This window comes from Panthera leo, chromosome F2 (genome assembly GCF_018350215.1).
Source record: "Panthera leo isolate Ple1 chromosome F2, P.leo_Ple1_pat1.1, whole genome shotgun sequence".
NCBI classification, from domain to species: Eukaryota; Metazoa; Chordata; class Mammalia; order Carnivora; family Felidae; genus Panthera; species Panthera leo.
The window spans coordinates 80361955-80424393 of NC_056695.1; the positions used below are offsets into that span (position 1 = coordinate 80361955).

The window sequence follows — 62439 nt, forward strand, 5'->3', positions numbered from 1 at the left end:
TTTTTAAGAGAGAGAGAGAGAGAGAGAGAGAGAGAGAGAGAACGAGTGGGGGAGGGGCAGAGAGGGAGACACAGAATCCGAAGCAGCCTCAGGCTCGGAGCTGTCAGCACAGAGCCCGACGCAGGGCTCGAACCCGTGAACCCCAGAGCCGAAGTCGGACACTTAACCGACTTAAGCCACCCTGGCGCCCCTGGACTTTGTTAAACGGTGCCGCTGTGTGTGTTTTCCGGTGACTTTACTCTTTACTCGATACGAGGCCTGCGAATCACTGCTGAATGGCACCCCGCTGCACAGATGCACCCTAACCGATGGACAGGGGGACTTGCTCTTTTATTCATCAAATTCTCCCTGTGCACCTGTTACTTTGTGCCAGGCATAGGGCTCGGCACTGGGAACCGGGTGCACAGAGCGCAGAGGGCCTGCCTGGGGTCGCCCGGGCTGCTGGCGCCGGGCTGGGTCCAGCTTGGAGCAGATTCCACTTGAACCACATGTGTTCGGCCGCGCTGTGCCCCGGGACTGTCAGGCGCGACGGTGGCCGGCACAGTAGGCACTCCACACACATTTGTTGAGCAGAACGAAATGCCGTTATCTAGACGAAGAAAGTACTGTCACTTCCATTTTGCAACCGACAAAATAGAGCATTGACCCCGTGGTTGCAAAGCCTGGACGTACCCGAGAGTCGTCTAGGATCCCTTCAGGCCCACAGTGGCCCGGGCCCAGCTGGACACCTGGTCCTCTACCTCGAGGGGTGGGGCCTGGCGGGGGAGGGGGGGCGCTTGTTGGATCTGCGGCCGGTGGGAAGGGCCACCTCTGCATCCCTCAGACTCCTGGGGAGATACCGGAGAGATTGCACAGAGATCGCACGCTCTGCGAGCGACACGGGCCGTTAGCATTTACCAACACCTGGTTTCCTCTTATTTATTAATATTCTAAAGAGAAAACAGCCTTTGGCAATGGGGTTCTAGCTGGTTAGGGCAGGAGCAGGCTGTCCGGGCAAGGGGGCCCTCTTGAGGCGTGGCCTCCGTGATGTCCAGCAGCACCTGTGCCCTTCGTGGTGACACCATCGCTCTGGATGATGGCTCGGGCTTCGCCGGCTGCAGATCTCTTGGAACCGCACTCTGGCCCTCTTAGAGTCCTCCCATCCGCCCCCCCCCCCCCACCATAGCGGAGGGAGGCAAAAGGCCCAGACTGAACCATTGCCAACCACTCACGCTCACGCACACACACACACGCATGAAGGCACACATGTGCACACGCACACAGCCCACAGGATGCCCCATTTAGATGTCCACAGGCCTGTCAAGGTCACCTGTCCCTCCAAGGCTCCTCTGCCCCACCTGCTTGGGTCCTGAGATCTTCCCATGAGCGAGGGCCTGCTCTGTGCTGGGCTCTGTGCCCGCTCCGGTGATAGAGTGGTGGGCATGTCAGCCACAGTCCCTGCCGTGGGAGCCGACGGACCAACACACCTCTAGAGGACGGTGGTGTCCATGCTAGGAGGTGGTACAGGTGCCCGTCATCTGTGGGGCCACGGAGGAGAAGCCTGGACCCACGCTTGCCCCCAGCTCCCTCCCTGTCCTGGCAATCCTGCCTCCTGAGTGTTTCTCACTCTGTGCTCCCCCCCCCCACTCTACCCACGGCCCATTCAGACCCCTCGCTCCCCTGCCTGATGAACGCAGAACTCATATCCGGTTTCGTCCCTCTGCTCTGCAGCCCGAGTCAGTCTTCTCAAATACCTAACTAGACTCATTTCTTTCCTGGGCAAAGTCTCCAGCCATTTGCCACCATCCCCAGGACAGATGGGGCCTCCTGATCGTGGCGCCTGAGCCTTCCCAATCTGGCCCCTGCCCCCAATTCCAGAGGTCTTCATCCTTCCCCCAGGTGTGTGTGGAGCCCCCCGCTACGCTCTGGGCCCTGTTCCGGGGCCAGGCCAGAGCGGTGGGCAGCACAGACATCTGTCAGCAGCTCCACGGCTGCAGGACCCGAGGACTTGTCCGTCGGGCTCTGCACCCACCGTGCTGTCCCCTGTGTCCAGCCTGCGTGCCCTCCGGGCCTCTTCTCCCTGGAAAATGCCTCTGTATCCTCTCCGGTGGGTTGCAGGGGTTCCTCCTGTGGCCTGAGCCTCCCGCTGGAACACGTCTCTGATGGCACAGGACCTCTGCTTTCTTCTCTCCTCTGAGCACACATTCGCTGCTCCGGGAGCTCCTGGGGTAGGGCAGGTCAGGTCTTGTATTTCATTCTCTGTGTTCCCAGCGGGCCCAGACGTATAGTAGGTGCTCAATAAACATCCCAACAGAAATGAGGAAACTGAGGCTCAGGAGGTAAAGTGACTTCCTCGCTAGTGACTTCAGACAGCTTGAATCTGGAAACATTCATGTCTGATTTCTTTTTTTCTTTTAATTTTTTTTAATGTTCATTTATTTTTGAGAGAGAGAGAAAGAGTGTGTGAGCAGGGGAGGGGCAGAGAGACGGAGACACAGAATCGGAAGCCGGCTTCAGGCTCTGAGCTGTCAGCACAGAGCCCAACATGGGTCTTGAACCCACGATCCAAGAGATCGTGACCTGAGCCGAACTTGGACGCTTAACCGACTGAGCCCCCCAGGCGCCTCTTGTGTCTGATTTCTATGCAGTGAACATTTTCTCGTGACATGTTGGTCCCTTTATTTCCTGGAGAAAACTGTTTATTCCGACTCATGTTTTCTTTATTTATAGACATGTAAACTTCACCAAGAAAAGTCAAAGCTTGGCTTATATTTTCACACAGAAAACCAGCTAGCCCCTACCTCAGAATTTTCGTGAGGAAATTAATAATTTAACTGTTTGAAAGCCAGCTGTAAGTGAAGCTCCATATGCTGCTGGAGAAGGAGAAAAGTGCCCCACATCCTTTCAGGCCTCTCGGTATTTCGGGTGTGACACACATTGAGTGAGGAAGGAGGGAGCAAAATCTCCTGAATCCCCGAAGGATTAATTTATTCAAAAGAAATAACAGAAAAATACTCAGGGCGCCTGGGTGGCTCAGTCGGTTAAGCGTCTGACTTCAGCTCAGGTCATGATGTCACGGTTCGTGGGTTCGAGCCCCGCGTCGGGCTCTGTGCGGACAGCTCGGAGCCTGGAGCCTGCTTTGGGTTCTGTGTCTCCCTCACTCTCTGCCCCTCCCCCGCTCATACTCTGTCTCTCTCAAAAATAAACATTAAAAAAAAATTCTCTATGCAAACGTCTTGTGAAGGAAACGAGGAACCACAGAACACCCCAACGATGGAGGCCTTCAGAAGATGCACAGGAGGCAGAAGGCCATCATCAGCCTTCTGAAGGGGTAGCCAGGAAGCAGAAGGAAACCCGGGAGGAGGGCTGACGCAACTGGCCAGGGGTTTAGAGAGGACACTTCCCCCGGGGCGCTTGATAAGAAGAGCAGGTGAGCCACAGAGGCTTAGGGGAGAGGTTCAAGAAGAGGAAGAAACAAGTTTGTGATGATGCATCGGAAGCAAAGACATTCACACAGCCGTCCTCGTCCCGTGCGCTCGGGGCCCTGAATTCTTTTTTTGTCTGATGTTAAATCTGGCCCCTGCCTTCTCTCTGTTAGCATTTCCTGATGTCTCCTTGACCTTCATTTTACTTTTTAAAAAATGTTTTATTTATTTTTGAGAGAGAGAGACAGAGAGCAAGTGGGGGAGGGGCAGAGAGAGAGGGACACATAGAATCCGAAGCAAGTTCCAGGCTCTGAGCTGTCAGTACAGAGCCCGCCAGACACGGGGCTCGAACCCACGGACTGTGAGATCATAACCGGAGCCGAGGTCAGACGCCCAACCGACTCGGCCACCCAGGCGCCCCAGTCTTCATTTTACTTTTAATCATCTGGCGAAGTTTTGTTTTAGGTAGTTTTCTTGTTACCAGCATCTCGCTGGATTTTGTATTTTGACTCGGTCTCCGGGTCTGTTTCCCAATTGGATGGCTTCCCACGTATGAATGAAAATAGATTCATTCTATGTTGTAAAGTAAGACATAACAGGTTACAAAGCAGTATATTCAGTATGAGCTCACATATGTAGGATTAAATCCCAGCCTGTGTACGTGTGTGTGTATGTGTGCAGACATATATACGTACATCAAAAACTTCACTGCTCATCTCTGTGTCGTGTGCGTTTCTTTCTTTTTGCTTATATCGTAGTGTTCTGTGAACATGTCATACACACCCAAAAGTTTTATAAGTAAGAGTCAAATAATTTGCAACAAGCTTATAAGGGCAGTGAGGGCACCTAAACTCTTGACGGAAGAATCATAAAAACAAATGTAGAGGTGCCTGGGAGGCTCAGTCAGTTAAGCATCTGACTCTTGATTTCGGTTCAGGTTGTGACCTTGTGGCTCATGAGTTCGAGCCCCAGGTCGGGACCTGTGCTGATGGTGAGAAGCCTACTTGGGATTCTCTCTCTCTCTCTCTCTCTCTCTCTCTCTCTGCCCCTTCCTTGCTCATGCTCTCTCTCTCTCTCAAAATAAATAAATAAATATTTTAAAAAAATGTAAACCTCAAATTACCTCTGGATCTCTTAGAGGAATAAAACCAGCAATTATTATGGAAAAAAAAAAAACCCAACACCAAGCAGTTGAAACATGGTAAAGTGCATCCAAATATGGCTGAGCCCATCCCACAGTAGGACTGCAAGTCTACCGCACCTTCACGGTCACGCTGTGTACTCTAGGGTTACGCGTGTCAAAATGACCTGGTCTCTACTTACCATTACGTCGGAGGACAGGCCCCATAGACAATTCCTACAAGCCACAAGAGCGAAGGTAACGCTGATTGCGCCTGTCCATCCACCATGGCCTATGTGATGCTGGACCCTCAGAATAACCCTGTGAAGTAGGTACTATTGTCCCATCTTCCTGATGAGAAACCGAGGCCCAGAGAGATGAACTAACTTGCCCAACGTCAAATACTTAGCAAATATTAGAATCGGGATCTGCAGCAGGCAATTGAGAATGGAGAGGCTGTAACCCAGGGTCGAGAGCTGTAGTGTTCAGAGGGAGATACCCCTTCCCACTGGGGGAGGAGGTGGGAGAACACAGGTGTAGCCAGAGCAGGGGAAGTGTGTCGTGGGCAGCCTGCAGGGAGGCGGAAAAACACATGCATTTGGGGGCAGTCTGGGTGGTGCAGGAGAGGCACAGGGAGGGGTGGGACTGGAGCCACTGGGGCCAGACTTCGAAGGGCCCCTATGCCCCAGAGGTCTGACTTGTAGAGACTGGATTGTCCCTGCTCTCTGAACGAGGCTTTTCGACGGCCACCGGTGTATTCACTTTTCTCAACAGCCTGTGAGGTGGGCACCATCCCCATTTTACAGATAAGGAAACAGGCAAATATTTCTCCCACTCTGTGGGTTGCCTTTTCACGCTCTTGATCGGGGCCTTTGATGCACAAAAAGGTTTTAATTTTGATGAAGTCCGTTTATCTATTTTTCTCTTCCATTGCCTGTGTTTTTTGTGTCCTATGCAAGGAATCGTGGGCAAGTCCAATGTCATGGGGCCCTCCTCCTCATTCCCTATATTTAAAAGAATTTCAACACCTAAACCACCGCTGAGACTCACAGGGAGTATCACTGTACCGCGGACGGAGACTGTAGTCCTCATAAACCCCATCAAAAAATAGTGTATTGAGGTGAAATCTCACAGCATGAAATTAACCTTTTCGAGGTCAACAAGCTAGCACTGGCACATTCACAGCGCTGTGCTCCCCCCTATTTTTGCCTCAGTCCCTTATGGCTCAGAAGTGATTTTCATATCTATTTCCTCCCTTGCTCTCCACAGTAATCCTGAGAGTGAGACAGAGCAGCAAGGCTGTTCATCAGAAAGGGGGGGCACCCACAGCGAGGCCCCGAGCTGCCCCTTCCCTGACTCCAGTGTGGGCAGTGCTGCGTCCCGTGCTGGTGGTCTCGTTAGCCTGGCTCCACGTGCTCCCCCTTCTCGTCTGTGTCCCCCTACCTGCGCCGTCTGCCTCTAGGTGACCCTTACGTATGTGGCTTTTCCACCTATGACTTTGATTGCTGGTTGTCTGCACTTCCATTTCCAGTCCCGTCAGTGCTTTCTCGGGGATGGGGCCAGGGTTTCCGTCGGCACTGTGCAAGCCTCCGCAGCAGGAGCCTGGGGACTCCCGGAAAAGCACAGAGTGAGGAAGGAGCTAGGAGCCCCTCGGAGGACGATCCGGCCCTTCTGGGGTGGTAAGGGTGAGAGCGGCAGAACCGCAGCCGGGCCTGGACCCATTTCCTATCTGCCTGGACTTCTCTTCCTCAAACTCGTCCTTCACCTTCGGCAGGAAAAGGGTCACTGCTCCCGCCAGAGCCGAGGGGGTCTTTGCAACAGCTGCCAAGTGTTTACCTCCCTGAATCCTGACCACGCCCAGCAGTGTTGGAACAAACAGGAAGTCAGGAAGTCGAGGCTGTCCCACAGCTCCCGCAGGAGCCAGACTCCAGCCCGGGCCACCGAAAGCCCTGGGCTTTGCCGCCTTCCTGGAGTGGCTCACTCATGCTTCCAACCGGTATCAGTGAGCCTCTCTCCCGGGCGCTGGGGATTCACAGATAACTCCACTCTGCCCCGTGCCGAGGCCACAAAAATGAATTGAAAAACACCACGAAGGCCAGACAAGTATGAGCAAAATCTGTCCTCTTTTTGAAGGCAGTGATGGTAAGTACTTGTCACGGCTCACCAGTGAGATCCAGGGATGCCGGGCAGCCTCCAGACCTAAGTGAGAACCAGCTATGACTCATGATCAATAATAGGTAACTTAGCAAGTGAAACGCAGATCCCGTGAAGCAGGTTGCGGGAAGTGGGAGCCTCAGCAGGCTGCAAAGGAGGGAGGAGTACCTTTGGTCTCCAGATCCAGGCCCACCCCCTTTTGATTTTGACATTGCTTTGTTCCTTTTCTTCTCAGGCTGATGACTGATGTTTGACATTATCATTAAGAATTTGAGGTCTCAAAAAAACAAATCATAGATTATTAGAGCTAGAGAAGTTCCTTCGGAATCATTTTCCTCTTGGTTTTATAGATGCATATGATGGGGTCCAGGGAGGGGAAAGCATGTGCCCAAGGTCAGCCGGCAGGCAGAGCTGGGACTGGGACCCAGGTCCCCTCCAGCTTCTGCGTCCGACCACCCGGAACCAAAGCCAGCCTCCTGGGCCCAGCCCGTGGCTGGGGGAGGTCGCTGGTCCAGGATCAGGCTAGGTCTGGAGCTGGCAGGTAAGGGCCCTGTCAGGTGTCAGACCCTCTTCAGCTCTGCGCCCCCGGGCTCCATCCATTCCAGGATCACCTAGCCGGGTTTCCTGCTGAATACTGGTCAACCTCTTACTGGACAGGGCCAGTAAGGTTAACCGGGCAGAGTTATTAACCGGGAGCGGTTCTTTCCACCCCTTCCCCGCCGGCCTTTTCTGCTGTCCACGCCCAGCCAACTCCACAGCCCTGGCCCGCAGGAGGGCTTCCAGGAGACGGTGGGGCTGGGGTCGCGCCCGGCCTCGCCTCTCCAAGCCTTCTAGGGCGGGCACGGGACTCGACGCAGCAGGTGACTTTCACGCCATCGACCCCGGGTGCTGGGCGCCATCGCCTGCACCTGAGGACCCCGCCTATCGCTGCCTGGGTTCCCTGGGGACTAGGCTGCCGGCCGGGATGGGCGGGGCAGCGCCGGCGGAGGGGGCTGCGCGCGCAGACACTGCGCACGCGCCGGGACCTGCACCAGGTTCGGAAATGACGACCCAGCGCTGGCCCCCGCGGTTGCCCCCGCCCCACCCGGGAGGCCCCGCCCCCACGAAGGCCCCGCCCCCCCGGGCCCAGCTCAGGCGCAGCAGGTCCGGTTCCCAGTCCGTGAGGTCCCGCCCCGTCGGGCCTCCCTCCGGCGCAGTCGGCCCCGTCCCCCATGGAGGCCCCGCCCCCGGAGGCCCAATTCAAGTTTGGCCAGCCCCGCCCCCGCGAGGCCCCGCCCCCGCGAGGCCCCTTCCCGCGGACGGCTCTCTGCGCGGACCAGGCAGCAGGAGCCGGACGCGCGGTTGCGGTTCCCGGTGGCGCGGCCGGGGTCGAGGCCGGCGGCCCGAGGCGCCCGAGCGGGGTGCGCCCAGAGGGCCGCGGCAGCCGAGCATCCATGGCGGAGGCCACGCCGCATCCCCTGGCGCTCCCCTCGGGGCTACTGGAGCTGTGCGCGCTGCTGGGGCCCTCCCGGGACAGCCTCCGCGGCCCCGAGCTGGTAAGGGCGGGCGGGGAAACTGAGACGGGGCGCTGCCGGGCGGCGGCGACGGGCGGGGGTCTGCGGCGTGGGGTCGGGGCGCTGGGCTGCTGTCCTCCCGGCCGCGGAGGAGTCGCCCGGGCCGCCTTCGGGACGCACGCCGGGGCCGGGGGAAGGCGGGCTGGGGGGCGGGGCGGCCGCGAGCCCGGGTTTCACGGCCCCGCGGAGGCACTTCATTCATTATCGCGGGACTTAGGGCCTCCCCGGCGGTGGGTGCCGTTCCTCGCACAGCGTCGTGAGGCTTTAGGTCGTCGACGGAAGGGCCGCTTTGAAGCGTTCTGTTTAGTCGTTTTGCGAGGACGCCGAGCTGTTCTCACCTGCAGAAAAGGCTGACCCCCGCCCCCCTTTACTCCTTCTCTGTGTCCTCGCAGCCCGAGTGACAAACCCTTTTCTCGGAAGGCAGCAGTTTCGGACATTCTCGTTCTCCGAGCGTCTTTTCCTGTGTCCTCACTTTTTCTTATTCTGCAACCCTGGCTTTCTTTGGCATCGGCCTGTGGCCCTTTTTCTCGTGGCCCCGGATGTCCGTGTGACTCTGTGTTCGGCGGTTTTCTCTGGCTGGCGGTGATGCGCAGAGCGCGCTACCGGCCAGATACCTGGACAGGCCCTCCCCTCCTCCTGGACGACATCAGTGGGAGGCACCGGAAGACACCTGAGGATTTAGGGCTGCAGAGTTGAAGGGCTGCATGGCGAGGCTAGATGTCGCTATAATTAACCGGACAAACGTCTGTCAATGTCTTGGTAGTTTCCGTGACTTTAATACTGAGCCAGCTTCAGTGGTTTCTGCATTGCCCTCCTCCTTTCTTACTCCGCAAGCCCCTATGATGTGTGCACCCCCTTTTGATCTCTGTCTCCCCTGACCTTCATCGATGGAGTTGTGTCCCCGCCTCTAATTGCCAAATGGCATTTCCTCCTTTTTCTTCTGGTAGGAAATGACCAGGTTTCAGTTGCTTCTTGGGTGATTACAACACATCTGTTAGTTGCCCCGATGTGGGACGTGTCTTGAGAGCAGGATGAATCAGCGGGAATACGCACCATGGTGCTTTCCTGACCCAAACAGGCTGCGGCGCTTTCCCAGACAAGCGGGCAGTTTGCTACTCTGCATATTTTTAAAAAATATTTATTTTTAAGTAACGTCTCTACCCAGCATGGGGCTCAAACTCACAACCCCGAGATCAAGAGTCGCCCGCTCTACTGACTGAGGCTGCCAGGTGCTGCTTGGTGACAGGTGCACCCAGGAGCCGAGATACGAGAAACATCTCATAGGGTAGCAAGGTGTCCTGACTTTTAATTTCCTTTCTTGGTTGGGGTGGTGTTTGTTTTGTGAGGATGTGACGAAGACTCCCAAGAATCCAGCTCAGTCCCCTGTGAGTTTCTGTGCCTACATTTCCCTTGGCTCCCTGGTTGCTGGGGAGAGTAGGCGTCGGGCATGAAAGGCTCCAAAGGGTCCAGGAGCAACTTGGTCGGGTCAGCGGGGCGCTTTCCATTGCGTAGGTCACTTACATAATTCTTGGGTGTGAAGGCAACATTGTAACAGTTTTCAGTGACCAGCATCCTGGCTTTCAATTTACAGAGCCTGGCTGTCTCCCAGAACTTGCTGAACGGTGACACCAGCGTTCTTTATCTGTGCCATCCAGTCCGGCAGCTACTAGCCACACATGGCTTCCAGGTGCCTGAAGAGCGGCTGGTGCCACTGAGGCACTGGATTTTAAATTTCATTTCATTTCATTTCATTTCATTTCATTTATTTACTTAATTTTTTAAATTAAAAAAAATTTTTTTAACGTTTATTTATTTTTGAGACAGAGAGAGACAGAGCATGAATGGGGGAGGGGCAGAGAGAGAGGGAGACACAGAATCGGAAGCAGGCTCCAGGCTCCGAGCTGTCAGCACAGAGCCCGACAAGGGGCTTGAACTCATGGACCGCGAGATTGTGACCTGAGCTGAAGTCGGACGCTTAACTGACTGAGCCACCCAGGCGCCCCTCATTTCATTTTAATTAATTTCAATTTAAATAGCCACGCACCTCTTGGCAACGGTTGCACAGAACAGTTCTAGAGCATTAAGAAAAAAAAAATCTATTGTCTTCTGTTTTATTTCCCAAATGATGGCCAATCCTGTATGAAGATCAGTGCTGCGGTATAACCTCACAGAAGTAAATCTGTGACGGTATGAATTAGGGTGTTGTGTGTTTTACTTTTGAATCCGCTCTGCTCGTTTGGACTGAAATGGTTGTTACTGGGTAGGGGTGAGGAAATCAGTGTCTGCGAGAGGAGAGCAGGAGCTGGCTGTCACAAGTCTGGGGAGTGGGACCTTGTCTTCCCCGTAGGCGAGGGGCAGTCACGACGCTCTGGGATCCAGGGTGGTGCCTTCAGGAATTTATTCTGATTACACAGTTGGACGTGCGTAAGTATGCATGGCAGAGATTATTCGCCGCTGCCTTTGCTCAGGTGGTGCAGCGTGACGAACTGAGGGCATGCCAACTGTCCCTCAGTGGGGGATTGGGCAAATATGTACTGGGTCGTCCCATGTGGCACTCTACAGTGGCAACAGGGCAGTCAGCCACACTGTATGCTGAAGGGGGGAAGAAAGCTAATGGAACCGTTTAAAGAGGATGATCATATCTAGGGGGGAAAAATCACAATGTACACGTAAGAAGTGGGAAGAATGCATTCCATGCTGTGCAAAGGATATTAGTCACCTTTTCACAGATTTAGGGGGAAAGCTCTTCCTTTCTATTCTCATTTCTTTTATTTTTCCTATATTGCTGACAGTGTTTACAAATGAGACCGTAGGGGCATCTGGGTGGCTTAGTTGGCTAAGTGTTCGACTCCGGCTCAGGTCATGATCTCGCGGTTCGTGGGTTTGAGGCCCGTGTCGGGCTCCGTGCCGACAGCTCAGAGCCTGGAGCCTGTTTCGGATTCTGTGTCTCCTTCTCTCTCTGCCCCTCCTCTGCTCGCGCTCTGTATCTCTCTCAAAAATAAATATTAAAAAAATTTAAAAAAAACAAAAATGAGACTGTTGCATATCCAGTCGGAAAAGACAGCAAGGAAATATGGCTAGAGGAAAAACAGATGTTTAATGAACTACTGAGTGCCCCGTTGGCTGGGTTTTGGCCATTTCACTCTAAGCGACTACAGATAACTGCAGGGAGCACAGCCTTGGGACACGGGCGCTGTGTCTGCGGATTGAGAGGTTGTGTCGTGCGCGGGTTTGGGGCACCCTGGCTTTGGAAGCAGGCTGGCCGGCCACTCAGGTGTACAAGCAGCCCGGTTGTCATCCCGCCCGTGACACCTGCACACGGGTGATACATCCACGGATTACGTGCGTGGTGATGACAGTGATGTATGGATACAGAGGGTGGAGATGGTCTGTGGGGCTGGTTTGGGCCCTTTGAAGAGTGTGCAGGGGTGAAAAGTGGGCATCAGGTGCAGGAGCCACCGCCCCTTGGGGCAGGTGTCACGTGTGCCCTTTCGAAAGGGGATGATGCCCCCCTTCGTGAGCACGGACAGAGGTGCCGGGGGGCGGGGGGTGCCCTGGGCCGGCTGGGAGGAGGCGGCCTCATTCTCCTGGCAGAAACCTCGCAGGATTCGTTTGTTGGAGAATCTGTACCTGCTCTGAGCCACAGGCGGGGTGGGTGCTTGTTTTGGGACTGTGCACATGGGGTCGTAGTGGGACTGCTTCTAGAGACCTTTCTGAGGCCAGAGGCCCCATGATGTGGGTTCGCAGAGGGGAGTGAGGGGCAGGGGCCGCAGCGCCAGCTCTGGAGACCCGAGGGGCACCGTCTTTATCACAGGGGAGCATATGGGGGGGAAGCTCGGGTTTTAGGGAAATCAGCACGAGCTTAATTTTTGAAACTATAAGTTTGAAGGACCCACCCAGGTATGTCGGGCACAGTTGGGTGTGGTCTGAGCCTGGAAAGAGGTCTGAGCTGGCAGCGGGACCCTGCACGCTGGCCCCAAGTGAGGACACTGCGTAAGTGTTGAGATTGCCGGCCAGGCACTGGAGGAGGGACTGGGGCCAAGGACTCACCGTGGGGCGGGGCGTGGGGGGGGGGGGTGTGGGGGGGGGGGAGCGCCCAGGAGTGTCGGGGCGGAGGAGAAGAGCAGAGTGCAGGCGGCCAGAGAGGTTGCAGGAAAGGGGCCCTCGCTGATGTGTGCCCAGTCTTCATGGACGTAACTGTTCATGGAGGAAGAAGTGACCACACGTACTTTCATAGTTAAGTGGGTCTGAACTGCCAGAGTTTGATAGGAAAGTTTTAGAAAGGTTTTGTGTAACTCAAGACACGGCTTCCTTTCACGCATGATACACAAAGCTTTTGAAATTCCCCAATCATACGGATTTCCCATGTTTGGTCTTTGTTGCTACTGGTGTTAAACTTTTTTTCCAAGTATAAAGCAACTATTGTCTGAATTTAAATTATACACAGCATAAAAATAAGCGTTTCGAGTTTAGAGTGTATTTCCTGGGGGCAAATGCTGTCCTTGTAGGATTCCTCTCAAGGGTGAGAGTTCCCCTTTGGTCCCACGATTCTTACCAAAAGCGTGACACTGCCTGCCCGCGACAGTCCCGTGTGTCCTGGTGACAGTGATGTCCTTCCTGATGCCCTGGGTCTCTCAAAGACCTTTGATTACACACTGCCCACCTCCACCCCAGCCGCCCCCCACCTTTCCACATCCTTGCTACCCAGGGAGTCCTGCCTTTGACTTCTCTGTGTGCCAGCTGGGGGCTGAGCCCCTACGGCCCTGTCACAGCCTGCCAGCCTTCTCTGGGAGCTCTGCCAGGCGTCCTGGCCAGACAGGATGGGGATCGAAGGTAGTGCCTGTGGCCTTTATATCATTTCAGGGATGAATGAGAAGACAGAAGGTTTTTTAAAAATCTGGTACCAAGTTAAAGTTCGAAAGTGTTCGGGCTGGGTGATGACCCCCCCCAGTATAGACCCCGGGGGGCCATTTGGTCGCTGGAGGAAGGTGTTGTCTCTGAAGCCAGTGGTCCGTTTTCTCACCCCTCAGTCTCTGTCCCCAGGTCAATGGTGACGGGACTGCTGGGGAAATGGCCCGGCTGGCAGGGGACACGGTGTCGGCACCCCATTTGTGCTGGTCAGATAGTGTGCAGGGCCCTCCTCACCGGCCCGTGAGGGCGCGGGGCGCTGGTGTGGGGGCGTGGGGGTTGAGCACTTGACTTGCAACCCCCCCCTTGAAAGGGAAGCTTGGCTGTGGCCTTAGCAGAGCCGGATCCGATCTCGGGTCTGCCTGTCGGCACCGGGCTCTGAAGTGGACACCCTGTGTCACCACCCCCGTAGCCGCTGAAGAGCCAGGCCCTGCTGGGTGCTGTGACTCGCCTGAACGCGTGGCCCGAGAGGCCCTACAGCAGCTTCCGTGCGGCCCTTGCTGTGCACATGCTCTGCGGGACAGAGCCGGTGCCCGGTGGAGGGTGGAGGGCACAGAACCAACGGTGGGCACTCAGAAGGTGCACGACAGAGCGCACATGTGTTCGTATTTCTGCCCGCTTCAGGTGGCCCAGAAGAAGGGGGCCAGCAGCCTCTCTGCTCTCGACCCGGAGGTCCTGTCCATCTTTGTGCCTCCTTTCGTCAGTAAGGAGGACACACAGCTGGCTGGCACCAGCTGTGCTCTGAGCAAGACCAGAAGGCGCTCCTTCAGAAAGAAGAGGGAGAAGCCCAAAACAGAGCCCTGGAAGGGACCCCCTCTGGAAGACGTCAGCGTCCCCAATGGCGTGGACCTGCTCGCCCTGCCTCAGCTCTGCTTCCCAGGTATCCCCTGCCGTGCTTTCCAGCCGCACCGATGGTGCTTTCTAGAAGCCACCTCTAGAGAGTGACAGAGGGGGGCTGGTGACCACTTGAGCCTTGATGTCGAGCCACAGGACTGGGTTCTCTTAATCTCAGGGGTTTCGGAGCTAAAGGATACACGGACCACTCAGTGCAGGGGTCTCGGGGATAGAGGGTGCCCAGGCCACCCAGTGCCGCCCCCAGGTCTTAGAAAACTGAATCCCAGAAGAGGGGCTGTTGGGATTGCCAGGTGGCGCGGTTTGTAGATGTGCTTTCCGAGGATTTTCACCTTGGACTTACAGTCCCGTCTTCCAGACGTCCGGCAGGCTGGTCAAAATGCCCTCCAGTTGGCCTGCGGCATGTCCCCGGGCTCCCCAGCTGTGCCTGTTTTCTGTGCCCCTGGGGCTGGCGGCCCGGGCTTGCACACCTTCCCCAAACTGGCGGTCCCGGTCGTGGGTGGCCTTTGTTCTTTCCGGTGGTGGGTGAGAAACGCCCAAGGGGTTTTAGAAAAGGCAGACGAGGAACGCGCCGCCGTGTCCCGTCTGGGAGTGTCCACCAAGAAATGGGTGCTGTCTCCGGGGTTACAGCCCGGGACACCCGCAGCCCCTGCCGTGCTCAGAAAGCCGTCGGCTCCGCAGGCACAGCCTGAAGTGTTTGTCTGTGGTCGTCCCCGTGTTGTTTGCTAAATTCTGCAGAGCACAGAGGGTGGCAGAGTGGGGGGTGCGCGTGGAGGGGCTGACCCCCAGAGTTAGCGCATCTTGGCATCAGAGCCCCACAGCGATAGTGGAGGGGCGAGTCCCGGAGGCGGAAAGCAGGCGGCGGACGGCCCCGGCTCTGAGCCGTGATGAGATCTCCTCTTGTCCATTCGCAGGGGGCATGTGTGTGGCCTCCGAACCGAAGGAGGACTCCGTCCACTTTCTGGTGCTGACCGATGTCTGTGGAAACAGGACGTACGGCGTGGTTGCCCAGTACTACCGACCCCTGCACGTACGTGATTCCGGGGGACCCCCCCCCCCCAAGTCGGGTCCCAGTGTTTGTTACTGTGCAGGGACACACAGCGCGTGGCAGGACGTGCAGGGAACAGTGGCACCGAGTGCGCCCATGGTGCTGTGCACCCCACCCCCCTGGACGTCACTCCCCAGCCCCCCTCCAGCCCCCGGCCACCACTCATCTGCTTTCTGCCTCCAGGGACGTGACGTGCCCGTTGTGGATACCTCGTGTCCGTGGACTTGCCCTGCACGCGGCCTTTGCGCCTGGCTGCTTTCACTCACCGTGTCGTTTTCAGGGTCCAGCCACGCGGGAGCTTCTCGCTTCTGTCCGCAGACGCCGACACTGCTGAGGATAGAAGCCGGGACCGGCTGGGTCGAGGGGTGACACGTGCCTGTGGCTTTCTCTCCAGGACGAGTCCTGTTTCTACAACGGCAAGATGCACTGGGAGCCGTTCAGGCCACCTGGGGGTGCGGCTGGCTGCTTCGTGCCCTTTGCCGTGTGTGTGGTCTCCAGATTCCCCTATTACAACGCCCTTAAGGACTGCCTGTCTTGGTGAGCCCCCTGGGCGCCTGCTTGTCCGTGAGGCCGCTCCTGGCGCTGGTGGGTGGTGGGTGGGCCCCAGTTGGGCCCCGGGAGCACCTAGAAGCTTCCAGATGCTTCTGGGTATGCTGGCATGTGGGGAAGGTCTGCCAGATGAGGGAGGATAAAGCCAAGCTGTTGGAAGTAAAATTAGTGAGATTTGATGTTTGGTTTTTTAAAAAAGGTACACGAGGAAAAGCTCTGTTCCTGGCTCTCTGAGAAAATCAGGAGGCTGCCGTTAGTTCTGCCGAGTTCATTGACATTTTAAAAATTACCTTTTTGGGGGTGGAATCTTAAACCGTCTTAGTGCCGATACTGAGAAAGCCTGAGGATATAGAGAATTTTTGAAAAATCCAGAGAGCATCGCGTGGCACGTGACTGTGGCACAGACACAGCCCGCCCCCCGGCCACGTGCGCCCCAGCTGCTTCGTGTTCACGCTCACAAAGTTACAGTCTTAGAGTTGGCGGCGGTTTGGTTGAAGACAGAAGGCGGTCCACAGAGGGTCCCCCTCCCGTCGTCACACCCACCAGCCACCCCGGGCAGATCCCACGTTTCTGGGAAAGCCATGACTCTGGTTCTCACACCGTGGCCAGGGGCTGAGCAGGAGTCCATCTGGATCAAGCTAATGGCCTTCGTAACTTAAATTCCAGCACCTTCATGGGGATTTTTTTTTTTTTTTTTTGGAAAACGTGGCTGGTCTTTGGACATAGTTTGGGTCTAGCCTGCGTTTTATTGCCACACACGTAAAATACCTTGTACAACAGAGAACTCCCTGGTCTCATTTCAGGGCTGAGTGACTTGAGGGGAAGCACGCGCATTAATGAACGTTTGCCTGGGCGTGGGAAGGGACAGAATAAATGAGGACGTGGTCCCTTTTTATTCATTAACTGATCTTCTTCAGCACTTGGTCCCCAGTCACCTCTTCGGTGAGACGGGGAGGGTTATTCACGCCCCGTCTCGAGTGGACGGGCTAGGGCCACACCACAGCCACCTTCTAAGGAAGGCGGACCCTTGTCGCGTCAGCTGGCACGCCGGCAACAAACACCATCCTGCTTGACAGTAACGGAAGCGGACATTTAAGCTGAAAAGCGTGTCCATTTTCCTCGCGTCTTGGGTTTTCTGTCTCTTTCAATGGCCGTTGCTAAGTGGCCGCAACTAGAAAACAGAGCTAGGGAGAAACAAAGGACAGGACCAGAAAGGCAGTTTCTAAACACACATTTACGTATTTTTTAAAAATTTATTTGCTGAGAGAGAGAAAGAGAATGGGCCGGGGAGGGGCAGAGAGGGACCGGGTCAGAGGATCTGAAGGAGGCTCCTCGCTGCCAGCACAGGGCCTGACGCGGGCCTCGAACTCACGAACCGTGAGATCACTACCTGAGCCAAAGTTGGACGCTCAGCTGACCGAGCCACCCACGTGCCCCGGATTTATGTACTTTTAAAGCCTGTTTTTCTGCTATAATGAGACCATGTAAATTGCCTCTGTGGGGACAAGAATTGGGAGAGAATGCTCAGTTGTATTTGGGGAATTAGATTGCTGGAAGTGGTTTTGTTTTTTTTAATTTATTCTTTACAATAAATACAGAGGAGTATTTTTTTTTTAATTTTTTAAATGTTTTTATTTTTGAGAGAGAGAGAGAGAGAGAGAGAGAGAGAGAGGGTGTGTGGGGCAGGGGCAGAGAGAGAGGGAGACACAGCATCCGAAGAAGGCTCCAGGCTCCAAGCTGTCAGCACAGAGCCCAGTGTGGGGCTCGAACTCATGAGCCATGAGATCATGACCTGAGCCGAAGTTGGATGTTTAACTGACTGAGCCCCCCAAGTGCCCCCAGAGGAATATTGAATTATCTCCAAATCCCGATATGGACCCCAGGAAGAATTATTGTTACTTAGGAGCATGGCGCTTGGCTTGCTGGGCATGCGTGGGCCCGGGTGGTGGGCCGGGCTGGGGTCCGCCCCAGGGGACTGAGGCAGGGTGGCCCGGGCCCTTGGCTGAATTTTGCCAGATGTAGACACCACAGTTAAGACACAGAACATTTTTACCACCCCCCAAGGCTCCCTCGTGCCCTGTGGTCGCTTCCCAGCCCCTCTGCCCCCGGCACCCGCTTGTCCGTTTTACGTTGAAATCACATGCGTCTGAGCCTTTGAACCGTGGGGGTCCACGTACGCACGGGTTTTTTTCCGAAAAATACCGTACAGTCCTGTAAATGTATTTTCTCTTCCTTGTGGTTTTCTTAAAACCATTTTCTTTTTCTCCAGCTTGCTTTGTTGTAAGGATACAGCAGCTAAGGCACATAACATACAAAATACCTGTTAATCAGTTATTCATGTCCTCGGTAAGGCTTCTGGTCAGCAGTGCGCTATCAGCAGTCAAGTTTTGGGGGAGTCAGAAGTTACACGCGGGTTTTCAACTGTGTGGGGGATGGGTGCTGGTTCAAGGGCGTACTGGACTTCAAAAGCCAGAATGCATTTGGGAAACCAGCTTTGTCAAGTACTTTCCCTTGGCATGTTTGTTCCCCGCTCAAGTATGACACATAGAAAAACGCACGAACTCCAGTGACTTTCCGCTCATGGAACACACCCGCGTAGCCAGCACCCACACCAGGAAACGGAACATGGGCAGCCCCCCACCCCCCAAACACCCCAGCTCCCCTGTGCCCCCTTCCGGGCACGCCCGGATCCTGGGCAGCCGCTCCCTGCTCTGTGACATCCAGGTTAGTCTCCCTGTTGCTGGAAAGTTCTGAGCTGCCGGCCCTGGCAGACGCTTCAGCTGGGATTAGAAATGCTAAGGAGGACCATCGGATGCTCAGACTCACTTTGTGATTTGATTTTTTTTTTTTTTTAATTTTAGTTTATTGATTCATCTGAAGCTCTGTAAAGATTTCGAAGTTGACAATCACATAAAAGATTTTGCTGCAAAGCTATCTTTAATACCTAGCCCACCGCCTGGACCGCTGCATTTGGTAATGAAATCTGGAGTTACGTCTTTTCTTTGCAAATAGTAAAAGAAGTAACATGGAGATGGTTTGAATGTTTTAAACTGTTGCTTACGTTTCGCCGTGTTTAAATTCAGTTTCTCAACTTCTTACAGAATTCTCTATTATGCTATTTCTAAAGGTGGTTTGCCCAGTGGCCCGTGATAAGCGGGCGTGTAGCTGGTGATGAACCCCTTTAGTGGTTAAAGAACGTGCCTGGCTTTATACTTTCCATTTTTCTCTGTGGATCTGGGATCTGGGGTCCCTGGCACGCTCGTTCTGAGACGTCAGCTGTTTTATCACACGAGGGTTTCAGGTCAAGGACGGTTGGAGAAAGGCAGCCCCCCGTTCCCCTTTTGCTGAGTCATGGGCCAGACTGCTGAGCCGTGATGACTGACACCTGCCGGGCTCAGCATTTTCCAGACTGACGTAACCACAGGGCACCTCTTGTTTTCAAACAGGCACCTGTCAGGTTAGCATCTCGAAGCAGGTCATAAATGTTGACTCCGTTTCACTCAGTCCCTTCTGGAAGATTATGCAGACAAATCTTGGTTCTCTGCATTTTGATTATTATTCACAGTGGAGAAATCAGTTTTACTTAGGGAAATGTGGTTATGAACTCAGAATGTGCATTTTTAATATCGACCTAAGCCCAGTGGTCGGCAGCAGAGGGTGGGGGGTGGCGGGGAACCCCGCCAGATGCGTTCCAGGCCTGGAGACCAAGCCGGTCGCCCGAATGCCTTGGTTCCACTCCCAGAAACCTTTGCAGGGAACATTTATTGGGTTGTGTTGTGCAAGGAACTCATCTTTATTATGTGGATAATTGGTATTTTTTATCGGACAGTGAAGTCATCGAAGTTGACGTTCTTGCTCTATAAACTCAACAGGTGTTCGCTGAGGACCTGCTAAGTAGCGAACAGAACCGGGTTCAGAACCGTTTGCGGGTTAACTGTGCTTACTGTATTCTGCCTTTGAGCACGAGTAGCATACAGATAGTACCCGTACCAATTTCTGTGCCTCAGAATCTTGGGCTGTCTCATATTTGGTTTTTCCACTTTTACCGCCCTGGTGAGAACGTTTACGGTGGGTCGTTCTTCACGTCTCTTCTCTTCACCCCTGCGTGCCCTCCATCATCCACCCCTGAGCGGCCCGCACCTGGCATTTGCTCCCAGGCACCCACGCCCGCTGCCACCACCCCACTCTGGCCCACCAGCTTCTTCCACCCGCGTGACTCGAGGAACCACCGGTCTGGCCACGTCCCTTCCTGACCCTTCGTTAAGTTCATCCTCTGCATAGTGGCTGCAAAGATTGTTAAAATCCGTAAACTGGACTCTCCTTTTGTGCTGAAAACCCAACGATGATTTCTTGCTATATGCCTTCAGCCAGCCTTCCATCTTGGCCCCTGTGTCCCTGTCCAGCTCTGTCATGTGTCCTCACCCCCTGGCTCACTGTTCTCCAGCCACACTGGGGTTCCCTCCGTCCCTCGCGGGTGCTGCCCCAGGACTCTTGCACGTGCTATTTCTGGAAGTGCAGCTGTCCGTTTTCCAGTTCCTGCTCAGTCCTCAGTTTCTTCGGAACAGCCCCTCGGTAACCTCCCACCCCTGTCTCGCTCTCAGCACCCAGCCTCCTTCCTGCAGAGCTCAGCACAGGCTGCGGTTAGGGCTGGTGCACGTGTGCGTTTTGTCCAGTGTCCATCTCCGCCATTGGACTCCAAGATGCACGAGGACGGAGGCCCTGCCGGGGGCTGCGTGTGCAAGGCTGATGCCACGCCCAGCATCTGCCTCTCCCACAGCTGTTGAGCGAAGCATCGGGGGTTCAGGGGTTCGGATCTGGTCTTGATTTTCACGAACTCGTCGGGACGAGCCGACTTTGGGGCAGGCTTGCCGCCGTGACCCTCCCCTAAGAGTCCTACTAGCTCTGGGGCTCCCATGGACCCAGTGGCCCTGATCCGTCTTAGGGAGTGTTGAGGCACCGTGACTGTTCCTAGTTCTGGGGAAATGCGAGCAGTCCGTGGAGGCCAGGAGCCGATTCGGCGGTATTTTCCAGAACCCACTGCGAGCGGAGGTCCATTTAGAGGCTCTGCAGCTCGTGCTCAGCTGTAGATCTTGCGTTTTGAGCCGAGTGTGTGGGCGCCCGGTGCAGTTTCCCGTTACTCTGGGGCTGGGGCACGTCTGGTCCGTGCCCCCCTCGGACGGCACCTGGACCACCGGCTCGAGCGCAGCCCGGCCCCCGGGAGCCCCGCGTCCCTGGGCCCCCCGCCGCTTCTGCGCCCACCAGCGGGTCTGATTTTACGGGCTCGCGGATCACGGGCGTTACTGGACGTGCAGTGAGATGTGGCTTTTCCTCCCACTGAACTTGACAGACTCACTCCCTGTGTCGCTTCGTGTGTGGAACCTGGTGTTTCTCTGGGGCTCCAGTCACGCTGAAGTTTGGCAAGCCTTTTCCTGAGATGTCTTTCCTTCCTCTGTTTCTTCACCTGCGAGGTGGGTGGGGTGACAGCACCCAGCTGCCCGGGTGCGGGTCTTACGTGCCGTGAGGTCACTGGCACGGCAGCGGACACGTCCCGGGGGCTGAGCGACGTCTCTGGTAGAATCCCCAGGGTTCGTATCTAGTTGTTCTCTGTCGCTGGGAAGCTGGCTGACACAATTATTGTTTGCAATATTTGAGGGGGTTTTTCCCATACACTTTACAATTATTAATAGTTCATTGTGACTTAGAGCATTTTTAAAAATAAGTTTATTTATTTATTTTGAGAGAGAGAGCGCAAGACGGGAGGTACAGAGAGAGAGAGAGAGAGAGAGAGCAAGACAGGGGAGGTACAGAGAGAGAGAGAGAGAGAGAGAGGGAGTCCCAAGCAGGCTCTGCACTGGCCGCGTGGGGCCTGATGTGGGGCTCGAACCCCCAAACCATGAGGTCAGGAGCTCAGCTGAAACCCAAGGGTCGGATGCTCAACCAGCTGAGCCACCCAGGCGCCCCCACGACTTGGAGCACTTAAGTCTGCTTTCACTTGTTTCAAATAAAGAGGGTGTTCCTGTCCACACGAGTCACACATTTGGCTTCCATGGACCAGTCGGTGACAGGAAGGCAGGCAGGGTGACAAGACGGCGTCGTCAGGAGGCCCTAGCAGATGCACCGCCTGCGGGTTTCTCACACGAGCGTTCACTTGGTGTGGATTGTGGACATTTGTTCTGGAACCTTCTCCGCACCTGGTCTTCCGCGTTGCTCCATTTCTCATCCTTCCACGCTTGGCCTGGCCGGAACTTCTCTGTCCTCAGATTCGATGCTGCGTCTCTCCGTGTTCCCTCCCACCACTGCTTGCACTCTGGCCTCTCCGTGCGTTTGGGGGGCTGCGGGGGCACGGGTGGCCCCAGCGTCTCCCAGACACCCGCCCTCGAGGCTGACACCCACAGTCAGGAACGAACTTGTCATCGGGCAGGAAGGCCCCTTGGCGGAGGGGCCCCTACGGTGCCCCTACTTTCCCCTTCCGTCTACCACGCCTGTTAACATAGAAGGGGCGTCTGCGTGTAGGGAATTTGAACTGAGGTGTTATTTTAAGACAGTATCATTTGGAAAAATGGAGTCTTTCTCAACAGTTTCTTGAATTACAGGTCTTCAAGGAGCTTTGACAAGTAAATAGAAGATCCTGGGAGAATCTGTAATCTGCAGTGACCCAAATGATAAGAAAAACGTGTACTAGCTAAGATTAACCCGGACATGCTTGACTTAGAACTCGAGTGGGGGGCCATCGTTGGGGGCCCATCTGGGTGTCGGCCCGTCGCTGCCAACAGGCGGGGTGCTCGGTAACGGGAGCGCTTGGGGAACCTTGGCTGAAAGAGACGCCAAGTACTCGCTTCACCCGTGAGCCTTTAGCAGCAGCTCTGTGTCTCTGGACGGCTCCGGCGTTCTGCGACACGTGAGGTGACAGCGTGACCCCCCCCCCCCCAAACGTAGCCTAACGCGCACGCCCGGAGCCGCAGCGGAGGGTTTCGGGGGGTTCGGCCTCCGCCGGGAGCGGCCGCTGGACTAATCGGGGAACGTGGTCGCCGCAGGTGTTCAACATGAAGCCGCTGCAGATCGTGTTTCCCTCCCGGGCGGACCCCGAGAGCCCGGTCGTCGACCTGGACCTTCACCTGCCCTTGCTGTGCTTCAGGCCCGAGCAGGTGCTGCAGGTACGCGACCCTCCGGACCCAGGGCGCCCCCCACTGCTTGGGCCCCGTCCCGCAGAGCCCTGGGAAGACTCGTCCTTTCGCTTCAAGCCGACGGGGCGGAGTTAGAGGGGCCCCGGGGGGCGGGGGGCCGGGAAAGCGACTCGGCCCGGTCGCGGGGGGCGCGTGGCGCCCGGCGGGGCTGTGCTCACGGTGCGGCCGGTCCCCCGCAGATCCTGACGTGCCTGCTGACGGAGCAGCGCATCGTGTTCTTCTCGTCCAGCTGGGCTCTGCTGGCCCTGGTGGCCCAGTGCTTCCTCGCCTACCTGCACCCCCTGCAGTGGCAGCACACTTTCGTGCCCATCCTGTCGGGCCAGATGCTGGACTTCGTCATGGCGCCCACGTCCTTCCTCATGGGCTGCCACCTGGACCACTTCCAAGAAGTCAGCAAGGTCAGGCCTCCACCGTCAGCCGGTCGCCCCTGCGGGGACACACAGGCGGCTCTGGGAGCGCCCCCGGGGCGGGCCGGACACACCGGCCCCGGGGGGGGGGGGGGGGGGCGGTGGCCGTCACCCCCGTCCCCCGGGGTGTGCTCTGGGCGCCACACGCACGGCGTGCTGTCGCTCGTGGGCCTCGGGGTGCGTTCGGGGCCGTGGTATCCTGGGTGCTGGGACCTCGTGTCCCTCGTGAGGCCGCTTAAATCCCCGGGGCTCGATGGCTTCCCGCCGGCCAGCCAGGAGAGCGCGGGCACCCGCCTGGCCGTGGCCGCTTTCGGGTTTTGCGGCGTCCGGTGACGTGCTAGCCTTTGCCGCGCCTCAGTTTCCTCGCGACTCTGAGGCGGTCACGTCCTCCCGGGCGGGGCTGTGAGCCGGGACCCTCCCGCGCCCGCCCGGCACAGCCGGCAGCGCGACTGCCCCGTGTCTCCCGTTGGTTGTGCCGCGGACCCCCCTGCCGTGGACGCCTGCACACGCAGCGTGTCGTTCACGGTGGCGGCGGGCGGGCGGGCCTTGCTGGATCCGGTGGCCGTTCACTCGCTCTGCCTGAGCCGTGACCGAGCGTCGCGCCCTTTCGTGTCCTGGTCGTAAACGACACTGAGCGTGCCGGCCGCGTTATTGCGGCCGGGGTCAAAGGAGCCAATAGAACAGGACTCGGCATACAGCAGGTGCTTAATAACGTACATTAAGTGAGCTGACCTCACGGGTTTGGAATGAACGTCGTGGTATCGTCAGCAGGAAGGGCGGGTTCGGTTTTGTAAAACGCCTTTATTCAGGTAAAATTCATTCACCACGAGGTTTACCCGGTGACCCGCGTACAATTCAGTGGCTTTTAGTAGCTTTGCGGAGTCGTGCCAGCTAATTTTGGACCTTTTCATCCCCCGTGGAGAAGCCCTGGATGCCTCAGCGTCCCCCCGTGCTGTCCTCGGCCTGCCCCTGGCCGCCACCACCTGCCGTCTGTCCCCTTCCGCCTGGTTTTATGTCCGCACGAGGCCGTTCGTGGCTCCCCTCGCCCGGCACAGCGGTTTCAGGTTCGTCCACGCTGTCGCCGGCAGCCGGACGTTATTCTTGCCGCAGGACAGGGCCCTCGTGTGAACATCACGACAGCCCGTTCACCCCTCCGTCGGTTGATGCGCGTGTTCTTTCTCCTCTTGGCTGTCGTGAACGTCCGTGCACAGCTGTGCGCGCCTCACTCGGCTCGGGTACGCGCCGCGTAGGCTGGGAAGGCGGGGTCGCACGCGAACTGGCCGTTCGAGAAGAGCCAGGCTGTGTGCGCAGCGGCCACGTAGGGGCTCCGATTTTCCGCCCTCCTCACCGGCCCCTGTCCCCGTGCCCGTGCTTGTAGCCACCCTGGCGAGCGTGAAGCGACGTCTGGCTGGGACGTGCGTTTCCCCGGTGACTGATGACGTGCACACCTTTCGCGTGCTTGCGGGCACTCTGCTCAGGGTCGCTTTCCTGTGACTGTTTTGGGGCTTCCTAAGTGCGCAGACACGGAGAAAGGTCAGGGCGACGCCACGGTCCCTTCCCGTCTCCAGCCCTCGTCAGGTGGGGCCCCGCTGCCCTGCTTTACTTGGAACGTTCTGGAGAGAATCCCAGGAAGGTGGTGGGCGCTGTGTTCAGCCCAGGGAGGAGCCGGGTTCTCGCCACGTTCTTGCCAAAGCCAGTGACTCACCAAGCCACAAACACACTTTGGGAGAAGACCATTCGGACCTTCATGGAAGGAACGGGGGAAACGTCACCCAGTCTGCCTTGCAAATGACGGAAGAAAAAAATCCACGCTCTGAAGTTTGAAATGTGTTCTTTTTTTAGTCATTAGGGGAAAAGCCATCTTGTTTCAGACCCTTCGGAGGGAAACTTTGTTGGCGCGTTGACCTAACACAGTCAGCATTCGTGAAGGAAGCCCATTCAGGCATTTACTTGCTCTGGAAGGTTTCGGGACGAGCAGCAGCTCTTGCCTGAAGTGCATGTCTTGTGTCTGGACGTTTTCCTCTGTGGGGCTGGGGTCTTGGAAGCGGTCCTGTGACGGTCCTGTCACGCATCTGTGCTGTGACCTGCATTAATGCTCACAGAGGGCACTGTGTCCGTGTCTGCAGCTTCCTTCGGGCCTCACGTGTCACCGACGTGGGCATCAGGAGGCTGGGCCCCGATGCGACCCGAGGAGCGGGGCCTTCAGAGACTCCGGCACCGCCTTTCGGGGATTCGGGACCCTGGGGCGTGACTCAGGGTTGTGCAATCTTGTCACAGATGAGGCTCTTACAAGGAACTCAGACACATGTTTCAGAAAGTCCAAGTGTGTGTGGTCACGGAGCCTGGAACCCCACCCACACTCCATTCCTACGAGGGGTGGAGTTCTGGAATGTTCTCTGCAGGCTCCTGAAGTAGCCGCAGAGTGTTTGCACCAGGGCAGGTGAAAGCCTGATAACGACACGTGTGGAATCTTGACTCAGACTGTGGCCTGTCTAATCAGATTTAGCTTGTTAACATAACTCACGGTCTGGCCTACATTTTTGGGGGAGACGACGTAAGACTCTGCGTACGTATTAAATACGGTAATTTAATTAAGTAGTTCACTATCTTAGTGAACACAAATGTGTTTTTTGTGTTTCTGAAGATATCTACAAGTTCAGATTCTTACATCAATTTTTACACACTCACAGGAAGCTGACGGTTTAATTCTGATAAATATCGACAACGGGAGCGTCACCTACTCTAATGACGAGGACATCGATGTTCCCGACATCCCTCTCCTGGCGGCACAGACGTTTATTCAGAGGTAAAGGTGGGAATTTCCGCCGTGTGCTTGGAAGCGTCTTTGTTCCAGAGCTGTGTTTGCCAGTTCTGAGTGTCTTCTCCGTCTTATGTTACAGATCGATGTTTTTTTGTCGTCACGGTTTGGAAATTGTTTGTGAATATCTTATCTATGTATTTATTTCCTTCCTTTAAAGTTTGTTTGTTTTGAGAGAGAGAGCGCACCTGTGCAAGTGAGCACGCGTGGGGGAGGGGCGGAGGGAGAGACTCCCAAGCAGGTTCTGCGCTTCCGGAGCAGAGCGCGAGGTGGGGGTCAAACTCATGAACCATGAGATCATGACCTGAGCCGGAATCGAGAGTTGGACCCTAACTGACTGAGCCGCCCAGATGCCCCTGTTTGTGAATGTTTTAAAACAGAAGTCATTCGTCCTCATTCAGATCTTTTCTGAATACCAGTGGCCCCACAGTCAGGTGATGGTCCCACCCCCCAGGAAGCCTCCCCACCCTCTCTCTGTGCCCCAGTCATGCGCCTGTGACCTTTGAGGTTGTTTCCCTCCTTTCCTCCTCCCTTCCCTCCTCCCCTCCTCCTCCCTTCCCTCCTCCCTCCTCCCTTCCCTCCTTCCCTCCTCCCTTCCCTCCTTCCCTCCTTCCCTCCTTCCCTCCTCCCTTCCCTCCTTCCCTCCTCCCTTCCCTCCTTCCTTCCTTCCCTCCTCCCTTCCCTCCTTCCCTCCTCCCTTCCCTCCTCCCTTTCCTCCTCCCCTCCTCCTCCCTTCCCTCCTTCCCTCCTCCCTTCCCTCCTTCCCTCCTCCCTTCCCTCCTTCCCTCCTCCCTTCCCTCCTCCCCTCCTCCTTCCTTCCCTCCTCCCCTCCTCCCCTCCTCCTCCCTTCCCTCCTTCCTCCTCCTCCCTCCTTCCCTCCTCCCTTCCCTCCTTCCCTCCTCCCTTCCCTCCTCCCCTCCTCCCTTCCCTCCTTCCCTCCTCCCTTCCCTCCTTCCCTCCTCCCTTCCCTCCTTCCCTCCTCCCTTCCCTCCTCCTTCCCTCCTCCCTTCCCTCCTCCTTCCCTCCTCCCTTCCCTCCTTCCCTCCTCCCTTCCCTCCTTCCTCCCTCCTTCCCTCCCTCCCCCAGCAGATAGGTATTCGGCACCCCTGGGATGCCCCACGCTGGGCCAGATTTGTGTGCTGATGAACATTTCTAATCATTCACTTTTGCCTGATCGTCCGAGTCGGACATTTTAGCGGGGATGGGCGCCAGGGCCTGGTGCCGTGTCTCCAGTGTGCGCTGGGGTGGAGCACCCCCCAGTGGGATGGGGTTCTCGCCCTCGGCCGTGTGGCGTGTGGTGGTGTCAGAATTCTAGAATACACGCAACGGGTGGCCTTCTGCTTGGCCAGACCCCGCAGTGGTGGGGTGCGGTGTCTCCTGTGGCCCCAGCCAGGGGAGACTGCCTCGTAACGGGGGCTGAGTCGCGTGTGGTCGCTGGCACGTGTGTGAAGGTGCCGACGCCTTCCAGGTGGTGGTTACCTGACCGGTCAGCCGGGGTTTGCGGGGCCGGGACGTCCGTCTCCAGCGGCGGCTTCTCATCGCTCTCGGGGCGGACCCAGGGTGCTCCCCGCCCCGTCCCGGCCCTGCTGACCGACCGCTCAGACCTGGTCTCAGCCCGCCCCGCCCCTGCCTCAGCCCCACGGGCTCCCGTGGGGTCTCCAGGGGTTGGGTGCTCCCCACCCGTTCAGGGCCGCTCGTGCCTGTCTGGCTTTTCACCTTTCAGCTTTCGGGTCCGGGGTCCTCGAGCGCTCTTCTCCAGCCACCAAACGGGCTGTTTTCTAGCCTTCGTTCCCTGATCCCTCTCCTCACCTCCCTGACCTCCCGTGACCTCATATCTGGGGTGCATTCTTCTGTTTTTCCGTTCCTTCCCACTCGAATGCCAGCCCCACCCTGGAGCTTTGTCTGTGGTCAGCACGCAGCCCGGCGTGCAGGAGGCGCTCAGGAAGGAAGTGGGGGGGTGGGGATGTGCGTTGGGCGTGTTCATTTTGTGTGCGAACCGCAGATTTGCCCGCTGGTTTCCAGCGCTGCGGCCTTGACGGTGCTGGGGAGGCCGGGGTTGTGAATGTGCTGACGGCCCACGGGCCGAGAGCGGTGACACCCAGGACCCTGGTGCACCGATCCCCCCAGGCCGGGCGCGGGGAAGGTGCGGGGCTGGGGAGCTGGTGCCCCTGGCGGGCGGGGCCGGGGGAGGGGAGGCTCCGGCTCGGGTAACAGTGGGCACAGTCAGGGCCTCGGCGGGGTCTGAACGACGAGCTGCTCGTGTGCAGGGGTGAGTGATCCCTCCCCGAAGTTACTGCCGGCTCTTCTGAGCATCCGAAGAGTGTTGATGCACCTGGGGGGGAGGGTAAACCCCCTTCCTGAGTGCCCCCCCACCCCTGCCCATAAGGAGTGTGAGCTGTGCTCAGCGTCCCTCTGCTGCTTCCCAGGGTCCAGAGCCTTCAGCTGCACCACGAGCTGGACCTCGCTCACCTGGGCGCCAGCACAGACCTGAACGAGGGGCGAGCCCGCAGGCGGGCCTGGCAGCAGGGACTCAACTGCCAGCTGCAGCAGGTGGCCCTACAGCTGCTCGTCAGCATCTTCAGGTAGTGGGACCCCTCCCGTGTCTGTGGGGGGCGCCGCCGGCTCTCCCTCCGTGTGGGAGGCGGCAGAATCAGGATGGGGCCCTGCCCCGGTGGCCCTGCCGTGTGATCACACCCCGGCAGGGTCAGCGGGCCTGTTTTTTCCCCGGGGACCATGAGCGCCCGTGCGGGATTGTGCTGGCTGAGGGCTTGGGGCCAGCCCAGGGTGGGGACACTTGGGTCACCGCAGGAACGAAGCCCACCCCCGGGCACAGGCACTCAGGATCTGTCGCCAGCTCTGTCCCCAGCCCTGCAGGAGCAGAGACGTCCGGATGGACCCTCCACCCGGGAGGGGTTTAGACCAGAGCCTGCGGCCTTGACTGCGCTCTGTGATTGTTATTTAATGGTTGTGTTCTTCAAATGCGTGTATTTCCATAAGACACAGAACTCATTAGGGAAAAACGGGACAGCGTATTGTAGACAGGTTGTGTTATCTCTGCTCAAAGCAGTGTAATTTGTGTGCACACAGATACATGATTTTCCTTTTGTTCTTTTATATTTTTTCTAGAATTCAAAAAAATTCTTTAAGTTTTTTGAGAGAGAAAGTACAAGTCAGGGAGGGGCAGAGAGAGAGGGAGAGAGAATCCCAAGCAGGTTCCACTCTGTCGGCACGGAGCCCGATGTGGGGCTCGAACCCACAAACTGTGAGATTATGACCTGAGTTCAAGTGAGATGCTTAACCGACTGAGCCCCCCAGGAGCCCCTCCTTTTGTTCTTTTAAAACGAAATATGTCATGAGCGAGGTTTTGTTTTGTTTTTTTTGACACTTTACAATCTTGATGGATTCATAAAACAGACAATTTGGATACGGACGGTCAGACTTTATTTCTCTTACGTGACTTTTCCCTCACAACGGAAGGAGAACATTGAGTGTCCTACATACGGAATACGGCCCGTGAGAGCATCGATCCCGTGTGTAGGCGGTTACTTTAGCTGGGGGAGGTCGTGGGTGTTCGTGCTCAGAGAGTCTGCCCGCCCTCCTTGGGCCTCCCCCTCAGGGTCCACGGCAGGTACCGGTGGCCGTGCCGTCTGCACAGGGAACAGGGGGCCCCAAGGGGGCGAGAACAGTGAGGGTCCCTCCGTGCGGAGAGGAGCCGTGCTGGAAGTGATGGGCAGCTGGAGGAGCGGGCACACCCAAACCCAGCCCTTCTGGGGGCCAGGACCCTCTTTCTACAGGACAGAGCTTGCACAGGACGTATCTCTGGTCATTTTGTGTGTTGTGTCACAGGGATAACCTAAAAAAAGTTTTATTAATGTTTATTTTTGAGAGAGACACAGAGCGTGAGCCGGGGAGGGGCAGAGAGCGAGAGGGAGACACAGAATCCGAATGAGTCTCCAGCCTCTGAGCTGTCGGCACAGAGCCGGATGTGGGGCTCGAACTCACAGACCTCGAGATCGTGACCTGAGCTGACGTCAGACGCTTAAGCGACTGAGCCACCCAGGCGCCCCAATGGTGATAACTTTTTCACGCATTTAAAAGCGTTTCCACGCTCAGACCACCTTCTCTTTCTCAGGGAGGTGAAGAATCATTTAAATTATGAGCACAGAGTGTTCAACAGCGAGGAATTTCTCAAAACCAGAGCTCCGGGGGACCAGCAGTTTTACAAGCAGGTGAGGAGCACGTGGGGCTCGTGGGCCTCTCTCTACTCAGAACGTTTTCAAAATACGTTTTCTCAAAAGCGTCTGTTAGTATCTTATCAATAGTTTTTACAGGAAGCTTGCTTTGCCGTGGTTTCCTGGTGGCCGTCTCCTACTTTCTTAATCCGCTTTTTAGAGTGCAGCTTACCTGTCGTGAAACGCACCCCGCGTAAGTGTAGAGAGAGGGTGATAAATCCCGCCAGACGCGTGTGCCTGGACACCGCTTCCTCGGTCCGGATCAAGACCTCTCCGTCACCCGACGGCTCCGATCCGAGGGGCCGCTGCAGCCGGGGTGGGGGGTGGGAGGCAGCGCCGGGCTTTTCTGCCCACCTAAGCTTTTGGGGGCGCCTCCGTTCTTGCCTATCGTGCAGCGTCGTGTCTGGGGCTTCGTTGTGGCCGGGGGCACAACTGCTGCTGACCTCGGTGTTCTCCCGCGTTCCAGGCGGGTGGGGCGGCCTTCTCCCGGGGCTGGTGTCCCTCCCCCGCCAGGTGCTGGTGCCCTGGCCACGGAGGGGCCCACGCTCAGGCTGCTCCAGGCTCACGGGTCTCCCGTGGCCCTTCAGCTTCCGTGGTCCTCCTTTGCCTAATTCCACGTGCTCTGCCCTCCAGGGCGGGCCCCTGTGCAGGCTTCCAGAAGTCTCTGCAGAGCTGCCCCCCACTCCGGGCTCCGTAGGGATTCCCAGCTGCCTCAGCCCTGAGCCCCAGGCGGGAAGCGAGGCTGCCTCTCTCAGCGGCTCGCCGTCCAGCCTGTGGCAGCGGGAGGGGACGCCCGAGCCTGGTTACCGAGCCTCAGCTCTTCTCGTGACCGAGGTCCACGCGGTAGCCATTCACGTCGGCCGGCTGGCGGCCTCTGCCTCTCTCTGGGCCCTGCCCGCGCCCTCCGTGTCTGCTCTGACGATTGCCGGACGCGCTCGGTGCTCCCCCGTCCGCGGGGGCCCCAGCTGTCAGCAGCCTCTGCACACCCTCCCCGGGACACAGAGCCTGGCCTGAGGGGCCCACAGGACGCGGCCCACGCGAGGGGCGCCTGGGCAGTTCAGTCGGTGGAGCTTCTGACTCTTGATCGCGGTTCAGGTCCTGGTCCAGGATCGTGAGGTCGAGCCCCGCGTCGGGCTCCGCGGTGACAGCACGGAGCCTACTTGGGATTCTCAGTCTCTCTGTCTCTCTAAATAAACTTTAAAAAAAAATTAAAAGAAAAAAGATGGTGCCCGCATGAGACTCCTTCGCGAAAGGCGCCACAGAGGAGCACAGGGAGAAGCCAGGGACGCGCGTGGGGCCAGAGCAAAGCCGGGTCACAGCTGTGACAGGGCGCCCGGGCCCAGTGCTCTGCCATCGCCTCCTCGCCCTGTCGGCTCCCAGAGGGCGGCAGGAGTCCCCGTGAGCCACACTGCCACCTCCCATCCCTCCACACGCCCGCTCCCTGCCGTCACTCTCCTGCGGGCTTTTTGCACGTGGGGTTTCCGGCACCTTCCCCACGGGCCTGTGCGCCTGCGGCCCTCCTATTGCTGGGCCGGGCTGACAGCGGCCGATGGGCCCGGGCCTCGTCACCCGCGGGCCGGTCACCCGCAGCAGGGGCAGGGTGGGGACAGGGACTGGCTGCTGGAGGGTCACCTTGTCCGGTGAGAGACCAGCAGCCGGGTGGTGGGAGCCACGGGCCGGTGCCAGACGGTGCACTTGCTGTGGGGAGGGGGCCCGGTCCCCGGAGACCTGGAGTCGACGGCCAGAGGACGCTGGCTCTGGCTGTCGTGAGAGGAAGATGGTTGGGTTTTTGAACTTCTAGTGATTTTTCAAACATAAAGAGTGGCGACCCTTTCAGGCAGCCCGGTGGGGATCTGGAGGGTGAGCCTTGCAGGTGGGGACGAGTGAAGAAAGCTACCCGCTCAGGAGCTTGTGTCCAGGGAGCTGGGGTGGGGGGGGCGGGGAGGTGGGCAGGCCGCCCCAGCACGTCGGCGGCACAGCGGGGGCCGCGATCGCGGTGGTGACTGGCCCCCTGTGGTCTGTTTCAGGTTCTGGATACCTACATGTTTCACTCTTTCCTTAAAGCCCGGCTCAGCAGAAGGATGGACGCCTTCGCCCAGATGGACCTCGACACGCAGTCGGACGAGGACAGGTGCGGTCTCTGGTGTGGGCGCGTGACCCCGGGGACCCCGACGCTCCAGCAGCGTGCAGTTACTTGGGTGGATGAACGATAAATTCGGCCGGAAAATCTCACACTTAGAAACTTCCGTAGGGCACGTCCCCACGCGCTTCTGTTTGGGGGGGGGGGGGACGCCGAGCGCAGCTGACGCGCGTGTGCTCCGCGTGTGCACCTCGGGGTCCGCGTCGCCGCCGCCCCACGCTGTTCCTGGCCCCCCGCAGACACCGCGTGTGTTGTGTCTCTCTGGGGGTCCCGTCCGTCCCCCCCGCCTCTCGCTGCGCCGGGGAGACTCCGACGCTGCCACCGCCTCCCACGTGCGTGCGGGAATACCGGGCCGGGGCCGCGCTCGCGCCGCAGATGTGCGGGCGTGGAGACCCACTCTTCGGACGCGCTCGTGTCCGTAAGGCGTGGTTGCTTTTCCCAACCGCAGGTTAAGCAGGATGCTGCCGAGTCCCCGAAGACCGACCATCGAGAAGATGGCCTCCCGAAACTCGCCGTCCCTGCACGTCACTCACCGGCGCATGGTGGTCAGCATGCCCAACCTGAGGGACATCGCGGCGCCGGAGCTGCCCGCCCGGAACTCGTCGCTCCGGAAGATGGACTCCGAGGGCTCCAGGAGCAGCAGCACAGGTGGTGACCCGGCCCGCGCGCGGTGACGTGTCCCCCGTCCCTGGGGCTCATGTGGCAGGTCTGTGCACACAGCTGGAGCCTGTCCCCGTGGCAGGGGATGGGTTTTGGGGGTGGGTTTTTTTTTGTTTTTTTTTTTTGTTTTTAGCAGTTTACTTGTTTGAAATATTTGTTTTGCAAACCGCACTCATTCTGGAAGACGGTTTCTTGCCTGTATTTTCCGCTCCCCAGTTGCACTGCTATCATGGCAGTTCCACACGGTTGGGGACTTGCACGTACGTGCTCGCCTGCATGTCTGCGCGCGTACACGCATGTGCGTACAGAATACACGTTTACACATATGCGCGCCTGACGGTCACGACTGTCGGGCCCCGGTGAGCGCCACGCCCCCTCTAGATCCGGGGGACGCGAGGGACCCGGCGCCCCCACCCCCGTGGCGCGGGGCTCCTGGGAAAACAGATGAACGCGTAACATCGGGGCGCGTGCTGTCACGGCACGAAGGGAGCAGCGTCGGGGACGGGAAGGGGGCCCGGGTGCGGAAGCCACGTTCCAGCAGAGACGGGAGTGGCTGGCGAGGCCGGGCCGCCCCGGTGACGTGTTCCGGGCGGAGGGACAGCGAGAGCCCGTCGGTGCTGAGAGAGGCCGCGGCTCCGTCTCTGAGGCAGGCCGTGCACGGCCCCCGGCGTCAGCTGGGCTTTCGGCGGGGTGTAAGCTGCCCTAGGCCACGTGTGCGAGCCCGTGTCTTACTCCGTGTAAGGAGGTGCCACGTACGCCTCGGTTCTTCGCGCTCGGGGCCGCTCTCCACGCGGTTCCGGGAGAGGCTGGGTGAGGCCAGGCGCCGTGAGCCGCGGGGGCCCTGCCGGCCCCTCCCGATGCGTGTGCCGCACACCCAGCTGGCCTCGGGGGGCGGGGGCGTGTGTTTAAGCGGAAAGTCCTCAGTGACAGCGAAGCATTCCGGAGGCGCCTGCTGGTCTGAGTCCCCTCGCGGCGGCTTCCTGGCTGTGCGACCGCGGGCAGGGTACGTCACGCCTCTGGGCCCCGTAGTTCCTCCCGCGGAAAACCCGGTGACGCTTCTCACCCCTGGCCGTGCTCCCTCCGCTGCGGGAAGGCGTTCCGGCCTCTGAACCTTCACCTGGAGCCCCCCTACCCTTCCTGGCTCCTCCCCGTCCTGCAGGCTTCGTGGCCGAGACCCCACCTCCCGGGGTGAGCGGCCTCCCTGCAGGACTGGCCTTGCCGTGGCCCCGGTGCCACCTGTGAGGCCCTTAGGTGACATCGGTGAAGCAACTGGTGTGAGACACGGCTGGGTTAGGCCGGCTCTGGCGTTGAGCAGCTGTGTGCCTGGAACAAGGGGAGCCTCGGCTTACACGTCTGTAAGACGGGGGCGATGACAGTGGCCATCGCACAGAGTTGCCACCGAGGCAAAGGAAACAGTCGCACGGGGCCTAGTGCTGCCTGGCTGTGCGTCTTGGCTCAGGTTGTCAGTCGGGCCCTCCGATAAAGACCGTCTACCAAAGCTTTGACTTAGCGCTAAAGTCTCAGCGGATGAAAGCGTTCCGTGTTCCCAGGGTCCGTGGATGCAGAGTGGGAGCCCCTCGTTCGGCTCGGGGGTACGTGGAGCTTTCTGGAAGAGGCACGAGGGTTCTTGCTTTACGTTGTACGCGAGGCCCAGGAACGACCCGGACAGGATGGCAGGGACACGACTGTTTCGGGGTCTGCTGATGACCTGCTCCTTCTCTCTCCGCTCTAGTTCCGAGCGCGACCCCCAAGGCGACGTGTTCCTTCAAGGTCCCGGAGATCCACTTCCCGCTGGTGAGCCAGTGCGTTCAGGCCTACTACTCCGACTGCGTGGGCCTGCTGAGCAAGGCCATGGGCCTGCTGGCCCCCGACAACTCCGTGCTGCTGGCCAGGTACTTCTACCTCCGGGGGGCCGTCCACCTGATGCAGGGGCAGCTGCTGGACGCCCTCTTGGATTTCCAGAGTCTGTACAAGACAGACATAAGGATCTTCCCGGCCGATCTTGTCCGGAGGACGGTGGAGTCCATGTCGGGCCCCGAGCGCGCCCAGGCCGAGCGGGTGCCCGAGCTGCGACGCCTCATCAGCGAGGTCGTGGACAAGCCCGGGGAGGCCCCCAAGCCGGACGACCGCGTGAAAAACTTCGAGCTGCCGAAGAAGCACATGCAGCTGGACGACTTCGTGAAGAGGGTCCAGGAGTCGGGCATCGTGAAGGACACCAACATCATAAACCGGTTGTTCGAGGCGTTGACTGTAGGTAAGAGGACGGCCGCGGCCTGGATTTAAACACGCCAGGACGGTCCGCTAACAGTGCTGTGACCCGTGGGGTGAGGCCTCTTCCCCATCTGGGCACCTATAGGACCAGGAGGGGCTGGCCTGTCCCTGATCTTTGGGGGTAGGGCAGTGCGACTGGAGAGCCGGCCGCCCCCGCAGGGTCCCCCCGTCCCGGGGAACCGCTCACCGTGTGCGATTCTGCCGTCGGTGGGAACCCTGCACTGCACGCACGCCCGGTGGCGCAGACGACGTGGCATCGTCCCCCCTTCCGGGAGCGCTGCCTTGTCCACGCTGACCGCAGCTGTCCGTTCTGTCTTTCCCTCCTTAGAGGGACCTGTCCCCAGCCGGAGCCTTCCTGTCTGACCACGTTCTTACGTGTTTACTGGGAACACGCGTGTCTGAAAGCGGGACCTGGGCTTTGTGTGGTTTTCAAGGACAGGTGACTTGTGTCCTGCTGTGTCAGTCTGCAGTCACTCTGCTCCTCCACAGCGTGTTTCCAGAACTTTCCAGAACTTTCCTGTGTTGGCGTGCGCGTGTTACTTGAGCGCCCGGCGGCCGTGTCGCAGGAATGGAGCGCGGGGCCCTCGTCTGTCTGGCCGTCGGGTGGCATCCAGTCGTTTTACTTTTCCAAATACGGACATGGTGAGCGTCACCGTGCCTGGTTCCCGATGTGGCTGTGGACGGGTCTCCCCAGGGTGTGTGGAGAAGCCCGGGCCGCACCCCCCGAGACCCCCGCCGCCCACCTCCCGGGCAGCACCGGGGTCAGACTCAGATGAGCGTTCGCTAGGGAGCCATCCCGGTGCCTTCTTTCTCCCTCTCTGTTTCCGTCCCAGGCGCTCCTTGTTCCCTCACGGTGTGGGAGCACCTCGGGCCCCCGCCCCCCACGCAGGCCCGGCAGCTTCTCCTCCTGGTCTCGTGGGGGGGCCTCCGCGGGCAGGCACGTTGGAGCCATCTCGCTGGGCACGCGGGAGACACCTGCGGGGTGACCGCCCGGGGGGTGGGGGGCGGTGAGCCGTGACCGGGGGAGACAGGTCCTCGCGGAGAGCCCTGAGCAGCAGTGCTCGGGGGCCCCCGTGACTCAGCGCCTCTCCAGGGACACCCTGCCCCTTCCCTTTGCGGGGCCGTCACGAGGACGCCAGGGCCAGCCCGGTCAGCTGCCAGGCCTGAACACAGGGGCGCGCGGCCACTGGGGGCTCTTGCTCTCGGGGAGCGAGGCGTCCAGAGCGCCCGGCGACTCCTCGACGTCACCGTGCAGCAGCCGCACGTGGCCTTGTTGCTTCACGGCACGTGACAGCGATGGCCTGGGCAGCACTGTTCTCCCGGCGGGAGGAAGAGGGTCCATCTCCCCAGCTGTCCCCGCCTCCGGCCAGCAGCGTGTCCCTGCACGTAGCCGCCTGGGAAGCATGGTTTTGTGGCTGGACGCGTGGACAGCGGCCGGTGTTCCCAGACTTATGCTGCAGGGATACAGAGGACAGCGGGGAGGGCGTCAGCGGACGTGGGCCGCACCGATGGGGGGTGTCGGTGGCCCTGTTGTCACCTTGGTTCCATTCACGTGGCAAAACAGCCCATTTAACGGTCCTGGTTCTGGGATGTGTGAGGGACTGTGGGGCAGCACCAAGCATGTGTTTTTGCTTAACGACCCATGCGTTAGAAAAGCTTATTGGGGCGCCTGGGTGGTTCAGTCGGTTGAGCGTCCAACTTCGGCTCAGGTCATGATCTCGCAGTCTGTGAGTTCAAGCCCCGCGTCGGGCTCTGTGCTGACAGCTCAGGGCCTGGAGCCTGCTTCGGATTCTGTGTCTCCCTCTCTCTCTGCCCCTCCCCCGCTCATGCTCTGTCTCTCTCTCTCTCTCTCTCTCTCTCTCTCTCTCTCTCTGTCAAAAATAAACATTAGGGGCGCATGGGTGGCTCAGTCCGTTAAGCAAGTGTCCGACTTCAGCTCAGGTCACGATCTCGCGGTCCATGAGTTTGAGCCCCGCGTCGGGCTCTGGGCTGATGGCTCAGAGCCTGGAGCCTGCTTCCGATTCTGTGTCTCCCTCTCTCTCTCTGCCCCTCTCCCGTTCATGTTCTGTCTCTCTGTGTCTCAAAAATAAATAAACGTTAAAAATAAATAAATAAATAAATAAATAAATAATAAATGTTAAAAAAAAAGAAAAGCTTTATTAAGTCAGAGCTGGATGTTGCTGTCTTGGAATGAACTCGTGCAGTGTAACGATACACCTGAGACTTCGTTCAGGTTATTGTCACTATTTTATCGTTCGTTCGACTTTCGTGGACGTTCCCAGTGTGGTGTTCGTACTGCAAGACCAGTAACTTCCACCCCGCAGCAGCTGCTCCTGAGGGGCCCGGGGCAGGGAGGCTGAGGTGTGCCGCCTTCAGCTCGGCTGTGCGGGAGCTTGGGCTCCGGCGGCCGCCTCCCCCGGGAGACGCGTGCGGGTGAGGGCACAGGAGTGAGCAGTAGGCACTTCTGTGCGGACCTGGAGACAGACAGAGAACGCGTGATCTGTTGCGTGGGCGCGTGCAGTAGCCACGGGAGCTCGTGGCGGCCAGGGTGTGCATGGTGGGTGCGCGTGGAGTTCACAGATGGGCGCGGCAGCCAGGGCGTGAGCGTCCAGTGGTGCCACGGCCCTGGAGGGCGTGGTGTCCAAGGCCCGTTGGAGCCGCCTGGGCTCTCCGCCCTCCGGCGGTCGGGGTTCCGGAGTCTGTCGTGGAGCCCTGGCGCCACGTCTGTCCGCGAGAGGAAGCCGTTCCGGGTTCTGGTGACGCGCACTTTGTGCCGCGTGGCCCAGCGACTCGGCTGGGGCCCGGACAGCAGGAGGATGTGTCCTGAGTGATGGAAGGAAGAGGGCCCTTGGCCCCAGGCTCCCGAGGTTCAGGAGTCTTTCGTAAAGTAATGGGTTCCTTGCTCAGCTGCTTGGCCTCAATGTTTTCTGACATGCGGTGAGAACAGCAAATGCGTCTGATGACGGTGCTCAGAAGCAGCGGGCAGTGTAGACCCATGTGTCCCAGAGGCGGCCGCACCGAGCCCGCAGCGGAAGCAGGACCGTGGGCAGTTTTGCGTGGTCGGCAGCCACGGCCCAGGCAGAGACCTCCAGCCCCCGGCCGCCTGGGGACACGTGGGTACCTTGTGGTTCGTTTGCTTCAGTGATGTCTTTTTTGAAAATTACACGAGCACGTACAGATCCCTGCTGTCTTGTTGTCTGGATCCAGTGGCTCTAAGATTTTGAACACACACGTGAGTGGTCCCAACCCTCGTGGGCCGATGGGAAAATAGCAATGAGCAAAGGGAAGAACAGTCAGCCCCGGCAGAGTCCTGCCTCCCGGCAGCGTCGGTCTCCTGAATATTCCGGCGCCCGCGCCTCGCGGAGGCGTGAGGGTCTGACGTTCCGGGTCTCGGTTCCGGTGACATCAGCAGTTCTGTGTGCCGGGACCTGGACCGCCCCTCCCCCGCCCCGTCCACCGTGATCTCAGATTCCCCGGGGACCGTCACCCTGACGCTGTTACGGAGCCGGAGAGGGACGTGGTTGTGCGGGGGCTCTCGCGCTTGCCCACGTCTTTTGTCCACTTCAGATCGGGCCCCCGGCGGGGCTGGCCAGGGAGGACACGTTCCCTGCGCTCCCGAGTGGGGCATCGGCAGGAGGCACGCCGGCCAACACACAAGGCCGGGTGGCGTCGGCCTGGCCACGGGTCCCGGCCCCACGCTGACCTCTGCCAGCCAGGGCTCTCCTCCCATGCCTCAGTTTCCCGATTTGTGAACGGCCCGAGACCAGTGCCTGCCTCCCGAGGTGGCTGGAAGGATAAAACGGGAGGTGGGACACGGCAAGTGTCGTTAAGCGCGGCCCTGCCGTGGGGGGATGGGCGTGCGGCCCGGCAGCTGCCCGGCCAAATGACTGCCTTCTCAGGGACGGGAGCGCGTGAGACGTTTCAGCCGGGTCTTGAAGCACGCGTAGGAGTTTTCTGTTCCGAGCACCCTGGAGCAGTGTGTGCAGACAGGGCCTGTCTGGGGAACTAGGCGGGTATGACTGGAACGTGGGGGCGGGAAGGGGAGGAGGGGCCCAAGCCCGGGGGAACTTGGGCCTGGCGTAGGCGAGGAACGCCGCAGTGTTTGAACAAGAGACACAGAGCTGCTCCTCGCGCTGTAGGGCGTGCTGGGCGCCCAGGGAGCAGGCCGCGAGGCCGGGGGCAGCTCTGGAGGCAGGGCCTGTGGCAGCTCGTGCCTCTGCAGGGCGCGAGGGCAGAGGGGAACGTGCAGGTCCAGGATGCGGCGCCGGGGCCGAGCCCAGCGGGGCGGGAACAGCCCCAGGAACACCTCAGGATGGGAACGGACCCGGCCTCTTAGCAGCCGGGGTGCGGTGGGGGTGGGGGGCCCCATTTCCACCCTGCAGAGAAGCAAGCACCCTCCTTTGACAGCTTAGAGTCACGGCACCAGCCCCCGGAGCTGGGCTCCAGACTCGGGTCTCTCTCTGCCTCCGGAGCCCGCGAACGGTGGACATTTAGAAAGGTTACTGCGTCACTTGAGTTCATCTTGGTTACGAATGATCAAATGTATTTGCTCACGTGACTGAGATGGGGCTGGCTTCAGGCCAGGCTCGATCCTGTGGTGTGGGCGCATCACCAAGGACCCGGTCTCTTTGTGTTCGTTTCGTCTGAGGACCGGCTCCCCGCAGGCCCCGGGATAGCTGCCGCCAGTTCTAGTGGTGACCCGGGGCTTTGCCACCCGAAGAAGGGCATCCCGAGAGTTGCTGTATCCCTGGGCTGGGGGGCTGGAGAGGGCGATGGGCCGCCTTAGCGAGGGCGCTGGGGCTCGGAGACCTGCGTGCCGGCGCCATCTGCTGCCCGGTGCGGGTAGTGCACGGCTTCTTAAGGGGAAGTCAAAGTCCTGGCCGCACTCGCCTTCCCTTCGCGGAGTGGCCCTGAGATCTCTTTTCTTTACCAAAGGTCACCAGAAACAGATTGACCCGGAAACATTCAAAGATTTCTACAACTGCTGGAAGGAGGCCGAGGCAGAGGCCCAGGAGGTCAGTCTGCCTTCGTCGGTGATGGAACACCTGGATAAGAACGAGTGTGTCTACAAGCTGTCGAGCTCGGTCAAGACAAATCGCGGCGTGGGCAAGATCGCCATGACCCAGAAGCGCCTGTTCCTCCTCACCGAAGGAAGGCCGGGCTACGTGGAGATCTCCACCTTCAGGGACATAGAGGTGAGAGCGTGGCCCGCCAGCCCCTGCTGTTTGCTAGCTGTGAGTGCCCCTCGGTCGTAAAGGTGGTCGCCTCCCCCACGGGGGACGCTCAGTGGCGCTCATCTGAGGTCTCACGTGTATTTTCGAGAAGCTCGTGACGCGTGTTGATCCCGCTCCCGAACCGTCCCGCGCCAGGAGAGGCAGCCGTGGTGGGTGCTGGCCGTGGGCCCCGCCTCTGTCTGTCCTCCAGCCGCCGCCTGCCTCCACAGACTTCCTCCCGGAATGGCAGGGAATGAGAAGCTCGTAGGGAGGCAGAACGGACCACGGGTGAACCTGCAGACGAGTCCCTTCGTGTGCACGTGTGATGTGCTGACAGGTCACGCCTGTGGCTCGCGGGCTCTCAGACGCCAGCCTCCGGTCACCTCAGGGCCTCCCCGCTCCGCTCCTGCCCTGTCCCAGCTCTGCCCCCCTCCCCGCCCCCAGGCCGACCTTCACCCGGCAGGTGCCCTCAGCCCTGAGCGCAGGGACAGGACAGCAGGGACCTTCCGGACGCCGCTCTGTAATGTCCGCTCCGCCGGCTCCCCTCCCTGACCCCAGCGTTCCTGGGAGGGGACATCTCACTGACCAGCCTCTTCTTTTTTCTGCGTCCTTAGGAAGTCAGAAGTACCACAGTAGCCTTTCTGCTTCTGCGAATACCCACTTTGAAGATTAAGACGGCGTCCAAGAAAGAAGTCTTTGAAGCTAATCTTAAGACGGAGTGTGACGTGTGGCACTTGATGGTGAAGGAGATGTGGGCCGGGAAGAAGCTGGCCGATGACCACAAGGTCCGTGGATGGGCTGCCTGCTCCGCGCACGGCCGTGTTAACGCCCAGGGGCTCCGGCGCGGTCCCGGGAGCACCGGTGGGGTCGGATGCTGTGGTTCGCGTGACCCGGCGACTGGCCAGTGTGGAGGGGCCGCCGTGGAGGGGCCGGGGCTGGACGTAGGTCCGAGTCGGGTCTTCCGGGCACGCCTTGCTCCTGACGACCCCCTCCCCCCGCCACTTCTCAGGACTAGGGTCTTGGCAGGGGGCACGTGGAACCCCCCCGCCCCCCCCAACCCCCGCACACTTAGCTTTACAGCCCAGGGAGTTTCGTGTTTTCACTTACTTTGGGCCAGATTGGTAGCTTTGCTCACGCCGAGGTAGGACTTCAGGGTCACGAAGAACAGCACAGACAGAGGCGCAGACGGAGGACACACGGGGACAAGAGGTCTGTGCTGTGTAGATGGCAGGAAAGGACAGGAAAACCACAACGCAGCGGGCAGAGATGAACGGGGCAGTGGAGGGGCCGCGGGGGGCGGCACAGCCCACGGTCGTCACGGGGACTGCGGTCGCCCCCCCTAGAGCAGACCGTCCACGAGGGGGGCGCTGCCCTCTGTGAGAGAAGCTCCCAGGCACCGGGGGGTGGGGGGCCGAGACCGTGAACACGGAGGGAGTCTTTCCGTCTGCGGCAGGAAGGAGGGCCGGGTCCGTTCCGAGGTTGTAATACTCTGACTTTCGGACCAGCCGTCTGATTTTATGCCCACTGGTTTATTTGGCACAGACCATACAAACCGGAGCCCGTGGGCCATGGCTGTCTCTGTGAGGAAGGTTTTATGGGCGTACGTCCACACCCACTCGTTTACGACAGCCTGTGGCTGCTTTCCAGCTGCAGGACCGAGCCAAGTGGTTGTGACAGAGGCTGGAAGGCCCACAGCGGCCGGGCCCTTCATGGCAGGCGATTGCCGGTCCCCGGCGTAAACGAGCAGTGTCTGTCGCAACTGAGAGGCCGAAAGGGGTGCGACATCAGACCCGAATCCGAACTGTTGCCGTCGCCTTGAAACAACAACGCGTCTTCAAAAGTGTCGTCTTGTGTAACGTCACAAAGTCGGTGATTTCCGTGACCGTTGACGTGAGCGTGTTTCTCTGCAGGACCCTCAGTACATCCAGCAGGCGCTGACCCACGTCTTGCTGATGGACGCCGTGGTTGGCACGCTGCAGTCGCCTGGTGCCATTTACGCTGCCTCCAAGTTATCTTACTTCGATAAGATGAGGAACGAAAGTAAGACTAGCGCGTCCGACGGGGTCCTGGGGTCCCGGGGTCCTGAACGTGCCTTGAGTAGTCTTACCTGCTTGACATTAGGGCCGATCCCTAATTTCTCACCCTGTCCTCTCATGCAACTTGTGAGTTTCCTTCTGAGCACCACACGTTCTCCTGCTTTCCCGCTGTCGCTTAACAGCTCACCCGGGAGCTCCTTGCCTAGCGGGACCCACGGAGGCTCTTCCCAGTTTGCTCCCCGAGCGGGGTTCCACTGGACACCGGCTGGGGATCGCCACGGTTCTTAGTTGCGCCGGCCGGGTGAGTGGGGTGGAGCGGAGCAGGAGGCCCTCGAGGGGCTCCTGGGGCTGGCGGAATCCTCTGTGGTCGGGGACACGCCCCCGGGGAGCCGTAGGCACCCCGGCGCGTGGTCCCTTTTGCTGACCGGTGCCCGGAGGCCCCCAGGAGTACAGATCTGCTCCCCCAAGTCCCCTTGATTTGGCGAGTTTCTCCAGGCAGGAAGTCTCCGATCGCCGGTATGTAGATGTGAATCTGGCTCTCACTTTCTGGAAGCCATACAGGGTGCGGTGGTGGACTATTTTTGGGGGGTCACGGGTGGGGAGTAGATTTTTCAAGTCTAGGAAACAGCTGGTGGGTAAGAATGACTGTCGTTTGAGTTACTTCTGCTTTGTTTCAACTTTTAAATGACCTAGAACGGTCTCGTGATTTGTATAAAGGAGAGACTGTAATTGACCACTTTACTACGTGCGTAGTTGCCGCGGGCCAAGTCAGCCACAGCATAGAATTCATGAAAACAGATGAACAAAGTAGGGATGTTTTTAAATGATCTCTAGTCCCGTTTGTGTGCAGTTTTTGTTTTTGTTTTTAAGTTTACGGTGAGAGAGACAGAGAGTGAGCAGGGGAGAGGCAGACAGAGAGGGAGAGAGAATCCCGAGCAGGCTCCGTGCCATCAGCACAGAGCCCGACGGGAGGCTCGAACTCACGAGCCGTGAGATCGTGACCGGAGCCAAAGTCGGACACTCGACCAGCTGAGCCCCCCAGGCACCCCTGCACCTTATGTACCTTACTTAAAGCGCACATCTCTGGTTTCACGGTATTCACGGTCCAGCATCGGCACAGTGAATTTTAGAACGCCTTCGGCACCCCAAAAGGAAGCCCCGTAACATTTAGCAGCCACCGGCCCCTGGGCCACCACTGATGTGCTTCTGTCTGGATTTGCCTGTCCTGGGCACGTCACATACACGTGTCCTTTCACGAGTGGCTTCTCTCATTTACCACAGCGTTTTCAGAGGGGATCCACATAGCGGGTGCCAGTACTTGCCTCCTTTTTGTGGCCGAATAATATTCCACTGTGTGGATGGACCGCTGTGTTCATTTGTGATCAAGCTGACTGGGTTTTCTGCACCATCGGGCTCTTACAAATGCTGCTGTCGTGAACATGCACGTACACGTTTCGTTTGCACGTGTGGTCCCATCCCCTGGGTACAAGCTGGAGACTCTGGATTTGTTTGTTTTTTAAAAATTTGTTAAGTTATCACGAGAGAGAGAGAGAGGCAGAGCCTGAGCAGAGGAGACGGGGAGAGAGGGTCCCAAGCAGGCTCCACGCTGTCAGCACAGAGCCTGACGCGGGGCTCAGTCTCAGAACTGTGAGATCACGGCCTGAGCTGAAACCCAGAGTCTGACGCTTAACCGACTGAGCCACCCGGGCGTCCCGAGACTGCTTTTAAATGTTGCAAAACCGGGAAAAACAGATCTCACTTTGGCACCTTTTATTCTGCCATGTCCATCACTGTGAGATCTCTGATGCTTCCTGGTTCCAGAAACCAATTCTCCATGTCCCAGAACCGCCCCCCCTTCCCCCTCCTCCATCTCGGAAACAACCCAACCACCCCCGTGTCCCAGGAAATCCCCCTCTCCCCATCGTGTCCCGGAAACTACCCCCTCTTCCCCCCTCTTGTGTCCTGGAAACCCCCCTCTCCTCCCCTGCTTGTCCCCGAAAGTCCCCCCTTCTCCCCAGTCCCATGTCCCAGAAACAACTCCCCTGTGTCCCCGGAACCCCCCCCCATGTCCCAGAAACTCCCCCCTCTCCCTCCCCTCCTGTGTCCCAGAACCCCCCTCCTCCCTCTCCCCCTCCCCTCGTGTCCCGGCCCCCACCCCCTCAGCGACCCGGACCCCCTTTCCCGGGAGCAGTCGGGGTGCTCTGGTCCCCACAAGAGCCGCAGGAGGACTGGAAGCAGATGTGGTCGCTCGTTGTGGTTTTTCATTGGGAACAAAATCAAACCCTACACTTCAGGTGTTTATGTCACTCCAACCTCGTGCCTAGTCTTCGTCAAGAGTTTCCGCAAAAGCCTTCTGACTCCTTTACAGACGGTGGCATGCCGTCGCCACGGGGGCACCCAGCACGTGCCAGCTTGCTTGGCGCCAGCCCGTCCCCCGTGACCGGGTTGTCCCGGCTCAGGGTCCCTTGTGCAAAGCTCGATGAGGCGCAGGCAGCCATCCCGGGCTCCAGCTAAGAGCCTGCGATCCCCTCACGACGGAGGGTCTAGGAATTTCACATCACGACGCCCTGCACCCCACCCCTGGCAGGGGGCGCTACCGGCATCTCCCGGTGAGGCCGGCGATGCTGCCGGAGAGCCCGCGGTGTGCGGGCCGGTCCCCGCGGCAGCCACGGCTGCGGCCCGAGATGTCCACGGCGCCCAGGCCCAGAGGCCGCTTGGTTTTGTCTTGGGAACGTTCAGTCGCCGAGCCATGTTTTCGGTCTGGTCTCTGCTGGGTGACTCGTGGTGGCTGAGGGTGGGCAGAGGCCAGATCGCGAGGCCTCCTGGCTGGGAGGGGAGCTGTGTCACCGTCCCGCCCCTGGCGGGCACACAGATGAGCGCGAGAGCGAGGGGCCGCCCGGAGGCGGAGGCTCTAGTGCCTGTTTCCCCGCCTACGACGCCCTCCCCCCAAACCGACGTCCAGAGACCGCCGAGGGTCTGGGCGGTGGGACGGCAGCGGTCTCACCGAGTCGCGACACTAACCGAGCGCTTGCATTTCAGTGCCCACAGCGGTCCCCAAGACGACCTCGGAGACCCTCAAGCACAAGATAAACCCTTCGGCGGGAGAGACCCTGCCGCACGCCGTGGACGTCTTGCTGTACACGCCCGGTAGGAGGCCTGCCCTCGCTCGGGGCTGCTCTGTGTCCGGCACTTTGGGGAGCCTGGTTTGCGTTTGGGGTTAGCCCTGAAGTGGGGGGACGGGACGCGACAGGGCGAGCGGGGACCAGGCGGGCGTCTGGCTAGTTGTTCGGGTGAGGCCCTGGGCGACGAGGCGAAGCCGGGCGGCTGCGTAGGGAGCCCCGGCGACCCCACCGGGGCGAGCGCCCCGTGGAGACTCCGCTCCCACCTAGCCGTGCCTCACGTGGCACAGCACTTTATAGCTTAGAAAGCGCCTCCACTCACGTCCTTTCTTTCGGGGGCGTTTAACCTGGGCCTGCTTCCACTGTGACGAGGGACTGCGCCCAGGACCTCGCGTTAGAGGTTGCAGGCGCGTTTCCCTTGCCCGTCCGGATGCCTGACAACACGGTTCCCCTTCACGTGGCGAGGCTGTGGCCCTGCGTCCGGCGCAGACCTCCCGGCCGAGGCGCAACGGAGGACGGACGGGAATCAGCGCCGCGAGGGGCCTCAGCCTGAACACAGACCGCCGTCGTGTCACAGGCGCAAAACCGTCAAAGATGCTTTGGCTTAAGTCTGACTTGGAAAGCGCTGTGGGGCGGGCCGCTCTGAGGGCGCAACGTGTTGGAGAGCAAAGGACTTCGTTCTGGGCAGAAAAGAACCTGTGGTCTGGCGCTTTGCTTCACCTCGTCGGGGCGTGAGGTGAGCGACAGGGAGCGTCACGGATGTGCCCTCCTGTCCCCTTCGCCCTTTGCGGTTATGGCTCCACAGCTGTCTCCCGGCCCACCCGGTTCCCGAGGGCGGATGGCAGCTCGGCGGCAAAGCAGTTTCCCAGCACGAGAGGACAGTTTATCTCGTCACCGGTTGTCCTGAAGACCCAGCAAGGGGACACACTGAGCGCGAAGGAGGACAGAGCGCGGTTGGACCTCGGGGCCCTGGAGACTTACCAGGTTCATCCGATCGAGGCTCCGTGTTGGCTGTGACACTACAGACCAGTGGGACGGGTTTTTTTGCTTTTTTTTTTTTAAATGTTCCTTTACTTTTGAGAGAGAGGGAGACACAGCATCTGAACCAGGCTCCAGGCTCTGAGCTGTCGGCACAGAGCCTGATGCAGGACCCACGAACCGTGAGATCATGACCGGAGCCAGAGTCAGACGCTCAGCCGACTGGGCCACCCAGGCGCCCGAGACAGTTTTTATTGTGGTGTCTGGAGAAATGAGTGTTTTTAGAGTTAAGTCGGTTTCCTGTAAATCAGAACCGACTGGACTGTGGGCTTCCTGTCACGATGGGCTAGCTGGTTCAGACCAGCCGTCCCTCCCAGAACATCTAGAAGGGCCAGAGCACAAAACGACCACGGAGAATGGTGGAGCCCCTTTTTCCTGTGGAGCGACTGGCAGTTCTGTAAGCGGCATCTCAGAAGCGAGGAAGTGAGCAGAGCTGTGGCCGGTGCCGAGGGGCCGGAGGGACAAAACTGGTCAGGACCCGTCGAGAAGGGGACTACTGGTAAGCCCTTTAGCGGTGGCTCCGGACCCCTCCGGTTACCCACGCGCTAAGGAGCCAGCCCTCCGGCCTCGAAGCATCCCGGTCCCTGGTGAGACTGAACAGTGTAGGGTGGTATCTCCCCAAGGGGCCAGTGGAACGAATACCCCAGGAAGATTGACACGTTCGTGTCTCCTTGACATGTGACAGAGGTGATACGACAGAGCAGGGGTTTGAGGGAAGGACTGTTTTTACCATATGTGACGTCAGGGATGTCGTGTATCACGTGGAAAACACGAAGCTTGACCACAGATCGCCCAGTCGGTTCCAGGTGGATGGAAACCTACACGCGAAAGACACTGGCGAACATAAATGAAGACAGCACCCAGCTTCTAGCAGAGAACAGGAGAGCGTGTTCGTGACCTTGGGGCAGAGAAGGAGACTGTACGTCCACGCGAGCCGTGAAGGAAGAGACTGGTGGATTTCGCTACTGAGACGATGGAATCGTAAACAGACACTTTGGAGGGAGTGAACCAGGTGGTCGCAGAGTGGGAGGGGCGCCGACAAGGGCTCGGGTCAAGGGCGGGCACAGAGTGGCTGCACATCCGGGAGAGGAGCACAACCCAGCTCAAAGACAGGCAAAAGACCTGGGGTGCCGGCGGGGGGGGGGTGGGGGGGGTGGGCTCCGTTGGTTGCGCGTCCGACGCTTGACTTCAGCTCAGGTCACGATCCCAGGGCTGTGGGATCGAGCCCCACGTCAGGCTCTGCTCTGACAGCAAGAAGCCTGCTTGGGATTCTCGCTCTGCTCGCTCTCTGCCCTTCCCCCGCTTACATACACGCACGCTTGCTCACTCCCTCGCTCTCAGACATCTTTACAACACGGGCGAGAGAGGTAATACCTCACCACGGAGGACAGCCTCCACGTGGCCGCTTAAAGGCCGCAGCCTCGTGAGCAGTTAGGGAAATGCAAAGACGTGACAGTCAAAAACCCAAAAGCTTCGTGCCCTCGGAACGGCCATCGGAGGGCCCGCCCCAGCGGGTGCCAGTGAGGATGTGGGGCCGGAGGCAGCGGCTCCTGTCCCGGCTCTCCACGCCGCACCCCCTTCCCGCTCTCCACGCCTGGCGCACCCCTGCTGCTCCTCTGCCCCCTGCCCGGGACCCCCTTCTTCGGCGACGGCCCCGCCCTGGCCCTGCCGACTGCGGCTCTCCGGGCGGAGCCGGCTCCCTCCCGGGACTTCAGGCTCCAAAGCTCGTGCCCTCTTCCTGTCCGGGGCACCCGGCATGGGCCTGGCCCTCAGCAGGTTCTCGGGCAGCGCCGGCGCCCGAGTGATGGCACCAGTCACGTGCACGTGCGTCCAAGGGTTTGCCTTTGAAAACGTTTTTGGGTTGTTTACTTCTTCAGGGCACCTAGACCCGGCAGAAAAAGTTGAAGACGCTCACCCCAAATTATGGTGTGCTCTAAGTGAGGGCAAAGTGATCGTGTTTGACGCTTCCTCCTGGACGATCCACCAGCACTGCTTCCGAGTGGGCACTTCTAAGCTGGTGAGTAAGCAGGGCGCCGTGCGGGGCGGCACTCTGCCAGATGAAGCCGCGAGTCTGCGAAGACAGAGAAGTCCACCTGGGCCCGGCGGTGGGACAGGGTATCCCACAGCATCACTCCGTATTGTCAATGGCAGGTCTTTAGGTTTTTTTGAGAGAGAGACAACGCACGTGTGAGTGGGGGGTGGGGCAGAGGGAGGGAGACAGAAAGAGAGGATCCTCAGCAGAGCCCGGGGCGGGGCTCGATCCCACGACCCTGGGATCATGACCTGAGCCGAAATCGAGTCAGACACACAGCCGAGCGTCCCGAGAACCCCCGTTTTTATTCTAAGTTTAATTTTTTCATTGTGATTCTTAGTTATGTGCGTTTCGAAGACTTTTTAAGGAATAGAATAGCTTACAATCCTAGTTACAGTCAAATCGCAGGGCCGCCTTGTGAGGCCACCTCTGCTGTCCCCAGTCAGGCCAGGTAACAAGTAAAGCAGTAAGTTCTCCCAGTTACGTACGTGAAAACACTGTCCTCGTCTCACCGAGATTTTCCTTGCTGTTGAACAGAAAGAAACTTGGGTCATTATCTCAAGAAAGTGCTCCCACCTCTGGACATTGCAGTTCAGAGCAGCCACCTAAGGTATCTTCGGGCCACGAAAGAAAGACATTTGACTAAAGCCATACCAGTTCTCAGGGAGATGCCTCAAAAGAAAGGGCTTTTTCCAAGTGATTATTTCTGAAATTAGTAAGCGGGCTTCCTTTTCTAATTTATGGGACTATCTGTTGGCAAAATCAAAGCTAGCAGTTTTTTAGAAACTCTTTCTTCGGACTTCAAGAGGAGGAGCAGTGAACCACCGCCCACGCTCACTGTGCCTGGGATCAGGTCTGGTCTCACCCCGTCCACCACGATGCCAGGTTTACTCGGAAGCCTACTTGTATTTGGAAGTCTGCGTTCGGTTACCAGGAGAGGGTTGCACGTGTCACGGATGAACGCGGGAGAGACCGTCCTCAAGTGGAAAGCGAAGCGGCTCGGGAAACTGCAAGTCAGGAAGGCGTCAGGAACGCCGTTCAGTGACGTGGTTGGATGGGCTGAGATGCTCGCGTGAGCACAGCTCTGTTGCACGTGTTTGTGCGACCCGTGGATCTCTCCAGTGTGTCGGTCCTCAATTTCTAATTTCCAAGTCTCCAAAAACAGGGCACCCGGGTGGCCCGGTGGGTTCAGCGTCCGACTTCAGCTCAGGTCACGATCTCAAGGTTCATGAGTTTGAGCCCCACATTGGTCTCTGCTGTCAGCACAGAGCCCACTTCGAATCCTCTGTCCCCGTCTCTCTCTGCTCCTTCCCCTCTCAAAAAGAAATGAGCATTTTTTTAAATAAGTTATACAGGGGCATCTGGGTGGCTCAGTCGGTTAAGCGTCTGACTTCGGCTCAGGTCGTGATCTCACGGTTTACAGGTGCGAGCCCCGCGTCGGGCTCTGTGCTGACAGCTCGGAGCCTGGAGCCTGCTTCGGGTTCTGTGTCTCCCTCTCGCTCTGCCCCTCCCCCACTTGCACCGTCTCTCTCTCTCTCTCTCTCTCTCTCTCTCTCTCTCTCTCTCAAAACTAAATTTAAAAAAACTTACAAAACAAAGTTACACAAAAACATCTATAAATTACCATTGGTTGTTGACTTTTCTAGGCCGGAAGGAAACCCAGAGAACCCTGTCTCGCTACAGAATGGAAAACCGTGGGCAGTTGTGTTTGTGATTAGTGTAGTCAGTCCTCATTATTTGCATATTCCATGTTTGCAGATTCACCCGCTTGCTAGAGTTTATTTTAACCCTGAAGCAAATACAGTGTTTTCACGGTTATCCGCAGACGCACACGTGCGGAGCTGCTGGTGCGCGTTCCCAGCCGAGGTCAAACCGGCGGACGCTGTGTCTTGTTTCAGCCCCGGCTGGACACAGGTGCCCTCTTTGCGGCCTATTTAGTGCCACGGTTTTGCATTCTCGTGTCGTAATGGTGGTTTCTGCTGCTTAAAACGGCCCCCGGTGTAGAGCTGGGGTGCTGTCCGGTGTCCCTAAGCCCAAGAAGGCCGTGACGGACCTTCGTGAGAGAGTCAGGCACTAGGTGAGCTGCGCTCAAGCATGAGTTGCAGCGTACTTGGCCAGGAGTCCGGTGTTAATGAGTCAGCAGCAGATAAAAAATCAGATGTCTTTTTTAAAAAAAAATTTTTTTTTTAACGTTTATTTTTGAGACAGAGAGAGACAGAGCATGAACAGGGGAGGGTCAGAGGGAGACACAGAATCTGAAACGGGCTCCAGGCTCTGAGCTGTCAGCACAGAGCCCGACACGGGGCTCGAACTCACGTACCGCGAGATCATGACCTGAGCCGAGGTCTGCCGCTTAACCGACCGAGCCACCCAGGCGCCCCAAAAATCAGATGTCTTTAGACAGAAGCACTTTGAACACATAAGTTGACGTACTGATCAGCAGACAGAAACGTGGCCAGGGCTCGCGGGAACCGAACCCCGGGTCCCCCCCAGGAGCGGACGTTCGGGGCTTGCGGGGAGTGGGTAGGACAGAGCTCCTGGGAGTAACGAGAGGGGCCGGCATTCGTGACGCGTTCTCCGCCCGCTGTCAGAACTGCATGGCGATGGTGGAGCAGAGCCAGGTGTGGGTCGGCTCAGAGGACTCCGTCGTCTACATCATCAACGTCCACAGCATGTCCTGCAACAAGCAGCTCACGGACCACCGCTCCGGGGTCACGGGCTTGGCTGTCCAGAGCGGGGCACCCAGGTACGGCCGGGCCCTGCTGGGAGAAGGGGCCGCTTGGCTCCCGGGCGGGGCGGGCCGGGAGTCCCTAGGGGGAAGGGTCCGCGGTCGCCGTGGCGACCGCCTCCCGGCACCGGGCCGGCCTGTCCTGAGCAGAGTCGCGTGACCTTCTCGTCTGTGTCGGGCCCTGAGTACAGAGGCGCGGGTCTCTGCTGTGGGCCAGCTCCGGGGTGAGCATGGGGCTCAGGCGGCCACTTCCTTGCCTGTCCTCGGCGGCTGCCGGTCTGCCCCAAGTCTTTGGCTTGCGGACACAGCATCCCGTTTCTCTGTCTTCACACGGTGTTTTCCGAGTCCAAATCTCCCTGATGAGGATGCCCGGCATAGCGGATCGGGGCCCATCCTGTTAACCGTCACTTGAATGCTCCCGTAGAGGCCCTGTTTTCAAGTAGTGCCGCGTTCTGAGGCCCTGGGGGTGCAGTCCGACTCCTAACATTTTTGCTTCACTCATTCGCTGTCTTTACCGTACTAAGAACGTCAGCCCGAAGGCAGGCACCCGTGTTCTGCTCTTTGCCGCGTGTCCTGTGCCTAGAACAGGGCCCGGCACACAGTAGGTCCTCATTTCCGGTCACCTGCTTCACCACCTGGGCCCGGGGCCCACGGCCCTGAAGCTTGTCTGCTGCCGTCCTCCGTGCCGCCCTCCCCCGCTGCCCTGTCCCTTAGTTTCAGGGGCGCCCTCTGTCCTCAGGCCCAGCTCAGAGAGTAGCAGGTGCCAATCGGAACCTCAGCTGCTACGAGCTGAGGGGGCCGGGACGGCACGTTCTGCGTAAGGGGCTAGATTTTACTCCGCCGCCACGTTAGGTTCTGCGGAGCCGGCAGCAAACACCGACGGGCAAGGACCGGCCTCCTCAGCAAACCGTCTCCTCTGCGGGATCGGTTAGCCCCTTGCTAATCGTTCCCGCGACACGGGCAGCGTTCGCTGGGGCGAGAATCACCGTGCACGCTGTGGACCTTTATCTAATGGTAACTTCGTTGGCTTCCGTGTCAAGTGTTTTACACCCGTGTGTTCGCACCCCCAGCAAGGTGTATTCGTGCAGCGTGGACGGGACGGTCCTGGCCTGGAACGTGAGCTCCCTGCGCGTGACCAGCAGGCTCCAGCTGCCGGGCGGCGGGCTTTCGTCCATCCGCCTGCACGACGGCTGTCTGTGGTGCTGTAAGTCCTCAGCCTCTGCCCCCACGAGGGGCCCAGAGCCCTACTCCGGGGGGAGGGAACCCCAGGACGGCCTGCGGCCGGTTTGCTCTGCCTCGCGCGTCTTCAGCCGCCTGCCCCCTCCTGTGTCTGCGGCTTCCGGGAGCCCTCTGTGGCCCTGTCACTGTGTGTCAGCGCGCGGGCTCGGGTTGACCCCACGTTTACCCCTCGGAGAAAGCGTCAGACTCCCCTCGGAAGCTGCCGCCCCACGTTATGTCCCCGCCCGCGGTGTGTGACAGTTGTGATCCCTCCGCGTCCCCACAAAACGTGTTGCGTTTGGTACCGTAACCACCCTCGTGGGGCCGCCTGCCTCTCCCAGCTGCGTGCTCCTCTGCCGCGCGTGTCGTCCCTGCAGAGACGTGGGCTCGTCAGTCTGTGCACCTGCGGTGCCGTGGGCAGGCTTGCGCACGAGGCTTCTGTCGTCTTCGTGCCTTTCCGTGCCCCGCTTGCCCCTTCTGTCTTTGTTGCTCCGTCGAAAAGGACGCGGGAAACGAGAACTTCTTACATTCCGTTTTTCTTTTTAGCGCCACATTTTCTGCGTTTTGCTTTACCTTTTGGCGGTTGCTCTAAGAATTGCAACCCGCAGGCTTACCTGTCACAGCCGGCCCGAAGCCACCAGGACCCCCCCCACGTATCACGTACGCAGCTCACACGAGTATGATCGGTTCCACTTACCTCCTCCCGCCCCTTTGGCTGTCGCTGCTAAAAGCAGTATTTTAATGCTGCCGTCAGGATAAAGCTCGGAAAATATCGTTAACGTTTTTGTTTACGCACCCCCCGGTGTTGGCCTGTACGGTCACCATTTCGGGGGAGCTTCGTGCCTGGTTTGCCTCTGGCATCATTTCCCTTTGTGTCTCTCGTGGCCGCAGTCGGCTGTAAACAGACTGATCTTCTGCACACACTCGAGCGGTCTCTTTCCGGTGCTGCGTAGCCCTGTCTGTTCCTGATGAGAAGTCCACCGTCGCTGCTGCTGTCCTGCCGAAACGACCTGCCTGTGGCCGCTTGCGGGCCGCTCTTTGCTTTCGGGAGTTGGGCTACACTGTGCTCAGGCGGGAGCCCTTCGTGTCTGTCTTGCTTGCTCTTTACGTTCAGTGGGGGAGACTTGGAACTTATCTCTTCGAGTATCTCCTTTATCCCTTCTCTTTCTCCATGTCTTCTGGGATCCTAGCTTTTTTTTTAATGTTTATTTTTGAGAGAGAGAGAGAGAGAGAGAGAGGATGCAAAGCCGGTTCCAGGCTGACAGCAGAGACCCTGAGGCAGGGCTCAAACTCACAAACCGCGAGATTATGACCTGAGCCAAAGTAGGATGCTTAACCGATAAGCCACCCAGGCGCCCCTGGGATTCTGTTTACATACATACGCATGTGTGTATTCATTCTAGAATTATATTGGAATATAAGACGTATATTCTAATATACATATTAGACCATTCGGTAACACCCCACCTGTTTCAGGCTGTACTTTTTTCATGTTTTTCTCAGCTTTAGTTTGGTTAAGACCTAAAGCTTCCTCTGTCCTGTCTGCTGTTGAACCTGTCCGGCAACTTTTCATTTCAGTTTGAGAGGTTCATGTATTTTACATTTTTAAAGAACCTGCATTTCTCTTCTACATTCTTTGTGCCCATGCGTCCTCTTTATCCTTTCCTGGAAGTTATGACATTTGTTTGTAGTCAGAAGTCCTTCTCTGCCGGGTCCCAGGGCATCTGTGGGTCTGCTTCCATTCACGGCTTTTCTACTGACTTGTAATGCTGCCTTCGTGCTTGGGGTGTAAAGGGACTTTGTTGTGTCCTGGGTGTTGTTGATGACACATCAAAGAGACTCTGGGTTAAAGCCGCCTTTAAAGAGCATTATTTTATCCTAGAAGGTCACTAAATGACTGGCCGATCATCTTGAGCCTATGTAGAGGCTTCCTTTTAGGTTTTTCTTTGGTCAATATATTGCAGTTTTGAGCTTGTTCCTAGAGTACATAACGCTTCGTCCTGGTGTAGTCTTTATTTTATACGCATGGCTCTTTGAGGGTCTCAGGGAAATTTCCGAGGCACACACACTGGGCCTTCCCAGATAGATAAGCTACAGCATTGAAGTAGGTCTCTTCCCAGGCCAAGGATCTAAGAATTTTTACATAGATGTTTGGGCTCCCTCATTTGGGGGTGTTCCCTGTCTTTCCGGCCACACTGGCAGCCTAGCCGTGCCCTCGGCCATGGCGGACTGCAGCATACGCCAGAACGCCTTTCCTCGGCGTCCCACAAAGAACCGGGAAGTACCTTTAGGGAAAACCTGGCGTTTCTTTTCTTTCGAGGATCGTAGGCCTCAGCTCTCGCAGATCTCCACGGGCTGGTGTGTGTGTGTGTGTGTGTGTGCGCGCGCGCGCACGCGCACCACCCACCCCTGGATGCATTTTGGACTCAGAGCTGACCAGACCTTGGGCTAAAAGGTGCCTGTTAAATGCAGGGAGGGAGGTAACAGATTAGAGTGAGGACCGATAGCTTTGCTCTAAGGACAGAATCCCTTTTACCTTCCAAGTCAACTGAACGCGGTAAGCAGTTTTCCTTTTTAACAATGACGAGAAAAGTACAAGACAAACGCAGACTTTCTTGAGGCAACAGAGAGCACGTGCCTAGAAAGTGTTGTCCCCGAATGAGAGTCACAAGCAGAAATCTGGGTCGCTCATCACGTGTTACCAGTGCACGTGCCGGGCCCGTGTCCGTGTCAACTCGGGACATCTGTGTGCACTGAGGCGGAACCTGGAAGACTGTGAGCCCGAGGGGCTGGAATGTTCTAGCCCAGTAGCACCATGTGAGACCTTCGTGTCTACCCCCGGGGCTGCAGGGGAAGCAGCCCACGCCGTGTGCCCAGGTCATCTCCTAGGTGGGGAGTAGACCCCAGTCCCACACCTGCAGGTGGACGTCTGCACCTTGAGGTTGCTGGCGCACCCGTGGCTCAGGCTGTGGCCTTCAGGTAGGCACGTCCGGGTTTAAATCCAGGCTTGGTCTCTGGGCAGCTGATCACTTTGGGCAGGTCCCTCACGGGCTCTTGGAGTGTGTGTCTTCATTGGAAAAGTGAGCTAGAGGGGGTGCCTGGGGGGCTCAGTTGGTGGAGTATTCGGCTCTTGATATCGGCTCAGGTCACGATTGCTATTTGTGAGTTCGAGCCCCGCAAGGGCTCATTGCTGACAGCTCAGAGCCCGACTGGGATTCTCTCTCTCCTCCTCTCTCTGCCCCGCCCCCACTTGTGCTCACCCTTGCTCCCTCTCAAAATAAAATAAACTTCGGAAAGAAAAGTGAGATAGAAATCCCACCCTCCCCTTCGAGAGCCACGGTCCTCGGTGCGCTGAGCGTTGGTGACGGCAGCCTCTTCTGTCCACGCCAGCTTCACGTACTGGGGCTCATTCTGCCGGGGCCGCTTCCTGGGGCCACGCGTCCAGCGCACTGAGGAGGGCTCTGGGGAGGGGGACAGAAGTGCCTCTCCACAGGGTGAGCCCAGGTGCTCCCAGCCAGCAGCAGGTGTCCTGGGGCCTCACGGCTCAGGCCAAGTAGGTAAGGGTTTCTGGCTGTCAGGCTCCCCACGGATGAGGCTTTATTAGGTCTCAGAAAAACCACACCGAACGGAGCCTAGAAGCAGGAAGGCGATGTGACGGCCCCTCGCACTTTCCATGACTGAAAACTCAGCTGGGCTTCCAGTCCTGGGGTGGCCACGGCCGGCAGGGGTCCTCTGCGTCGAGGCCGAGTGCCGGGGGTCCTGGGGTCCGCTCGCAGGGGACGGGAAGCCGGAGTGGCACAGCCCGGGGCCGCTCCCACGTTCACCTCATGGGCTGCTGTGCCCTCCTGCCCCCATGTGTGCGAGGCTGGCCCGGTGGCCGCAGCACCAGGGGCGGGCGGCCAAGCAGGAAGCACGGAAGACAAGGACGGGCTTCACGGTGTTTCTGTCCCTGTGTCCGGGGCTGCCCCGCAGCCGGTGTCTCCACGTTCCCCGCTGCCTGGAGCCTGGTGCCCTGTAGCTCTCGGGACGTGCAGACGCTTGGCTTGCAAGACGACCTTTTCCTTGAGCCGTAAACGGAAGCACTTAGTGGCCTGTGGCGCTGTCCCCTGGAGTTCTAAGCGCCGACAGGGACAGGGTGAGGGCAGACCGCGCCTTCTAGTGACAGGGGAGACCCGGGACGTCCGCGTTTGCAAAGCCTCAGGAGGGGCCGCGGGGCGGACGGTCACCGGGGTCCTGGGAGCAGCGTGCCAGCGCCCGAGCCGGCACCGGGCGGCAGCCGCTTGACCTTCCCGGCGGCCCCGGGGCACCCGCCTTCCCTCACGCTGGCTCTTCTGCTCCGCAGGCACAGGTAGCGGCATCGTGGTCGTGACGACGGGTGGATCTCTTCGTCAGGAACTGAAGGTGGAGGAGAACTCTAAGGACGCGAGCACCTCCTTCCTGGGTTTCCAGCTCCTCCCCGAGGTACCCGTCCCGGCAGCGCCCTCCGGCGGCACAGCGGAGCGGGCGCGGCCACCAGCCACACTGTGATTCCCGTTTCAGCAGGAGCAGCTGTGGGCGGCGTGTGCCGGGCTGGACGGCGTCTACATCTGGAGCCTCAGGGACCTGGCCCGGCCCCCTCAGCGGGTCCACCTGCAGGACTGCGCCGAGGTCAGCTGCATGATCAGGGTGAAGAAGCAGGTACGGCCGGGGCCACGCCTCCCCGGAGCACCCCCGCCCCGCCGCCCCCGGCTCCTGCCCGGCCGTCGAGGCCGGTCCGGGGAGGACGGGATCTGGGGGCGCGCAGGGGTCTCCCTGCCCAGGCCCGGCGGCGTGTGGCCGACGCCCCCTCCGTCTCTCCTTGGCAGATCTGGGTAGGCGGCACAGGCCGGTCACAGGGGAAGTACAAAGGGAAAATCTATGTGATCGACGCCCAGAGGAAGACGGTGGAAAAGGAGCTGGTGGCCCACACGGACGCGGTAAAGACCCTGTGCTCGGCAGAGGACAGATACGTGCTGAGCGGGTCGGGCAGCGGGGAGGGGAAGATCGCCATCTGGAAAGTCGAGTAAACGTGGGTGAACGTGCCGAGCCGGGCTGTGCTCTGAGGGCCGCGTGCCTTCTGCCCCTCGCCGGCGCTCTCCGGAGGTGGTGGCTGGGGGTGGGGGCACCGCTGTGTCCCTTGCACGTGCCCGTTTGGCTCCTCGGCCTCCCGACGCATAACGCACTTTCTCTCTCGCACTTTCCTGATTAAACTGTGCCAACAGTGTTTCGGGTTGGGGTGCTTCTCAGGCAGGCGGATGCATCAACTTGCTGATAACCTCTGTGAAGTTACCCAGTGTTGTCTAGAAGGTTCCAGAACCCATGACCAAGGGCGAGTGCCGGAGCCAGTCGGAAGGGATTTAGCCAGATCACATACGACCTGCAGACCTCATTTCTCTGGTTCTGCCTTCTCTACTTCATTCAATGAATACATTTTAAGCATCAGGCTTACAGGAGGCCTACGGCCTTCGGTTGGCTTCTTGTGGCCAGAAAAGTTCACGAGAGGAGGTGTTTTTTAAATGACTGCTTTGTGGTTGAACGGATTTGTGCCTGCCCTTGCTGTCCCCATCAGAGCAGGTGACCCAAGAGGGGACAGGGAGGGGACAGAATGCGATAAGGGTGTGTGCACAGGGGTTGGGCTCGCTCAGGCAGGCTCTGGATTTAACTAAGGCGAAATTCTTATAACGAAGAAACCTAGAGAAACTTTTCTACCAAAGATCACAGACGAAAACTTCCGTCTAAAATAGCACACACAACCTCATCTTCCGGTGAAGTTGCCGTCATTTGCCTTAACGTACGTTTCACCTGTCTGCCTGTGGAGTGCACGCCAGACATGTCCGTAGGAGGTGCTTGATTATTTAACCGAAGAGGATCTCATTAGCTCTAAATAACTACACATTTGCAGAAAAAGACCTTTTATACGTTTGTACTATAACATTGAGATTTCATTCCCTCAGGGTCCGGCAGGGAGGGTTCTGGGCTGTGGAGGGGGCACCCGCCTGACTCACCGTGTGAGGGCCCGTGGCCTGTCCCCCGTGGACCCGCCACGAGCTCAGCCACGGAGGGGCCTGCTGGACTCTGCCCTGGGTTTTTGGAATCAGACACTGCGCTGGACCTCACTCACCCTGGGAGGTCTCAGAGGGTCTCTGGCCAAGTTCTGGTAGCAGCTACAGGATCTCCAGACGAAAGCTTTGACCAGGACCCGGGCTGGGTCTACAGGACCTAAGCGTTTTGCAAGGTCCAGACCACTGACCCAGATTTTGGGGTGCTCTGGGAATGTGGTACAGAGAACAGCCAGGTGGCCTCATGCCCCCATGACTATGCTTACAAAGGGGGTGCGCTCCCGACTTCCAGAAGGAGGACTCGGCCATAAACAAAGCGCGGGAGGTTGAATTCTGCTTTTGCAAACACATGGAAGATTGCGGTCAAATCCTGTCAGAAACACACATGAATTATTTAATGTCCGTCCACACGTGACCAGGCGTTTTCACCTTGTCAACAGTAAATTCCTTTATTAAAGACTGAGGTCTTGTTTTCGTTCTTTATCCAACATTAACCGGTGGGAGAGATCTGTGAAATAAGACAGGACCCCTTTGGATTTGCTGTTAATTCCGAGCGCCCGTCAAGTTGTTCTAATGCAGGCGTTTCATTTCCTTTATTCTTGGTGATCATTTCCAAGATCTTACTTGACAGTGATAGAGTGGCCAGTGGGGCTTGTTGAAATGGAAAGGGTGCTTTATGCCTTCGGTATTTCCTCGGTGACCTGAAGAGGGTCCACGATGACTGAGGTGTCGTAGGAGAGCCCCAAATGAGCTGGAATTCATTCAGCAGACAATGCCCTCCTTGCCTTGGCTTCAGGAACCTGAATTCAGTTGGTACCAAAAAAGTGTTTATCTTGTACTAGAAGCCAATCTATTACAGCTTCAGCTCTCCAGCTGTATTTCAGACAACGGGAGAGAAAGCTTGCTTTTGGGTGCTGGCACGGCTCCACAACGCCGACCAAATCTTGCCCCACTTTAACTTACTGCTGAAGTTAAAGATGATCACTGGTCTTGGTGATTTGTTCTCCGAAGATGTGAACTCACCGGCTGCTCTCAAATGACAGCCTTGGTATCGGATGTGATCGTAACGTCTGAATTAAAAGTGCATGACTTCTGTCCATTCCTAGAAGATTCCTTAGGAAGACAAAGGGGTGCTTTCTCCCCATGGCTGAGGAGGGTGTGGATAGAAAGCCAGGCAGAGTTGCCCTGCTGTCTCCAGTGCCTGGAAGTGTTTGTATTTCTTACAGCAACGCCACGGGGCCCCCAGGAGGTGAGGCAGAGAGGCTCATCTGTGAGCCGCCGCTCAGCTGTACGTGACCCCAAGCGCACACAGGGACTCCAAAGCTCTGGGTTTCTGTGCCCTGGACTAGAGCGGGGGCCCGAGGCCCTGGGTGAGGCCACGGGGCCGGCCGCCTATAAAGCGGAGGGCATTCCTTCATGCTGGGTTGGTTTGGTGGCTGTGAAGGGCATTCCGCTGCTGGGCCCAGAACAGCCCAGGGAATATCCACCCAGGCTGCTTGCCGGGCTCTTGTGAAAATATTCAGAAAGAGCTTGTAAAGAGGCAACAGTGGGTGAAGGAGGCTGAGCAGCGGCCCTTTCTGAGGCCCTGCCCCCAGAGGCTGTGGGGGTGGCCCTAGAGATCTCCAGATGAGGTCATCCTGGCTTAGGGAGGGCCCTAAATACAGTGACAGGTGTCCTCAGAAGAAGAGAAGACACAAGAGACCACCAGGCACATCATCTACAAGAGACGCACGTTAAATATACAAACACCCGGGAGAAGAGCCCGGGGGCAGTGGGCGGGGGTGGGGTGCGCACAGCTATGCGTGTCCGACAAAACAGCCTCCAGCTCAAGGTACAGACACGGTGTGCGTGGTGCTGAAAAGGCGACTCAGTTTATAGTGATGCCATTATTAATTCATACAATGTAATAATCCTTGAGAGCACTTAACGGAGATTCGAGACCCTTGAGGGAAACGTGGAGGAACCATAGGAGGAGATGGTCACGTCCACAGTAGTTGGGAGACGTTAACACCCTTCTCTTCGGTAAGTGACAGAACCAGTGGACAAAACATTAACAAGCACATAGAACATTCCCCACCGTCCACCAGCGAGACCTGGCATTATACATTACCCCTCACAATAGCAGAATATCCCTTCTTTTCAGGTGCGCATGGAGTGTTCAAGCTAGACCATGTGCTGGACCATAAAATAAGTGAAAAAATTTAAATCTTACAGAATATGTTCTCAGACCATACCAAAACTTAGACTGGAAATCAACAGCAGTAATTGCCTAAAAATCCCCAAATTGGAATTATATTGCAAATTAAAAATTACTTCCAAATAACCTATGGGTCAATAGTATCACAAAGGAAATTAGAAAATACTAAATTTGTGGGGTGCAGTTAAAGCAGTTCTAAGCTTAGAAAAGCTATAGCTTTAAATGCCTCTATTTTTTTTTAAGGGCTTTGTCATTTATTCTTTTTCTTTAAAGCTTGTTTATTCACGTTGAGAGAGTGTGTGCGCGCACGTGAGCGAGGCAGGGCCAGAGAGAGGGAGGCACAATCCCAAGCAGGATCCATGCTTTCAGCACAGAGCCCGATGTGGGGCTCGATCCCATGAACTGTGAGATCACGACCTGAGCCGAAACCAAGGGTCAGATGCTTAACCGACTGAGCCACCCGGGCGCCCCCGAATGCCTCTACTAGAAGAAAGGTTTAAAATTAAACCTCCATATTTAATCCAAAATAAGTAAAGGAGGGAAATAACAAAGATAAGACCAAAATCAATGAAATGAAAACCACAATCAACAAAGCCAAAAGTTGGTTCTGTAAAGTAATTGGTAAAGTCTAGTAAAACCAACCACGAAAAAAGGGGCAAATTATCAACGTCATGAAAGGATGATTTCACTGATAGACACCAAAACGGTACCATGAACAACTTTATGGCAATAAAGTTGATTCAATATACACATTTCTTGAGAAACACCTTCATGAAAGCAGCGCAAAAAATAGAAAACAGTCCTGGGAGCCCCGAGGGCACAGTTGCTTGCGTGTGTCGATTTCAGCTCAGGTCATGATCTCCTGGTTCTTTGGGATGGAGCCTCTTTCAGAGCTCCGCACTGACACTGTGGAGCCCCCCCCCCCCCCCCCCCCCGCCATGCACTTTTTCTCAAAATAATCCTTTAGAAATAATAATTACAGTCCTACATCTACTAAGGAAATTGACTAGTCAGAATCCTTCCCACTCAGAAAACCCCGGGCCTTGTGGATTTCCTTAGTGAATGTAACAAACTCTTAAGGATGGAATATTGAAAACCCACAGAAATGTCTCAGGATAGAGAGCACGTCCTGATTCACTTACGAGACCAGTGTGACCCTGTACTAGAATCCGACAAAAATAAAATTACAGATCAGTTCCCCTCAACCATGGATGCAAACTTTGTGAACAAAATATTAGCGAGCTGAATCCGGCAACATTTTAGAAGGATAATACAGCATGACCAAGTGCATCCAGAGATGCAACGTTAACTTAACACTTGGAAATCATCTGTAAATTCCACATGTTAGCAGAATAAAGGAGAAAAGCCACAACCGTCATCTCCACAGATGCCGGAAGAAACGGACCCAGTAAAATAGCCATTCACGATAAATATGCTGGCAAACTGAAAGGGAACTTCCTCAGACCGATAGCGCCCTCGGG

At 58.0% G+C, this 62439-nt stretch overlaps 1 protein-coding gene across 5 annotated transcripts; it reads left to right on the forward strand.

The window, feature by feature from the left end:
• Nucleotides 1-7978: 7978 nt before the first annotated feature.
• Nucleotides 7979-59218, forward strand: DENND3 (DENN domain containing 3). Of its 5 annotated transcripts, none has more exons than XM_042924376.1 (23): nucleotides 7979-8213; nucleotides 13764-14019; nucleotides 14906-15021; nucleotides 15434-15576; nucleotides 18450-18561; nucleotides 22623-22742; nucleotides 22952-23170; nucleotides 25870-25985; nucleotides 28424-28579; nucleotides 30130-30226; nucleotides 32257-32360; nucleotides 32818-33017; nucleotides 34762-35283; nucleotides 40236-40495; nucleotides 41128-41298; nucleotides 42424-42553; nucleotides 45589-45696; nucleotides 48584-48723; nucleotides 51330-51484; nucleotides 52537-52670; nucleotides 57027-57145; nucleotides 57224-57361; nucleotides 57529-59218. In XM_042924376.1, exons 1-23 carry the CDS (start codon nucleotides 8112-8114, stop codon nucleotides 57727-57729), a joined length of 3819 nt encoding a protein of 1272 aa, XP_042780310.1. In that variant the 5' UTR covers nucleotides 7979-8111; the 3' UTR covers nucleotides 57730-59218. The 5 variants fall into 5 exon arrangements, with proteins under 5 accessions (XP_042780310.1, XP_042780311.1, XP_042780312.1 ...); XM_042924377.1 differs by having other exon boundaries at nucleotides 57227-57361; XM_042924378.1 differs by lacking the exons at nucleotides 51330-51484; nucleotides 52537-52670; nucleotides 57027-57145; nucleotides 57224-57361; nucleotides 57529-59218 and adding an exon at nucleotides 49276-49389.
• The last annotated feature ends 3221 nt before the right edge of the window (nucleotides 59219-62439 follow it).

Coding starts and splice junctions, on each gene's coding strand:
- DENND3 (XM_042924376.1), top strand. CDS start 8,112: ATGGCGGAGGCCACGCCGCATCCCCTGGCGCTCCCCTCGGGGCTACTG. Junction 28,580..30,129: donor CTGCTCGTCAGCATCTTCAG/GTAGTGGGACCC, acceptor TCTCTTTCTCAG/GGAGGTGAAGAATCATTTAA. Junction 52,671..57,026: donor CGACGGCTGTCTGTGGTGCT/GTAAGTCCTCAG, acceptor TCTGCTCCGCAG/GCACAGGTAGCGGCATCGTG.